The sequence below is a fragment of the Physella acuta genome, unplaced genomic scaffold, assembly GCF_028476545.2.
Source record: "Physella acuta isolate Inbredline_101_S28 unplaced genomic scaffold, ASM2847654v3 ptg001330l, whole genome shotgun sequence".
NCBI classification, from domain to species: Eukaryota; Metazoa; Mollusca; class Gastropoda; family Physidae; genus Physella; species Physella acuta.
Window position 1 is genome coordinate 98052 of NW_026732845.1, and position 51949 is coordinate 150000.

General features: G+C 37.7%; 5 protein-coding genes and 1 long non-coding RNA gene across 7 annotated transcripts in view; 5 read left to right on the forward strand and 1 right to left on the reverse strand.

Moving 5' to 3' along the window:
- Window positions 1-3310: 3310 nt before the first annotated feature.
- Window positions 3311-15357, forward strand: LOC131958494 (uncharacterized). The gene is made up of 9 exons (XM_059323570.1): window positions 3311-3483; window positions 4280-4369; window positions 5004-5098; window positions 8218-8419; window positions 10596-10706; window positions 11557-11571; window positions 12700-12803; window positions 13924-14122; window positions 15271-15357. The coding sequence occupies exons 2-9, from the start codon at window positions 4313-4315 to the stop codon at window positions 15355-15357; spliced, it is 870 nt and encodes a 289-aa protein (XP_059179553.1). The 5' UTR covers window positions 3311-3483; window positions 4280-4312.
- Window positions 15358-21258: 5901 nt separating this feature from the next.
- LOC131958488 (uncharacterized) lies at window positions 21259-23057 on the forward strand. The gene is made up of 3 exons (XR_009389244.1): window positions 21259-21453; window positions 22241-22330; window positions 22965-23057. It is a non-coding gene; the product is annotated as an uncharacterized LOC131958488 (long non-coding RNA).
- Window positions 23058-24218: 1161 nt separating this feature from the next.
- On the forward strand, window positions 24219-26128 carry LOC131958495 (32 kDa beta-galactoside-binding lectin-like). The gene is made up of 4 exons (XM_059323571.1): window positions 24219-24402; window positions 25466-25576; window positions 25724-25738; window positions 26021-26128. The coding sequence occupies exons 1-4, from the start codon at window positions 24238-24240 to the stop codon at window positions 26126-26128; spliced, it is 399 nt and encodes a 132-aa protein (XP_059179554.1). The 5' UTR covers window positions 24219-24237.
- An 11951-nt stretch (window positions 26129-38079) lies between these two features.
- Window positions 38080-41961, reverse strand: LOC131958499 (UPF0046 protein K07C11.7). 2 transcript variants are annotated; one of them, XM_059323581.1, is made up of 3 exons: window positions 41884-41961; window positions 39860-40754; window positions 38080-38618 (listed from the first exon to the last, which is right to left on the reverse strand). In XM_059323581.1, the coding sequence occupies exons 2-3, from the start codon at window positions 40729-40731 to the stop codon at window positions 38486-38488; spliced, it is 1005 nt and encodes a 334-aa protein (XP_059179564.1). In that variant the 5' UTR covers window positions 40732-40754; window positions 41884-41961; the 3' UTR covers window positions 38080-38485. The 2 variants fall into 2 exon arrangements, with proteins under 2 accessions (XP_059179564.1, XP_059179563.1); XM_059323580.1 differs by having other exon boundaries at window positions 41817-41954.
- Window positions 41667-51949, forward strand: part of LOC131958502 (transcription elongation factor SPT4) — an 84758-nt gene continuing 74475 nt past the window's right edge. Inside the window, exon 1 of the mRNA XM_059323584.1 lies at window positions 41667-41673. The gene's annotated coding sequence lies outside the window, so the exon portion shown is untranslated. The remainder of the gene's footprint in view (window positions 41674-51949) is intronic.
- The window catches only part of LOC131958497 (serpin B3-like), a 7059-nt gene continuing 1190 nt past the window's right edge, over window positions 46081-51949 (forward strand). The window contains exons 1-6 of the mRNA XM_059323578.1: window positions 46081-46262; window positions 48820-48949; window positions 49427-49643; window positions 50202-50332; window positions 51128-51272; window positions 51861-51949. The exon at window positions 51861-51949 is cut by the window's right edge and continues 100 nt beyond it. Of these exons, the coding sequence (XP_059179561.1) occupies window positions 46111-46262; window positions 48820-48949; window positions 49427-49643; window positions 50202-50332; window positions 51128-51272; window positions 51861-51949 (864 nt within the window). The 5' untranslated portion in view covers window positions 46081-46110. The remainder of the gene's footprint in view (window positions 46263-48819; window positions 48950-49426; window positions 49644-50201; window positions 50333-51127; window positions 51273-51860) is intronic.

Genomic DNA, 51949 nt, shown 5'->3' on the forward strand with positions numbered 1-51949 from the left:
AAACCTCGATTATTTTTTTTGCACGATTACAAGACTTTCTATATACTTCGTATATACGCGTAAGTAAAAAAACAAGTAATTAAAAAAAGTCTAGTGACAATTTTAGCGCAATTTCCTTAAGTTATCTAAAAATAGCTCTGTCGGAGCGTAAATCAAGAGCAGGGTTAGTAAAACCATTGGTTAGTTATTAAAACGTTTTTTATTAATTTTTTTTTCAGTATTTTACATGTTTTATTTACAATAGAGTTACATGACTAAAAACCATTGCGTGCCCAGCTACCGAACGTGACGTCGCAGCCATTGAACGTGATGGCGCAGCTATTGAACGTGATGACGCGTGTGGTGTGGTTGCATAAAATGCCTACTAATTCGGTCCAAATTTTAATTAATTAAAAAAAATGTTGTGACCGAACGAAAGGATATTTTTGAAAACTTTCTTCGGCAATATCGTTCTAAATTATGGCAGGAATCGATTGGTACATGTTTCAAGTCGCTAAGTGGTCTGGTTGCCGAGATATGGGCCAAAAACTGCTTTTTTCGAGTTTTTTTTTGGCTTTTCCGGGAAATCCATGAAAGAAACCCGGAATTTTTATAGCCTATGCTCATGCTCGTAACTTGCTGAACATAATTGCTTTTGGAACTAGTCATCGATATTGCTTCGTTGAGGAGGAGATACGACTTAAAGCTGCGGACACACATCCATCCATTCATACATCCAGAAATGACGGGTTAATAAACGCAATTCTCCAGAATGGAAATTGCGCTAAAAACAAAACACAAAGCTAGAAATTATTAGAATCGCTGCTAACTACTTTAATCACTGCCAACATTACAAAATTTAAAGGAAAACAAATTGGTTATACTTTCTAAAAACTTGTATCAAAGCATGAACATTCTTAATATTTCTTAAACATGTTTTTAATTACAAAACCTGTGTGTGAATGTAGAGGGAGGGTGGGGGGGGGGGTTAACTTGTTATTATGTATGATCATTTCAGCAAAAAAAATATGTTTGTCAGCGACAGAGTGACCAAACAGTTGAGCATAAGAAATCCTTGAAGCTGACCACATGACAAGTCATGTGCTGCAGCTTATATAATGGAATGAACACGTCCTTATTCAAATATACCATCATGAGAAGGTTGGATGGAGGGGTTTGTCCACAAACGACATCACACTACTAGGAACACTACTAGGGGGTTTAGACTTTTGTGACCATGTGACAGTGGGAGGGGAGGGGGTTGTTACAGACAATGACAACATAATTTTGCATTTTTTAGCGCAATTTCCATTCTGGAGAATTGCGTTTATTAACTCGTCCTTTCTGGGAATGTATGGATGGATGTGTGTCCGCAGCTTTAAGTCGTATCTCCTCCTCAACGAAGCAATATCGAGGACTAGTTTCAAAAGCAATTATGTTAAGCAAGCTACGAGGGTGAACATAGGCCATAAATATTCCGGGCTTCTTTCATGGATTTCCCGGAAAAGCCAAAAAACCTCCAGAAAAAGCAGTTTTTGGCCCATATCTCGGCAACCAGACCTTTTAGCGACTTGAAACATATACCAATCGATTCCTGCCATAATTTAGAACGATATTGCCGAAGAAAGTTTTCAAAAATATCCTTTAGTTCGGTCACAAAAAATTTTTTGAGTTAATTAAAATTTGGACCGAATTACTAGGCATTTTTATCCAACCACACCACACGCGTCATCACGTTCAATAGCTGCGCCATCACGTTTAATGGCTGCGACATCACGTTCGGTAGCTAGGCGCGCAATGGTTTTTAGTCATGTAACTCTATTGTAAATAAAACATGTAAAATACTGAAAAAAAACTAATAAAAAACGTTTTAATAACTAACCAATGGTTTTACTAACCCTGCTCTTGATTTACGCTACGACAGAGCTATTTTTAGATAACATAAGGAAATTGCGCTTAAATGTCACTAGACTTTTTAATTAACTTGTTTAAAGTAATGTCGTAGAAACAGGTGACCTTGCCCCATGGACTGTCATATTCAAAAGAGAATTTTCATTTTTTACAAATCAACATTACTTTAGCAAACTGAAACCCCAGGGAGATTGGTGGAATCCAGGTGTCTCTAGTATATATATATATATATATATATATATATATATATATATATATATATATATATATATATATATATATATATATATATATATATATATATATATATATATATATTTAAATATATAATATACTAGACTACCCGTTATCTAGTTCGAGGGGGGTGCAAATCGAAAGGTTGAGGGGGGATGCAAATCGAAAATTTGAGGGGGGTGCAAATTGAAAATTTGAAAGTTACGCCTCTGGGGGGTGACACCATTAAGTGCCGCACCGGGTGACACCCGACCTCGCTACGCCAATGATATATATATATATATATATATATATATATATATATATATATATATATATATATATATATATATATATATATATATAGGGCTTAGGATCTAATGCACCACCTAATCCGCCAACGGGCTGAGATATGAGTTAAATAGTTGGATCCTTGAATAGAGTTTCCGAGTTTAAAAAAATAATCAAAATGTATCCCTGTCTAATCCTCATTCCAATGAGTGTTTCTTCCAGACTTTTTTCTCTGGGGGGGGGACTTGATATTTTTGGAAGGGGGGGGCGTTCAAAATTTTCCGGGGAGCGGACACTAGTAACAGTATATGTTTACTATATAAATACCATCTCGTTCTGCCATTAAGAAACTCCGATCCCATTTATCACGCTAGCTCTATACCTAACTTCAGACTTCAAAACACACACCGAAATATTTTGTATCTGGCATTATTAAATTATTTGTTATACTGTTATGCTGGGGGGGGGGGTATCTCTTTCCTTAATAACTAGAGTGTTAATTAGTTTTAACAAAAAAAAAATATTACGTTAATAAAAATAATAGTTCACTTTAGAATAAAATATAAAGATATCTTTTTGGTCAAAACTCAGCTATCAAGACCCTGCTATAATAAACAATGTTGATATCCTTCAAGGTAAACACCCGGAAACAACTGCACATATTAACCCAGTTATGTCCGTGTTTTAATACACTTTTAATATACTTGGCACAGAATCACAGATAGCTGATAGAGGTCCTCTCCATAAATGACGTCAAACATTTTTTGACGTGTTTTACCGGATGGTAAAGTACAATTCAATAACACGATGCGCACTTGCAGCAAAAGGGGCTAAATGCTGAGCACGTACCAGATCGCACCGATGCCAAACGATGCGATACAATAGCCAGATTTGTCAATAAGAAGCATGAGGTTTTTTGTGTTATAAATTTGAATTAACCGCTTTGCTTGTGACCGGCTAACCAGGTCCGGCTAGATTTCCTAACATTTACTACCGTCGATAAGATGGGAAGCTTCGTTGTTTAAAGGCGATATTGTGGAGGTTCAGCCAAACCTGTTCAACCTAGATGAGAAAGATGTTGTTTAACAGGTTTGACAAGGCTGTGATTATGATATTGTTTGTTTTCTCTGTGTTTTTAATATTAGCTTTGTCTTTCTAAGACGAATTAAAAGTGATTCTCGCCCACTACCTTCACCAAGGCTATGTAGGCCTACAATTGATGTCTGAGGTCTATGGAGCTGAGTTTCCCTGGGTCACTGCCCCCCCACCCCACCCCCATGTACCCCACCCCCATCTCTACCCCGGACGAAATTTGATAAAATATAATTTATTGACCTACAGGTCTCATGCCGGGGTTTTAAAGCCTCTGAATGGTTCATTTAAAAATGTTTTTACACTAGCCCTACCTAAAGTATAGTCAGACATTACGGTAGGTGACGACGATACAAGATGTGGTCGGCGGCCCGGTCACTTCTGATCATAATATCTGTCCCAGTTTGTGCCCAAGACACAAGACACAGAAGCTATCTGTTTCAATGACCGCGGTCAGGACTGTGCCCAGCCGCCTTGTTTCCCTAAAGTGACTTGAACCCGGTTTCGAACTCGAGACTTTTTGGGGTTAGCAGTCTAGCGCTCTACCGCTGGGCCACACCGTCTCGCCAGCCTCTTCTACTCTCCCCTAACATCACTCAGTCGCCTACCTTAGAGCTGGGTGTACTCGAGCACGGGATCCGAACTCTAGACTCTCAAATTAGCATTCGGGCGCTCTACCGTCCGGTCATGCCGTCCCATTAACAAATTACACAACGTTTTAATTATTATCTAAATTGCAGTAGTTGTTTTAATTTATTTTATATAAAATATATTTGTTAAATATTTGTGTAAGGTCGAGTTCTGCTTAGAGGTATATTTTGAGAACATGGGATTACCTTTCGTGTTACTGCTGCTGGTTGGGACAGCTACCTGTTCTATCAAGGTAAGTCACAGGTAACTAAACTATACCAATGATCATCATCTTTTTCCGTTCATGCCCAAGTGTCCAAGACCCATGCGAAAGGTGGAGTAGAGTTCTTCTACTTCAGAGACATATGAAAGGATAGTTTGGTCAGCACTATGCCCAGCCGCCTTTGTTTCCCTAACGTGAGTTAGGTACCCATCAGAGTTGGTTAGACTCAGGGGCATTCTACTGACTTGAATCTGGATTCGCACTCGAGACTTTCGGGTGAGCAGTCTTGCTCTCCACCGCTAGGCCACGCTGTCCCATTCTACCAATGATACGGAGTTAAGAAAAAGAAATAATCCTCTTTAGACCTAGCGATCCATTAGGCAGATGAGGCAAAGTTCATATGTTTCTTTACCTCTGCATATGAAGGGATAATGTGGTCAGAAGTATACCAAGCCGCCATTACTTTCACTAATTTGAGTCAGGTACTCATCAAAGCTGGATAAACTCAGTGACGTTTCACTGATTTGAACTTGGATTCGAACTCGAGACAAGCGGTAGAGCGCTTGCCTGCTTACCCGAAAGTCTCGAAATTATTTGTAGCTGTAAGAATCATGTGTAGCTGTAACAATTATTGTGTACTTGTAGCAATTATTAATTCTTACAGTTCGACGCCCCCTTAGACTACAACCTATTTTTCTGGCAAGGATTCAACTCCTTACAATACAACTTGGACATTCGTATCCCACGTGACTCCCGCAGGCGAGTGGCTGTTCACATGTTTCAATAAATTAAAACAAAACCCACACTTTTTGTTTTATTTTACTTGAAACAATCCTCTCTAGCTTTCAGCTTTTTATTCGCAAACAGTCTTCACTCTAGATTTCAGCCTAAAGCCATCATTTTATTCATAAACAATCTTCACTCTAGATTTCAAACAATAGCCATTATTTTTATTCACAGTCTTTCCTCCAAGTTTCAGGCAATAGCCATTACTTTATTCACAAAATATCCATCGTGAAGTATTATCCAGCTTAGCGATATTTTTTTATGTTCAGACAAACAGGAAAATGTTATTTTAAGAATTTACGCCATGCGAATTAATTATCATAGTTAGCTGCAAACAATTATCGCCATATAGTTTTGAAAAATGTCTATTTGTTTTGTTTTTAAACTATTTGTTTTGAGAACGTCGAACGACTGCTCACCCGTATGTATATACTAAGAATGCCATGTTCACGCCCGTAGACGTGTGACCCACATAGAATATGCAGCTATCTTATTCTTCGTTAATACTAACAAGATAGAAAGCGATTTCCTCAACTCAAATGAATATTACGTCATTTTACGCCATATGGCCCGATGACTCCTATTTCAGCCTGTTTTTCTTTCTGGATTTGCTGATTTGCTTCCATGGCTGGTGTCCGCCCAAGAACAAACCTCAAGGCAGAAGCTGTTTGATTTTGGAGTTTTCTCTCTTAGATGGGTTGCCGTCCCCAGCTAACTAGCCTCGTCTGCCCGAAGGTTCGAACCCTGATCTTTTGGAATTAGCAACCGTGGGTTCTCCTGCCAGACCATTCCGTTCCCTTGAGTATCTATCAGACTACGGCCGAGGAAACTGAACGCGACTTTTCACATAAGAACTGACCAAACAATTATTTTAAATCTCAACAGTTTTTAACCTCAATAAGTTTTCTCTCTCTCTCTCTCTCGCTCTCTCTCTCTCTCTCTCTCATATATATATATATATATATATATATATATATATATATATATATGTATGCATGTATGTATGTGTATATATATATATATATATATATATATATACTTAAACCAGTACCAAACCACTCCCACGAAAGCTTCAAGTGCCTTCTCCCTTACGACCCCCATCCCCAGGGCTGTAGAAAAGAATATCTGAATAAAATTTAGATACGTTGAAACAGATACCCTCCCATTGGTCTGAAAAGGCACTCATTTTATACATTTCATAATGTTTTTAACACTCTCATGATAATTAAAACGGCAGCAAATAGCATTAGGTACTTTAATTTTTTTTTGTAAATTATACACACGATGATTCATTTTCTTAATTTTCTCATAGATAAATCAGGTTTTTACAAGTTTTTATTTTAACTCACTTCTTCTGTCTGTCGTCAGTCTGTCGTCAGTCTAGATCGAAACGCTCGTGCGAAATTGCAGGCACTTCTAACTGACAGATACGGTTCGTAATTGATACGTGAGTCAAGAGATGAAGGCAATGCATCGTGACATTCAATTTGACTTGATTGGGTTCCTAATTAACTTTTTATGAAGTAATTAAAATTTGGACTGAATTAGTAGGCAGTTCTATCCACACGCGTCATCACGGCCGTGTAGGGCGTGGAGCGAGGGGGCTCTACGTCAAAAGCGCGTTATCACGTACAATAGGTGCGCGATGGTTTTTAGTTGGGTCAGCAGTCTAGTTCTTTACCACTAGTCTACGCCATCCATAATATACGCGTCATTAAGGCCCTCTTGGGCGTTGAGCGAGGAGGGCTCTACGATAAGACAGGGCAGAGAAAGGCAATAAAACGTGTCATCACGTTCAATAGGCGCGTAATGGGTCTCTTCCTAAATATTAGTAAAGGTATCCAATCTAATATATAAAGCTCAGTTCTGTATGTAACGCATTTGTTTGTCGTTGGTCTTGGATGGATTTAAGTGTTAGACAATTATCGTGCGCATTTGTCTAAATTTATGAGTTAAAAAATTACTATTGAAAGTGTTGGGAAATAATTTTCATTCTTTAAATTATAGTAATAATTGTCGGCATGTTTATTAAACACAAGTTTTAAAAAAATATCATCTTTTACAAAAATTCTAATTAAGTCTTTATTTAGTCCTATAGCACTTACTTCCCTTTGATAAATTAGGAAAACACAATTACTTCCCTTTATAAAACCATTGCATTAGTGGAAAATAATTTACTTTGTATTACTTTGTTTTGGTGTTGGGAAAAAAAATAATTACATAATTAGCGGGGATTGATCAAGTGCAAATGTTGTAGGTATTTTACGGATAAGCTTGGAGTATTAAAATTGTTCATTAAATTGAAACAGGCGCGTTCGTTAAAGTGAGTGCAAAAGACTATGAATAAGTTGGGGTACTATAGTCGTTCATTAAGCTAAAACAGGTGATTCCGCCCCGGGCGTTTATGTTCGCGTTAGTGTTTCTTTGTGTTTAGGTGGGTTTCCGTTAGTGGTTGCGTTTTGCTTTGGTTCGTTTTTGTTCTTTCTTTTTTCTTTTTTCGCTTTTGTTTGTGTTTTTTTGTTTGGGTTTGTATTTGTGTTTTTGGTTGGTTTTGCGTTTGGATTTGGTTTGTTTTCGTTTGCTTTTTCGTTGTTTTTTTTTTGGTATCGGTGTTTGTGGTTGGGTTTGTTGTTAGGTTTTTGTTTTCGTTTGCTTTTTTGTTTGTTTTTTCTTTGTTTTTGTATTGGTGTTTGTGGTTGTGGTTGGGTTTGTTGTTAGGTTTTTGTTTTCGTTTGTATTTGTAATTGTGTTAGCGTTATGTTTGCGTTGTGTTGTTTTGGTTGGTTGTGGTTTGGATGGGCAATGCCGGGTTTATGATGATTACTAAACACACAGGTAATGGTCTTTAACAGAAAGGTTTTTCACAGAAGCCAGAGCAGGGCCTGGCCGGGACGGCTAGTAGATACTAAAGTTATCCACGCTTTTCTTTATAGTAATTTAAATAGTAGTGTCTAATATTTAGGAAAAGACCCACGCTTTTCTTTATAGTTTTTTTTTTAAATAGTAGTGTATAATTTATTTTCTACTTTCTAGTGCATAATTACATAAAAGCTTGTTATTTTTTATGAATTTTTTTTTAATTGTGTTAACAGATTTACGATTGAGTTCTGCACTAATGTGCTCTGTACCATGGACAAAGTGCTTCACTTCAGGGCGCGGTTCGATAAACAGCACGTGGCCAGGTCGCATCGGCTGAAAGGAAAATGGAGTTCGGAGAACACAAGTGGAGTGATGCCTTTTGAGAGAGGGGGCGAATTCTCCATGAAAATTATCACCGGGCAGTCTAGATTTGAGGTATGGGAACGGTGGATCTACGGGGTTGCTATGAATGGTAATGAGGGAAGTGTTTCCACCCCCATCCCCCCCCCCCCCACCCCATAAAAAATACGAATAAAATTGGAAAATAATTCTGAGAAATATATAGTTGTGAAGATCCCTTTGGGACTTTGTGGCCTACGGGACAGCTGAAGTAGAGTTCACCTGTTTCCGTGATCTCGGTATGTGAAAGGATAGTGTGATCCGCACTATGTCCAGTGTGAGGGGGGGGGGGTGATGGTGATGAACCCGGGCCTGGTATAGTTTTGTGTGAAATCACCACACACAAGTCCAATTCAGGACATGATGTTCTTTATTTACACAAAACAACTTCCTACTTCTATCTAACTAGTCTATACTATATGATGTCTACTAATACAACTAACTAAACACTTCTATCTAACTGCGCATCCCTAACACACTATCTACCTCTAACTTTTACATCTTTACCCTAGCGCTACTTATCACCGTCTGCTTTCTACCGATATCTATCACCGTCTGTTCTCCCTCGCTCCAGTGGTCAGCTGATGATCTCACGTGACCGGGTTAGCTCCTGTGTTTCTATTGGTCTGTTTAACTAACTAAGCTATACTCTGTTTCTACCATCTACTTGAATTCTAAACTAAACTAGCGTCATCCCACCCAGCCGCTTTTATTTTTCCTAACGTGAGTTAGGTACCCCCAGTGTTGGATGGACTCAAGATGGTTCTACCACTTTACCTAGGGACACTGGCTCAAATCTTTCGGTTTGGAAGACGAACACGCTACCATTCGACCACGCTGTCCCACGAGAAAAATATAGGCCTATCGAAATTTACTAAATCATTTTTATAATTTTTTTTTTAGCTTTTTTTTTAGCTCACCCAGCGCGCGTCGCTGCTATCCAGTCCATCCCACCAGAGCGGCGCAACATTTCACCAGCACGTTATCAGTCGTGTATTTTTACTTTCTCGTATATACGTAGTATAGAGAAAGTATTGTAATCGTGCAAAAAAAAAATCGAGATTTTTACAAATCTCGACGTTTTACACCTCACTGATACGGAAAAACATAATTTTGCAATCTTGTCCGTATGTCTGTGTGTGTGTGTGTCTGTCCGTGTGTGTGTCTGTCCGTGTGTAAACACGATAACTTGAGTACCGTTACAGCTAGGTTGATGAAATTTCATATATAAGTATTTTATCAAAATCGTAGATCCGTATCAACTTTCGAGCGATTTCCGATAACCGGAAGTGGTACTTTTCCTACTTTGAATTTTTTAAAAGCCTATAACTTGAGTACTATTTCAGATAGATAAATGAAATTGCACATGTAAGTAAAAGATCTAATTCTCTACCTTCTGTTAAATTTTGAGTAATTTCCGTTGACTGGAAGTAGTAATTTACGCTACTTCCGATTTCTCAAAAAACTAATGTAAATTTTAAAAGTACTAATAATATTGCGCACTATTATGCGCTTTTTTATTTCGCGTTCACTTGGTGTGCAATTAATTTGTCTACGAGATTTTATTCTATTTTTAAAACTTTAAGTATTTAAAATGGATTAAAAATCATGTCTATAGCCCGAGTTCCCATCCCCTGTTATTTTATATAAAAATATTCGAGAAAGTTTAGGGGAGATCACTACCGGTTTATTATATGTGTGACCTAGTTTTCTAGAACTGAGTTACTTAAGTGTAAACATCGCTGACGCTGCACCGGATCTTTGTTTTTGGGTGCGAGTTTGTCCACACTCCCGCCCAGTGGGCGTGCTGCATGAACGCCTTGTGTGTACGTTAACCACCCTCTGTAATAGTGAGGTACAGCACACCACCTCGGCGACTGCTCAGCTGTCATTAACGCCTGTTACACTACTGCTTAAGCGCCTGATGTATCACTTTGCTTGCTTTGTAGTGTCCCACCGTGTCCCTAGTATACGGTGCTCTTTAAAATGAAAGTAGGCGCAGTAGTGCTCACGAGGGAACACAGCGAGCTCATGGACGCGCCTGATTGGACAACGATTATAGTAACCCACCACAATGAATGGCGTTCTTTAAAACGAACATCGGCGTTATAGTACTCACGTAGGAGTGACTCCTTCGCTCCATCCCCCACCCCCACCCCGAGACATGTCTCCAACATATCCATCCATTAATTGTTGTTTTTTATGTCCTCAGATCTACATTGACGACGTATTATTCTGCCAGTATAATAGCGTTTTTTATAGAGAAGCGCAATATGTTATGAAGATTTCTGGAAAAGTGGAGATTACACATTGGACTGAATTTGTGAGTTGTTGTTTTTTACTTTCTCGTATATACGAAGTATAGAGAAAGTATTGTAATAGTGCAAACAAAAATCGAGATTTTAACAAATCTCGACGTTTTACACCTAACTGATACGAAAAAACATAATTTTGCAATCTTGTCCGTATGTCTGTGTGTCTGTGTGTGTGTCTGTGTGTGTGTGTGTCTGTGTGTAAACACGATTACTTGAGTACCGTTACAGATAGGTTGATGAAATTTCATATATAAGTATTTTATCAAAATCGTAGATCCGTATAAAATTTTGAGCGATTTCCAATAACCGGAAGTGGACTTTTTCTACTTTAAAATTTAAAAAAGCCTATAACTTGAGTACTATTTCAGGTAGATAAATGAAATTTCACATGTAAGTAAAAGATCTAATTCTCTACCTTCTGTCAAATTGTGAGTAATTTTCGTTGAACGGAAGTAATAATTTACGCTATTTCCGATTTCTCAAAAAACGCACATAAATTTATAAAGTACTAATAATATCCCGCACTATTATGCACATTTTATTAGGCGTTCACTTGGTGTGCAATTCTTTTTTTTTACGAGATTCAATTCTACTTTAAAAAGTTTAAGTAATTAAAAATGGATTACAAATATTGTCTATGTCCTGAGTTGCCATCCCTCGTAGTTTCATATTGGAATATCCGAGAAAGTTTAGGGGAGATCACTCCCGGTTTTTTTTTCTATGTTCGGATGTTTTTCCCTGCCTTAGGAATTTTTTTGTCTGTATGTGGGTATGTCAGCGGTTCATTTTTCTGTATGCGTTGTTTATAATTTTCGGATTTTTCGAATGTCAATTTTTCTGTTGTTTTTTTTCTTTTAGGTGGATAAATCAATGGTAAGCTTCGTTTCTTATTACTAAGCTGTAGCTTCGCAAGGTGGGGGTGATGGTACTAGTCTGGTACTAGTACTAGACGGTACTGACAACCACCTCCCCCCCCCCCACCGTCAAGAAACTCTTCGTGAGACTCCCCAACCCCCGACCCCCCCCCCCCCCCCCCATAAAGAGCGGAAAACAGTGCTCTACGAAAAAGTAATTTAAAAATAGTTATTCTAATAAAGGCTAATAGTTCTTTGATAAGCTCCTTTTATAAGCTTTTTTTAGTACACCATTTCTGTTTCTTTGTCTGTTTGTTCATCTGTCCGTTTGCCTTTCCGTCTGTCCGCCCTCCCGTCTGACTGAGAGCCCGTTCGTCTCTCTGTCTGTCTCTTTTTTTCCTTTTTTTGTTCCGTTATTTGTTTCTTTGTTTGTTTCTTTGTTTGTTTGTTTGTGCCTAATCTTGTACCGCAATTTTGAAACCATCTAATGCAGCGATTTGGGTTTTTCGGGATCCATTCGTCGCTGATGACAGTGCAAGTATGAACGTTTATTTAAAAAACTACTAAATTCAATTTTTGAAAGTGAAAATAACAAGAATAAATAATAGCAATTGCTCGATCAGCTATCTGACGATGGTGAACTGTTGGTAACGCTGTTGGTTTCTTGTCTGAGGATCGACCACGAAAGTGGCAGAAAATTATCTTTTTGACTTCGAATGTTCTCGTGTTTTTAAACAAAAATACTTTTACTTGTATTTGGTGTAGACTTCATTGAGAACGAATAGCTCAAAAGTAGAAAAGAAAAAAGGGTGAAAAAAACTTTAAGCATGATAACTATTCAAATTGCCTGAAATTTTAAAACTAATTACAACTAATTATTTTGCTTTCTTTAATAAACGCATTGGTCGCCAAAATAAACAATAGATTTAATGAGCGCTCTGTGCTTTTATAAAGAAAGCAAGTTGTTTTTTGTTGTTGTTTTTTTTTTGTCGGAGCATAATATAAACGCTTATTATTACAGTTTGTTGTTGTTGTTTTTTTGTTGTTGTTATTTTTGTTATTTTTTTGTTATTTTTTTCTTGAATTCCCGCTGCCTCTTCTACTATACTTGCTTTACATTTAAACTGTTTTTAAATATTTGTTACAGTTAAGTCCCCTCACTATCTACTGGGGATTTAAGCGCTACCCCATAGCCGGTGATAGACTACAAATTGATATTCTATTGGCTGCCAACTGGAAAAGTTTGGGAAAGTAATATTTAATTTTTAATTCCCTCTTTTCAGTTCTAATTGTAATACAGTAATCTCTTGGTTATCGCGGTTAACAGGGATCAAAGCCGGCCGCGATAGGTGTAAAACCGCGAGGCAGTGTTACTCTCACATTTTGAACATTTTTTCGTATGTATATTATCAATAGGTGTATGAAACCATATAAGTGCATATGTTATTGTTGAAATTTTAAAGAATAGTTTCAAAACTTTAAAAAAATATTAATTGTATAAATAACATACATAAATTAATGTATAAATAATGTTTAAAAAAAGATACGTATGTGTGAGTAACATAATATGTAACTAAAGTATACCTACATACTATAATTTTTTAGAACTCTTTTATTCTCATAACAAGGTACGTAACTCGCATCTGACAATCTATATAAATAATTCTCTTCTGGGAGTCGTTAGAAAACAAGCTGCAAGCGCGCCTTGCAGTCCCCTCACTTTCTCTCTATCACTACCACCCCCACCCCACCTCATATGGTTTGGTGAGCTGTGGTCACGCTAAATATTTACAAATCGTAGAGCCCGGTTTAGTGACGGCTATTAGGGGCAGATAATTTAGTTTAAAACGATTTTAAACTTACATGAGGTAACTAAGAGGAGGCTGCTTTCACGGGGGGGGGGGGGGGGGGGTAGGGTCGGGGTAAGGGGAAAGGGGGGAGGGGTTAGTGTTTTAAAGCAAATATTTTCAGTGGCTGCATTGGTACTGTCGAATTCACAAATTAGGAATTATTGAAAAGTAGAAAATAAAACAACTAAATAGCGGCGTATGATACGCCGCGGGTCGGCTCGTATCTTTATGTTTATCTATGTCGATGAAACACCTGCACAGTACGATGTAGGTGGAAAAGTTAGAAGATGAAGATGATTTTCGGCACGGGTTATTGGGAGCAGTGTTTCTTCCAGACTTTCTTTTCCGGTGGTGGGGGAGGGGGGCATTTGAAATTTTCGTGAGAGGGTGGGGGCACTGGTAAAAGTATATATTTTCATTAAATTCTCATAAGTGTTGCGTCAGCCTTTCTTCTGAGATCGCAGCAACGCGAGTGACGAGTACGCTAGCTTACGGAGCTCATTCTCTGATTTCTTGACCAGATTTCACCTGGATCTGAAAAAAATGAATGGCCGGCTTTGGGACAGTCAAATTATCTGTGAATTTTCCTGGCCTTCGTCGACATTCACACTCAAGTGTATGGATGAAAATCCGTGTACCCCAGGCGTAACCACAGTCACCTTGGAAGCCAGCAAGTGGTTCACGATATCGATTAACTTTTCCCTTAACAGCATGGTAAAGGTGAGTGACGTACTTAGCTTCACTTGGTCCTCTTTACTCCCTGTGGAGCATAGGGCATCAAGCATTGGCGGTAGTAGAAAAAAATGATTCATCGTGGAAATAATGTGGGGTCCTATCTACTGTTTTTCTGTCTATCTATCTGTCTGTCTGTATATGTAGTATATGTTGCAAATATAATGTACATGTAAATGTAATATATATATATATATATATATATATATATATATATATATATATATATATATATATATATATATATATATATATATATATATATATATATGGTCAGGTTCATGCGTTCCGCGCAAAAAGAATGCAGTAGGGCTCTTTTGCCGGAATGCCACTGGTGTCCATTATGGAAATCGGTCTACGGGCAAACGGCATTCGGGCAAGTGTGTTTTTTGTTTCGGGAAAATGTCTGGCTCCCATATATATATATATATATATATATATATATATATATATATATATATATATATATATATATATATATATATATATATATATATATATATATATATATATATATATATATATATATATATATATATATATATATATATATATATATATACATCAACTTTTCCTTTTTACCAGTTTTACTACAATCAAATTTATCTTGGAGAGATTCGCAGCAATTACGCCACTGTGCGGTCGATACACTTCCAGGGGAGTATTGATGATTATAAAATGAGGTTTTTTCCAGCTTCGGCACCTCAAGGATCTCCGCGGCGACAATAGCTTTCTAAAGCTGTAGCAACTGCCATCTATAACTGTTTAAAAGCCTGTGTTTTTATTGTTTCGTTATTTCAATGTGTTTGAGGTGTTATTAGTTTTATAAGAGTATAGTAAAACCATTAACATTTTACTTTTTTGTGAAAAGCATAGAAGCTATTCTATAATTTTTTTCGATGTTAAAATAAGATGGAAATGTTAACATCTGTATAAGTAAATCAGTTTTTCGCAGATTAAATGTTACTTCAATAACAATTTCTAAACGTGTTTTTTCACTGAAAACTTTTAATTATTTGCTTTTAGTTATTGACGGCCTGGAGTGACTGTCTAAAATTGCCGTGTATAATCTAATGAAGTGGCAAAAAATAATGGAAATTAATTGATTTCCATGAAATCTCATCTTTATCTCTAAGGCAAGACGCACGGGCTATTCAATATTAATGAGTAATTTTATACAGGGCAATGGTCGAATGGGTGATGGTCAACAGGGGAATGGCTAACAGGGAATGCCTACCCAGGTGATGGCCATTTTGGGAATGACAGCTGGAGAATGCTAGTGATGGCCAACCCAATGACTAGCTGGGGAATGACAACTTGGCAATGGCTAACTGGGGAGTACCATCTAATGATAGCCAACTGGGGAGTACCATCTAATGATAGCCAACTGGGGAGTACCATCTAATGATAGCCAACTGGGGAGTACCATCTAATGATAGCCAACTGGGGAGTACCATCTAATGATAGCCAACTGGGCAATGGCTAACTGGGGAGTACCATCTAATGATGGCCAACTGGGGAGTACCATCTAATGATAGCCAACTGGGGAGTACCATCTAATGATGGCCAACTGGGGAGTACCATCTAATGTTAGCCAACTGGGCAATGGCTAACTGGGGAGTACTATCTAATGATAGCCAACTGGGGAGTACCATCTAATGATGGCCAACTGGGGAGTACCATCTAATCATGGCCAACTGGGGAGTACCATCTAATGATGGCCAACTGGGGAGTACCATCTAATGATAGCCATTTGGGCAATGGCTAACAGAGGAGTACCATCTAATGATGGCCAACTGGGGAGTACCATCTAATCATGGCCAACTGGGCAATAGCTAACTGGGGAGTACCATCTATTGATGGCCAACTGGGGAGTACCATGTAATGATAGCCAACTGGGGAGTACTATCTAATGATGGCCAACTGGGGAGTACCATCTAATGATAGCCAACTGGGGAGTACTATCTAATGATGGCTAACTGGGCAATAGCTAAATGGGGAGTACCATCTAATGATGGGCAACCGGGCAATTACTAAATGGGGAGTACCATCTAATGATGGCCAACTTGGCAATGGCTAAATGGGGAGTACCATCTAATGATGGGCAACCGGGCAATTGCTAAATGGGGAGTACTATCTAATGATGGCCAACTGGGCAATGGTCAAGTGGGGAATAACAACTAGAGAATGCTAGGGATGGCCAACAACCCAATGACCAACTGATGCACGGCCAACTGGAGAATGTCAACTGGACAAAGGCTGATTAGGATTGAACTAACACAACAGATTTGCAAAAGAGTGCAGCACTAGATTCAAATGAGGAATAAACAAACCTCGATTGGACTGGTTGGTTTCCCATATTGCAGGAGTACAGAAAAAAAAATTTCCTTTTGATAGTTTAATTAAAATAATCTTTTTAAACTAGTACTTAAAGATATTTAAGGTAAATGATGACTCTGATACCATTGCTTGGAAACTACTAGCCATTATCATGTTTATGACACAGGCAATAGCTTTAAACTTTAAACCTAAATAGCATTCCTGTATGTCACTTATCATGCTCCTCCAGGTTGGGGGTTGTGTGATGGGTAACTACTCGTCCACATAAAACAAAATATAGTTACAGAAACCGAAGCCAAATCTGAAATTAATCCAGTCCTCGGAAGAACCAGGGCTCTACTTAGGAGCAGTATGTTGCAATGCAGCCAAATCCGCAAGGAAGCTACAGAGCCGACGCCCCTTCTTCAACCCCAAAACTATTGTCGCAAAAGAAACCTATCCTCATAGGAACATGGAACTTCAGATCACTGTGGGAAGCAGGGAAGTGTGCACAGGCAGTGAAAGAAATGCAACAGTATCATCTTACAGTGCTCGGCCTGTGCGAAACAAGATGGAACACCTTTGGAGAGACAAAATTCCAGACGGGAGAATCACTGTTATACTCGGGAAAAGAAAATGTGGACGACCCACTAGAGGCAAGCGTAGCCTTGCTATTGACAAATGAGGCAATAAAAAGCCTAATGGAATGGAAACATATGTCTGATCGAATAATTAAAGCTAGATTTGAATCCAGGTTTCAAAAGACCTCCTTTATCATGTGCTACGTTCCTAAGAACAACGCAGACGAGGAAGAAAAAGACCGCTTCTACGAAGAGCTTCAAGAAAAAAAAGGAGGAAGTGACGCTGGGTGGGACACACGCTACCAAAGGCTCACCCAAATATTACACGCCAAGCGCTTGAGTGGAAAGCGGAAGCGAGGGTGCCCAAGACAGACCTGGAGGCGGAGTCTTCTTGAAGATCTAAAGCCAACAAGGATGTCTTGGGAGACGGCAAAATTGATAGCCGTGGATCGGATGAAATGGAAGGAAATGGTGGAGGCCCTATGTTCCATAAGGAGCAAAGAGGACTAAGTCAAGTAAGTCAAATCAGTTATGAAAACTGAAATGTGTTTGAATGAACATTTGCAGTGCCTTACTAGTCACTTAACAGATTAGGCTAGCAGCTAGACTGGGATTTTGAATGGCTCTATAAGTTAACTATTCAATTCCTTTTTTTAAACTAAGATGCAAACTTACAAATTTAATACAAAAAAACCACTGGTTCTTAATCTTTAATCTTTTGGACATACCGAACCTGAAACAGTTTCATATGCCCATTCACCGAACCTTTCTTAATAATTTTATCATCTGCGTTGACAAAATCTGGTCGTGAATCAAAGGAGTCGGGTGTGTGTCTTGACCTCTGCTGAAACCCAGAGACTGACTTACTGAACCCCTAGTGTTTGACTGAACCCAGGTAAAAAAAACACTGACATAAACATACATTTTTGAATTAGTAAATGTTACATGTATACAAATAAACAAGAGGTTATTTTAATAAAAAACAGTAGACTACAGAGATGAACTACAAACTCTTCATACAAAAAAAGTTTATTTTCTGGATACTTAAATCAACCAAAGCTTGATATTACATATAATTGCATTAGTCAATGTTTATATTTTAAGCCTATGAGGTATATAAACTTTATATAATAGCATATTAAATAAACACAATGTTTAGAAAGACAGATCAAATTAGATTCATTTTCAATGAAAAAAATTGTACAACTCAATTATCATGAGTAAAAATAGTTGCTGTTCCTAGCGCTTAAGTATTATCTAGTGGACATTTTAGAAACTAAAATTATTTTAAGTTAACTTTTTAAACTTGAACTGAACATTACCTTCTGAAATCTAAAAATGTTAACATGTTTATCAACAATAAGTGCTAAGATAAACTGAAAATACTTCCCTTTGATTCAATACACCAAATAACTCTGAAGACCTATTTCTAAAATTGTGCTTGAACATACAATGTTCTCATTGTTCAAAATCTTAAACCAGCATTATTGTACAATCCAATTCTTTAAAGAAAAATTAAACTCGTATTCATTAAAATAATGTTATAATTTGCAAATTTTAGGCAAAATGAAGAATATAGACATGATTTTTAATAACTTAAACTTTTAAAAACAGAATAGAATCTCGTAGAAAAAAGAATTGCGCACCAAGCGAACGCCAAAACAAAATGTGCATAATAGTGCGTAATTTCTTCTTTCTTCTTCTTCTTCGTTCTTAATTTTTGAATATGGTGAAGGATTCAGACAACAAGTCCAACTTCGTGGACAAACCGGACTGTGGTTTCCAGTTTGTCAGGTGTCCCATATAATTTTTCCCTGAGAAATCGGAGATAGCGTAAATTAGTACTTCCCGTCAATGGAAAATTTGACAGAAGGTAGAGAATTAGATCTTTTACTAACATGTGAAATTTCATTTATCTATATGAAATAGTACTCAAGTTACAGCTTTTGAAAAATTCAAAGTAGAAAAAGTACCACTTCCGGTTATTGGAAATAGCTCAAAAGTTGATACGGATCTACGATTTTGATAAAATACTTATATATGAAATTTCATTAACCTAGCTATAACGGTACTCAAGTTATCGTGTTTACACACACACAGACAGACACACACACACACACACACAGAGAGAGAGAGAGACAGACACACAGACATACGGACAAGATTGCAAAATTATGTTTTTCCGTATCAGTGAGGTGTCAAACGTCGAGATTTGTAAAAATCTCGATTTTTTTTGCACGATTACAAGACATTCTATATACTTCGTATATACGCGTAAGTAAAAAAAAAAACAAAACACAAAGCTAGAAATTATTAGAATCGCTGCTAACTACTTTAATCACTGCCAACATTACAAAATTTAAAGGAAAACAAATTGGTTATACTTTCTAAAAACTTGTATCAAAGCATGAACATTCTTAATATTTCTTAAACATGTTTTTAATTACAAAACCTGTGTGTGAATGTAGAGGGAGGGTGGGGGGGGGGGGGGGGTTAACTTGTTATTATGTATGATCGTTTCAGCAAAAAAATATGTTTGACAGCGACAGAGTGACCAAACAGTTGAGCATAAGAAATCCTTGAAGCTGACCACATGACCAGTCATGTGCTGCAGCTTATATAATGGAATGAACACTTCCTTATTCAAATATACCATCATGAGAAGGTTGGCTGGAGGGGTTTGTCCACAAACGACATCACACTACTAGGAACAAAGGGGTTCAGACTTTTGTGACCATGTGCAGTGGGTGGGGAGGGGGTGGTTACAGACAATGACAACATACTTTTGCATTTTTTTTAAAGTAATGTCGTAGAAACAGGTGACCTTGCCCCATGGACTGTCATATTCAAAAGAGAATTTTCATTTTTTACAAATCAACATTACTTTAGCAAACTGAAACCCCAGGGAGATTGGTGGAATCCAGGTGTGTCTAGTATATATATATATATATATATATATATATATATATATATATATATATATATATATATATATATATATATATATTTATTTATTTATTTATTTATATATATAATATACTAGACTACCCGTTATCAAGTTCGAGGGGGGTGCAAATAGAAAGGTTGAGGGGGGATGCAAATCGAAAATTTGAGGGGGGGGGGTGCAAATTGAAAATTTGAAAGTTACGCCTCTGGGGGGTGACACCATTAAGTGCCGCACCGGGTGACACCAGACCTCGCTACGCCACTGATATATATATATATATATATATATATATATATATATATATATATATATATATATATATATATATATATATATATATATATAAATAATATATATATATATATATGTATATATATCTATATATATATATATATATATATATATATATATATATATATATATATATATATATATATATATATATATATATATATATATATATATATATATATATATATATATACAGGGCTTAGGATCTAATGCACCACCTAAATCCGCCAACGGGCTGAGATATGAGTTAAATAGTTGGATCCTTGAATAGAGTTTCCGAGTTTTAAAAAAAAACGAATCTTCCAGACTTTTTTCTCTAGGGGGGGGGGGGGGCACTTGATATTTTCGGAAGGGTGGGGGGGGGCTGGTCAAAATTTTCCGGGGAGCGGACACTTTTAAAAGTATATGTTTACTATATAAATTCCATCTCGTTCTGCCATTAAGAAACACCGATCCCATTTATCACGCTAGCTCTATACCTAACTTCAGACTTCAAAACATACACCGAACTATTTTGTATCTGACATTATTAAATTACTTGTAATTCTGTTATGCTGGGGGGGTATCTCTTTCCTTAATAACTAAAGTGTTAATTAGTTTTGACAAAAAAATATTACGTTAATAAAAATAATAGTTAACTTTAGAATAAAATATAAAGATATCTTTTTGTATCAAGACTCAGCTATCAAGACACTGCTATAATAAACAATGTTGATATCCTTCAAGTTAAATACCCGGAAACAACTGCACATATTAACCCAGTTATGTCCGTTTTTTAATACACTTTTAATACACTTGGCACAGAATCACAGATAGCTGATAGAGGTCCTTTCCATAAATGGCGTCACGCATTTTTTGACGTGTTTTACCGGATGGTAAAGTACAATTCAATAACACGATGCGCACTTGCAGCAACAGGGGCTAAATGCTGAGCACGTACCAGATCGCACCGATGCCAAACGATGCGATACAGTAGCCAGATTTGTCAATAAGAAGCATGAGGTTTTTTTGTGTTATAAATTTGTATTAACCGCTTTGCTTGTGACCGGCTAACCAGGTCCGGCTAGATTTCCTAACATTTACTACCGTCGATAAGATGGGAAGCTTCTTTGTTTAAAGGCGATATTGTGGAGGTTCAGCCAAACCTGTTCAACCTAGATGAGAAAGATGTTGTTTAAAAGGTTTGACAAAGCTGTGATTATGATATTGTTTGTTTTCTCTGTGTTTTTTAATATTAGCTTTGTCTTTCTAAGACAAATTAAAAGTGATTCTCACCCACTACCATCACCAAGGCTATGTAGGCCTACAATTGATGTCTGAGGTCTATGCAGCTGAGTTTCCCTGGGGCACTGCCACCCCACCCCACCCCATGTACCCCACCCCCATCTCTACCCCGGACGAAATTTGATAAAATATAATTTATTGACCTACAGGTCTCATGCCGGGGTTTTAAAGCCTCTGAATGGTTCATTTAAAAATGTTTTTACACTAGCCCTACCTAAAGTATAGTCAGTCATTACGGTAGGTGACGACGATACAAGATGTGGTCGGCGGCCCAGTCACTTCTGATCATAATATCTGTCCCAGTTTGTGCCCAAGACACAAGACACAGAAGCTATCTGTTTCAATGACCGCGGTCAGGACTGTGCCCAGCCGCCTTGTTTCCCTAAAGTGACTTGAACCCGGTTTCGAACTCGAGACTTTTTGGGGTTAGCAGTCTAGCGCTCTACCGCTGGGCCACACCGTCTGATCTACTCTCCCCTAACATCACTCGGTCGCCTACCTTAGAGCTTGGTGTACTCGAGCACGGGATCCGAACTCTAGACTCTCAAATTAGCATTCGGGCGCTCTACCGTCCGGTCATGCCGTCCCATTAACAAATTACACAACGTTTTAATTATTATCTAAATTGCAGTAGTTGTTTTAATTTATTTTATATAAAATATATTTGTTAAATATTTGTGTAAGGTCGAGTTCTGCTTAGAGTCATATTTTGAGAACATGGGATTACCTTTCGTGTTATTGCTGCTGGTTGGGACAGCTACCAGTTCTATCAAGGTAAGTCACAGGTAACTAAACTATACCAATGATCATCATCTTTTTCCGTTTATGCCCAAGTGTCCAAGACCCATGCGGAAGGTGAAGTAGAGTTCTTCTGTTTCAGAGACATATGAAAGTATAGTTTGGTCAGCAATATGGCCAGCCGCCTTTGTTTCTCTAACGTGAGTTAGGTACCCATCTGAGTTGGGTGGACTCAGGGACATTCTACTGACTTGAATCTGGATTCGCAATCGAGACTTTTGGGTCGGCAGTCTTGCTCTCCACCGCTAGGCCACGCTGTCCCATTCTACCAATGATACGGAGATAAGAACAAGAAATAATCCTCTTTAAACCTAGCGATCCATTGGGCAGATGAGGCAAAGTGCAAATGTTTCTTTACCTCTGCATATGAAGGGATAATGTTGTCAAAAGTATACCCAGTCGCTTTTACTTTCACTAATTTGAGTCAGGTACTCATCAAAGCTGGGTGAACTTAGTGACGTTTCACTGACTTGAACTCGGATTCGAACTCGAGACAAGCGGTAGAACGCTTGCCTGCTTACCCGAAAGTCTCGAAATTATTTGTAGCTGTAAGAATCATTTGTAGCTGTAACAATTATTGTGTAACTGTTACAATTATTAATTTTTACAGTTCGACGCCCCCTTAGACTACAACCTATTTTACTGGCAAGGAAACAACTCCTTACAATACAACTTGGACATTCGTATCCCTCGTGACTCCCGCAGGCGAGTGGCTGTTTGCATGTTTCAATAAATTAAAACAAAACCCACACTTTTTGTATTATTTTACTTCAAACAATCCTCACTAGCTTTCAGCTTTTTATTCGCAAACAATCCTCCCTCTAGATTTCAGGCAATAAACTCCCATGGGTCTGAAAAGGCACTCATTTTATATAATTCATAATGTTTTCACACTCTCATGATAATTAAAAAGGCGGCAAATAGCATTAGGTACTTTGATTTTTTTTTAATTATACACACAATGATTCATTTTCTTAATTTGCTCATTGAAAAATCAGTTTTTACAAGCTTTTATTTAACTCACTTCCTCTGTCTGTTGTCAGTCTAGATCGAAACGCCCGTGCGAAATTGCAGGCACTTTTAACTGACACATACGGTTCGTAATTGATACGTGGGTCAAGACATGAAGACAATGCATCTTGACATTCAATTTGACTTAATTGGTGGCCTAATTAACTTTTTATGAATTAATTAAAATTTGGACCTAATTAGTAGGCAGTTCTATCCACACGCGTCATCACGGCCGTGTAGGGCGTGGAGCGAGGGGGCTCTACGTCAAAAGCGTGTCATCACGTTCAATAGGTGCGCGGTGGTTTTTAGTGGGGTCAGTAGTCTAGTTCCTTACCACTAGTCTACGCCATCCATTATACACGCGTTGAGCGAGGAAGGCTCTAAGTTAAGAGAGGGCAGAGAAAGGCAATAAAACCCGTCATAACGTTCAATGGGCGCGCAATGGTTTTTTAGTCATGTATCTTTATTATAAATAAAACATGTTAAGTACTGAAAAAAAATTCATAAAAAACGTATTAATAACAAGCTTTTATGTAATAATGCACTAAAAAGTAGAAAATAAATTATACACTACTATTTACATAACTATAAAGAAAAGCGTGGGTCTCTTCCTAAATATTAGTAAAGGTATCCAATAGATACTAAAGTGACCCACGCTTTTCTTTATAGTAATTTAAATAGTAGTGTCTAATATTTATGAAAAGACCCACGCTTTTCTTTATAGTTTTTTAAATAGTAGTGTATAATTTATTTTCTACTTTCTAGTGCATTATTACATAAAAGCTTGTTATTAAAACGTTTTTTTTAAAGAATTTTTTGTTAATTGTATCAACAGATTTACGATTGAGTTCTGCACTAATGTGCTCTGTACCATGGACAAAGTGCTTCACTTCAGAGCACGGTTTGATAAACAGCACGTGGCCAGGTCGCATCGGCTGAAAGGAAAATGGAGTTCGGAGCTGACAAGTGGAGTGATGCCTTTTGAGAGAGGGGGCGAATTCTCCATGAAAATTATCACCAGGCAGTCTAGATTTGAGGTACGGGAACGGTGGATCTACGGGGTTGCTATGAAGGGTAGGGTGGGAAATGGTCGTCCCCCCCGTCCCCCCCCCCCCCCATAAAAAAATAAGAATAAAATTGGAAAATAATTCCGAAAGGGATGTTCACATTTATATATTTAATATATACTTGTGAACATCCCTTTCGGACTTTTTGGCCTACGAGACAGCTGAAGTAGAGTTCACCTGTTTCCGTGATCTCGGTATATGAAAGGATAGTGTGATCCGCACTATGTCCAGTGTGAGGGGGGGGTGATGGTGATGAACCCGGGCCTGGTATAGTTTTGTGTGAAATCACCACACACAAGTCCAATTCAGGACATGATGTTCTTTATTTACACAAAACAACGTTCTTACTTCTATCTAACTAGTCTATACTATATGCTGTCGACTAATACAACTAACTTCACACTTCTATCTAACTGCACATCCTAAACACACTATCTACCTCTAACTTTTGCGTCGCTGCGATCCAGTCCATCCCACCAGAGCGACGCAACATTTCACCAGCACGTTATCAATCGTGTATTTTTAGATGTGTGACCTAGTTTTCTAGAACTTAAGTGTAAACATCGCTGACGCTGCACCGGATCTTTGTTGTTGGGCGCGAGTTTGTCCACACTCCCGCCCAGTGGGCGTGCTGCATGAACGCCTTGTGTGTACGTTAACCACCCTCTGTAATAATGAGGTACAGCACACCTCGGCGACTGCTCAGCTGTCATTAACGCCTGTTACACTACTGCTTAAGCGCCTGATGCATCACTTTGCTTACTTTGTAGTGTCCCACCGTGTCCCTGGTATAAGGTGCTCTTTAAAATGAAAGTAGGCGCAGTAGTGCTCACGAGGGAACACAGCGAGCTCATGGACGCGCCTGATTGGACAACGATTATAGTAACCCACCACAATGAATGGCGTTCTTTAAAACGAACATCGGCGTTATAGTACTCACGTAGGAGTGACTCCTTCGCTCCATCCCCCACCCCCACCCCGAGACATGTCTCCAACATATCCATCCATTAATTGTTGTTTTTTATGTCCTCAGATCTACATTGACGACGTATTTTTCTGCCAGTATAATGGCGTTTTTCATAGAGAAGCGCAACATTTTATGAAGATTTCTGGAAAAGTGGAGATTACACATTGGACTGAATTTGTGAGTTGTTGTTTTTCGGATGTTTTTCCCTGCGTTAGGAACTTTTTTGTCTGTATGTGGGTATGTCAGCGTTTCATTTTTCTGTGTGCGTTGTTTATAATTTTCGGCTTTTTCAAATGTCAATTTTTCTGTTGTTTTTTCTTTTAGGTGGATAAATCAATGGTAAGCTTCGTTTCTTATTAATAAGCTGTAGCTTCGCAAGGTGGGGGTGATGGTACTAGTCTGGTACTAGTACTAGACGGTACTGACAACCACCTCCCCCCCCCCCCCCCCCCCCCGCCGCATAGTGATAATATTACAAAGTTGTTTTGTTGTTTTTTTTGTTTTTTTTTTGTTATTTTTTTTTTTTTTTTTTTTTTTTTTTTTTTTTTTTTTCTTGAATTCCCGCTGCCCCATCTACTATACTTGCTTTACATTTAAACTGTTTTTAAATATTTGTTACAGTTAAGTCCCGAGGTTACCTACTGGGGATTTAAGCGCCACCCCATAGCCGGTGATAGACTACAAATTGATATTCTATTGGCTGCAAACTGGAAAAGTTTGGGAAAGTAATATTTAATTTTTAATTCCCTCTTTTCAGTTCTAACTAGAATACCCGTCATCCGTTGGATAACTGTGGGTTTCGGGGGTCATCCATCAAAAAACATCACGTCTGTCACTCAGAGGCATAGCGACCCTTCCCTGCGCCCGGGGACAAACTTTTCCATTTTAACCCCCCCCCCCAAGATTTCGATTTTCAACACCCCCCCCCCCCTCAAACTTTTAATGTGCATCCCCCCCCCCCCCCCACTCAAACTTTCGATTTGAACCCCCCTCAACCTTTCAATTTATTTTTCCAAACCATTTTGGCGCCCCAACATATGTCCCCCCCCCCGCCCCCCCCCCTTCCCCCCTCCACCTCCCTCCCCCCTCCTCCCCTCCCCCCGCCTCCCCTCCCCTCCCGCCCCCCCCCCCTCCTCGCTACGCTACTGTAGTGTCACTTATCGTCACAAAAAAACAGACCCCACATTCAAAAATATGTTTCTCTTCTTTTAAAAACACCGAAAACACCGATTTCGGACTATCCCTTCATATACTGACGTCACAGGTGACCTACTCAACTCTACTTCACCTGCCCAGTGTTCCGCCAAGTGTCAGACAACATGTTTTTATCGTTTAAAAAACGATTCCAGCCGAGCATGTCTTTGACCACACTATCCTTTCATATGCTTAGGACAAAGAAACAGATGAACTCTACTTCACCTGCCCTGTATCCTGCCAAGTTCAGATAGGCAACTTTATCATTCACATCTAAAAAAAAAAAAAAATTGAAAAAAAATATCATTGACATATTGGTCTAGAACCTGTACCACCCGCATGAGAGCGGACTACGCTACCAACTTAGCTATTTAATCGTGACGTCACAAATGAATTTTTATACTATACATTGAGTCTCCTTATGCAACTTGATTTACGCGCATAGATCTAGATCTAAGTCTAGTAGATCTAGTAGTAAATTTCAAATTAAATTTTATCTTAAATTAGCCAAACAAAGATTTATATAAAATAATTAAGGCCTGAAATAGATTCTAGATGTATTAAGGCCTGAAATAGATTCTAGATGTAGAATTTACATTAAGTCTAGATCTAGAATTTACATTGAGTCTAGTGACCTAGATCTAGGCTAGATCTAGATCTAGGCTAGATTCATAACTTTCCTTCGACAGCTGATCTTTAGATCTAGAGAAATTTATTGTAAAACTAAATGAAAAAAGACAGTTTAAAATTGATATAAGTGTTGGAACGTAATAAATACAGCAAACGGACGTATTGTTAAAGTTATGACCGACAGAAATTAGATTTAGAACGCGTTAAACTTTTGAATGGGAACACAATTTTCTTCGATAGACGCCGCCATTTTATTGTACTAAAGAGTAAACAAAAACTGTGACGTCACGGTCCCGCCGAGTGTAGTGGTCGTTCTAAACTTTTTAAAAAAATGGGTTACTCTGCGTATGAATAAATCAATAAATTAATTAACGTCTTTAAATAAATGTGTGATTAACAGTCTGTCTTAAAACAAAAAATTTTCTCTACCTACATACTATTTTACAGCTTTCCACGATGAGTGCAACCTAGCGAGATAGTCAATCAGACAAACAAACAAACAAACAAAAAAACAAATAAATATTCAAACATGTAAACAAACTTGACTTTTAGTAGTATATAGATAGATTGTAATACAGCAATCTCTTGGTTATCGCGGTTAATAGGGATCAAAGCCGGCCGCGATAGGTGTAAAACCGCGAGGCAGTGTTACTCTCACATTTTGAACATTTTTTTTCGTATGTATAATATCAATAGGTGTATGAAACCATATAAGTGCATATGTTATTGTTGAAATTTTAAAGAATAGTTTCAAAACTTAAATAAAATATTAATTGTATAAATAACATACATAAATTAATGTATAAATAATGCTTTAAAAAAGATACGTGTGTGTGAGTAACATAATAAGATGTAACTAAAGTATACCTACATACTATAATTTTTTAGAACTCTTTTATTCTCATAACAAGGTACGTAACTCGCATCTGAAAATATCTTAATGTTTATCTATGTCGATGAAACACCTGTACAGTACGATGGAGGTGGAGAAGATGAAGATGATTTTCGGCACGGGTTATTGGGAGCAGTGATTCTTCCAGAATTTCTTCTCCGGTGGTGGGGGAGGGGGGCACTTGAAATTTTCGTGCGAGGGTGGGGACACTGGTAAAGATACATATTTTCATTAAATTCTCATAAATTTTGCGTCAGCCTTTCTTCTGAGATCGCAGCAACGCGCGTGATGAGTACGCTAGCAAACAGAGCTCATTTTCTGATTGCTTGACCAGATTTCACCTGGATCTGATTAAAATGAATGGCCGGTATTGGGCCAGTCAAATTATCTGTGAATTTTCCTGGCCTTCGTCGACATTCACACTCAAGTGTATGGATGAAAACCCGTGTACCCCAACCGTAACCACAGTCACCTTGGAAGCCAGCAAGTGGTTCACGATATCGATTAACTTTTCCCTTAACAGCATGGTAAAGGTGAGTGACGTACTTAGCTTCACTTGGTCCTCTTTACTCCCTGTGGAGCATAGGGCATCAAGCATTGGCGGAAATAGAAATGAATGCTTCATCGTGGAAATAATGTGGGGTCCTATCTACTGTTTGTCTGTCTATCTATCTGTCTGTCTGTATATGTAGTATATGATGTAAATATGATGTATATGTAAATGTAAATGTAAAATGTATATATATATATATATATATATATATATATATATATATATATATATATATATATATATATATATATATATATATATATATATATACATACATATATATAATGTTCAATTCTGTATATTTATTTGTAAAATGTTTGTTAAATGTTTGTAATCGAGGATTGCAGAGGAATAATAGAAAAAAGAAAAAAATTTATACTTCCACGGAGCCAAGTGTTAGATTATTATATTGCTCATGGTCTAAATTTATGAGTTAAAAATTACTATTCAAAGTCTTTAAAAACAATTTTCATTTTATATACTTAGAATAATAATTTTTAATTATGAACATTACATAAAATTTTTTAAAAAGTGTATCAACGTTTATAATATTTCTATAATTGTGTCTGAAATGTATTTGCATAACGTCCCTTGATTTGGAAAACACAGTTACTTCCCTATTTTAAAAAACCCATTAAATCGGGGAGAGAAAGAATTTATTTTTTATTACTTTGTTTTGGTGTTAGGAAAAAAATAATTACATAATTAGCGGGGATTGATTAAGTGCAATGTTATTGGTATTTTTAATACTGCATTTTATTTGTTCCATACACTGAACGTACTGTTTTCTTCTGATTGTTTTTAATCAATAACAGTTAGAAAGCCAGGTCCTTCGTGTCCTAAATGTTTATTTCTTTCCGTTTACGGAAAAGCTTGGAGTATTATAATTGTTCACTAAATTGAAACAGGCGCGTCCGCCGACGCCCCAGCAGGGTTCGATTTGGCGCCCTGGGTTAACCTGTGAGCCCTTTGGTGCTTAATTTCGCTTTAAACAGTGCGATAGACTATGGATTAGAAAGGTTATTATAGTCTTTAAGTGAATCTAATCCGGGCGTCTTCTGTCGCCCAGACAATATGCTATTTGGGGCCCCGGGCCTCCCGTGTTCGGTTTGGCGCATACGTTCGTTTAAGTGAGTGCAAAAGACTATGAATAAGTGGGGGTACTATAGTCGTTTATTAAGCTGAAACAGGCGATTCCGCCGGCGCCCCAGCATGGTGCGATTTGGCGCACCGGGCTAGACTGTGAGCACTTTGCGTTTATGTTTGCGTTATTGTTTTCTTTGTGTTTAGGTTTGGCTTGCGTTAGTGGTTGCGTTTGCGTTTTGATTTGGTTCGTTTTTGTTCTTTTTGTTTCGTTTTCGTTTGTGTTTTTTTCTTTGGGTTTGTGTTTGTATTTGTGTTTGTGGTTGGTTTTGCTTTTGGATTTGGTTTGTTTTCGTTTATTTTTTCTTTTGTGTTTGTATTGGTGTTTGTGGTACGGTTTGTTGTTAGGTTTTTGTTTTCGTTTGCTTTTTTGTTTGTTTTATCTTTGTGTTTGTATTGGTGTTTGTGGTTGTGGTTGGGTTTGTTGTTAGGTTTTTGTTTTCGTTTGTATTTGTAATTGTGTTAGCGTTATGTTTGCATTTTGTTGTTTTGGTTTTGGTTGGTTGTGGTTAGGGTGGGCAATGCCGGGTACACAGGGCATGGTCTTTAACAGAAAGGTTTTTCACAGAGGCCAGAGCAGGGCCTGGCTGGGAGGGCTAGTATATATATATATATATATATATATATATATATATATATATATATATATATAGAGAGAGAGAGAGAGAGAGAGAGAGAGAGAGAGAGAGAGAGAGAGAGAGAGAGAGAGAGAGAGAGAGAAAGAGTCAGGTTCATGCGTTCCACACAAATAGAATGCAGTAGTGCTCTTTTGCCGTAATGCCACTGTTGTCCATTATGGAAATCGGCCTTCGGGCAAACGGCATTCGGGCAAGTGTGTGTGTATATAGTATATATATATATATATATATATATATATATATATATATATATATATATATATATATATATATATATATATATATATATATATATATATATATATATATATATATATATATATACATATATATATACATAAAAACATTTCCTTTTTACCAGTTTTACTACAAACAAATTTATCTTGGAGAGATTCGCAGCAATTACGCCACTGTGCGGTCGATACACTTCCTGTGGAGGATTGATGATTATAAAATGAGGTTTTTTCCAGCTTCGGCACCTCAAGGACCTCCGCGGCGACAATAGCTTTTTAAAGCTGTAGCAACTGCCATCTATAACTGTTTAAAAGCCAGTGTTTTTATTGTTCTGTTATTTCAATGTGTTTGAGGTGTTATTAGTTTTATAAGAGTGAAGTTAAACAATTAACATTTACTTTTTTTGTGAAAAGCATAGAAGCTATTCTATAATTTTTTTCGATGTTAAAATAAGATGAAAAATGTCAACATCTGTATGAGTAAATCAGTTTTTCGCAGATAAAATGTTACTTCAATAACAATATCTAAACGTGTTTTTTCACTGAAAACTTTTAATTATTTCCTTTTTGTTATTGACGGCCTGGAGTGACTGTCTAAAATTGCCGTGTATAAACTAATGAAGTTGCAAAAAATAATGGAAATTAATTGGTTTCCATGAAATCTCATCTTTATCTCTAAGGCAAGAAGCAAGGGCTATTCAATATTAATGAGTAATTTTATACAGGGCAATGGCCAAATGGGTGATGGTCAATTGGGGAATGGCCAACAGGGAATGCCTAACCAGGTGATGCTCAACTGGGGAAGGACAGCTGGGGAATGCTAGTGATGGCCAACCCAATGACCAGCTTGGGAATGCTAGTGATGGCCAACCCAATGACCAGCTGGGGAATGCTAGTGATGGCCAACCCAATGACCAGCTGGGTAATGCTAGTGATGGCCAACCCAATGCCCAACTGGGGAGTACCATCTAATGTTGGCCAACTGGGCAGTGGCTAACTGGGGAGTACCATCGAATGATGGCTAACTAGGGAGTACCATCTAATGATGGCCAACTGGGGAGTACCATCTAATGATAGCCAACTGGGGAGTACCATCTAATGATGGCCAACTGGGGAGTACCATCTAATGTTAGCCAACTGGGCAATGGCTAACTGGGGAGTACTATCTAATGATGGCCAACTGGGGAGTACCATCTAATGATGGCCAACTGGGGAGTACCATCTAATGTTAGCCAACTGGGCAATGGCTAACTGGGGAGTACTATCTAATGATAGCCAACTGGGGAGTACCATCTAATGATGGCCAACTGGGGAGTACTATCTAATGATGGCAAACTGGGCAATGGCCAACTGGGGAGTTACAGAAACCGAAGACAAATCTGAAACTAATCCAGTCCTCGGAAGAACCAGGGCTCCAATTAGGAGAAGTATGACGCGATGCAGCCAAATACGCAACGAAGCTACACAGCCGAACCCCCTTCTTCAACCGAGAAAAACTAAATTCACAGCCCCAAAACTACTGTCGCAAAAGAAACTTTCCAGACGGGAGGAACACTGTTATACTCGGGAAAAGAAAATGAGGACAACCCACGAGAGGCAGGCGTAGCCTTGCTATTGACAAAGGAGGCAACAAAAAGCCTAATGGAATGGAAACCTATGTCTGATCGAATAATTAAAGCTAGATTTGAATCCAGGTTTCAAAAGACCTCATTTATCATGTGCTACGCTCCTAAGAACAACGCAGACGAGGAAGAAAAAGACCGCTTCTACGAAGAGCTTCAAGAAAAAAAAAGGAGGAAGTGGCGCTGGGTTAAACACACGCTACGAAAGGCTCACCCAAATGTTACACGCCAAGCGCTTGAGTGGAACCACCAGGGAAAGCGGAAGCGAGGGCGCCCAAGACAGACCTGGAGGCGGAGTCTTCTTCAAGATCTGAAGCCAACAGGGATGTCTTTGGAGACTGCAAAATTGATAGCCGTGGATCGGATGAAATGGAAGGAAATGGTTGAGGCCCTATGTTCCATAAGGAGCAAAGAGGACTAAGTCAAGTGTCAAATCAGTTATGAAAACTGAAATGTTTTTGAATTAACATTTGCAGTGACTTACCAGTCACTGAACAGATTAGGCTAGCAGCTAGACTGGGATTTTGAATGGCTCTATACGTTTACTATTCAATTCCTTTTTTAAACTAAGATGCAAACTTACTTACAAATTAATACAAAAAACCACTGGTTCTTAATCTTTTGGACATACCGAACCTCAAACAGTTTCATATGCCCATTCACCGAACCTTTCTTAATAATTTTATCATCTGCATTGACTAAATCTGATCGTGAATCAAAGGAGTCGGGTGTGTGTCTTGACCTCTGCTGAACCCCAGATACTGACTTACCGAACCCTTAGGGTTTGACTGAACCCAGGTAAAAAAACCACTGACATAAACATACATTTTTAAATTAGTAGATATTACATGTATACAAACAAACAAGACGTTATTTTAATAATAAACAGTAGACTACAGAAATGGACTACAAACTCTTCATATAAAAAAGTTTATTGTCTGGGTACTTAAATTAACCAAAGCTTGATGTTACATATAATAGCATTAGTCAATGTTTATATTTTAAGCCTATGAGGTAGGCCTATATAAACTTTATATAATAGCATATTAAAAAACAATGTTTAGAAAGACAGATCTAGTTAGATTCCTTTTCAATGAAAAAAAAAATTGTACAACTCAATTATCATTAATAAAAATAGTAGCTAGTCCTAGCACTTAAGTATTATCTAGTGGACATTAACATTTTAGAAACTAAAATTATTTTTAAGTTAGCTTTTTAAACTTGAATATGAACATCTGAAATCTAAAAATATTGAACATTTTTATCAACAATGTGTGCTAAGATAAACTGAAAATACTTCCCTTTGATTCAATACATAAAATAACTCTGAAGACCTATTTCTAAAATTGTGCTTGAACATACTATGTTCTAATTGTTCAAAAATCTTAAACCAGCATTATTGTACAGTCCAATTCACTTAAGAAAAATTCAACTCATATTCATTAAAATATTGTTATACTTTGCAAATTTTAGAAAAAATGAAAATTTTAGACAAAATGAAAATTCAAGCAGTTAATACAATTGTAATATTTGAAATGTGGACTGACTTTGTGCATTCTCAAACAAACGAAGTACATTGGAATGAAAATTTAAAAAAAAAAAAAACAAAGCTGGAAATTATTAGAATTGCTGCTAACTACTATAATCACTGCCAACATTACAAAATATAAAGGAAAACAAATTGCTTATATTTTCTGAAAACTTGTATCAAAGCATGAACATTCTTAATATTTATTTAACATGTTTTTGTTACAAAACCTGTGTGTGGATGGAGAGAGAGGGTGGGGGGTTAACTTGTTATCATGTATAATCATTTCAGCAAAAAAAAATAGTTTGACAGCGACAGAGTGACCAAAGAGTTGAGCGTAAGAAATCCTTGAAGCTGACCACACGACCAGTCATGTGCTGCAGCTTATATAATGGAATGAACATGTCCTTATGCAAATATACCCTCATGAGAAGGTTGGATGGAGGGGGTTGTCCATAAACGACATCACACTACTAGGGACAAGGGGGTTCAGACTTTTGTGATGAAGTGTAACAGTGGGTGGGGAAGGGTGGTGGTTACAGACAGTGACCACATCCTTTTGCATTTAAAAAAAAAGGTAATGCTAAAAAAAGTAATGTCGCAGAAACAGGTGACCTTGGCCCATGGACTGCCTTATTCAAAAGAGAATTTTCATTTTTTACAAATCAACATTACTTTACAAAACTGAAACTCCAGGAAGATTGGTGGAATCCAGGTGTGTCTAGGTTTTAGCTTCCTTAGGGGGGGGGGGGGGGGGGTAGGCGTGGTCGAGTCGGTAAAGCTCATGTTTGCTAAACCGAAAAGTCTCGAGTTCAAACCCTCGGGCAGATGAGGCTCGTTAGCTGGGGACAGCCACTCTTCTAGGAGAAACAACTCCAAAATCAAACAACTGCTGCCTTGTAGTTTGTTCTTGGTTGGACAAAGGCTATGGAAGCAAATCCAAAAAGAAAAGCAGGCTGAAATCAAGAGTCAATGGCCTCAATGGCGCATAACCAGTTGACACGTATACTGAATTGTGTTGGAGGGGATCCCTTCCCACACTAAAATTAAGAACAAAGAAGAACACATTTTGCACCAAAGCAATAACATACATAACTTTTATCTTTTGATACAACAGAAAAAAAGCCCCCTTACAAAATTAAATCCACTGAGATGAGTAGAATCCGGGTGGGTCTAGAAATCTTTTGTGAGTCTCAACCTTTTTCTTTGCCAACGCATCTTGTCTGGTGCACACATTTTGCAACAATGTCATACTTTACAGCATTTAAAATTTTCTTTTAAACAATAGAAAAAAGTTCAAAATAAAATTAAAATTACAAAAAAAGCCCCCTTAGAAAAAAAGAGTTTGTCAATAAAACTATGAACATTCTGGGAAACCGTAACTAAAATGTAAACATGAAACATTCAAACACTCGGAAAAATTTTGTTTAACAGATGTAGTCATGATGTAGTCAAATGTCATTTTCATGTTTGCAATTTTTTTCACCCACACTTGTAAAGAAACCACAACAGAGTGGACGTGGATTACCACTTAGAGAAGCTTAAGCAAGAAAAAGTTGTATTCAGTAAAAATTGGCGACTTGGTTGCGGAGATCAAACAGAGAGAATGTTTGGTATGACAATAGAAACAAAATGTACAAAGTGAGAATGTTTCAAGGAAAATGTACAACAAAAAATGTTTATCATCAGTTCAACAGCTCAAACGTTAACAATGCTGCTTAAATGTAAGAAAATGTTTTTTGCTGTCAGTGGTTGAAAATTGGTGGATTCGGAGTCCTTTGGATAAATTAATAAATGCATAACCCTTGGCGTATTTAGGGGACGGTGTTGTCGAATGGAAGAGCGTTTGGCTGCTATCCCAAAGGTCTTGAGTTCTGATCTTGATTTAGACTTTAAATGGTGTATAAATTCATAAATTAGAAGAGCAGAAAAATATATATCTAAATTTGTTAAACGCAGTTTTTACAATAACAAATTTAAAAAATGAAGCTAAACATAAAATGACCACTGCAACTTAACATACAGAATTTATAAATCAGTGCCATGCTCTACAATATGCTGCAAGCCCTGTTTTAAGTAGGCTACATAAAAAACAAACTCAAACCAAAAGTCCCATACATAAAGAAGTAAGAAAATGGTGAAACTTTAAACAGAATGAACCTAATTTTTTTAACCATAATAAACAGAGATCAAATTTCAAACCTTAAAGAAATTTTTTGCATAAGTAATTGAGTTTATTTTAAAGGTTTCAAAATCTGACCAAATAAATTAATATTCTTTACAAACATTTCTATTTATAAAAGATTTTTTCTTTAAAGTTTAAGACTGTCAAATTACATTTATAGGCAGGTTGCTATGTATAACAGATGTCAGTATTATTGAAGTGACTGAACACATTTTAGTATTGGTATATAACAGACCTACAGGATATGTTGATTTTGTTTATTTAATAAATATATTAAAATATGAAGTTAGGGGTCATCCATAAATGACGTCACACTCGTAGGGGGGAGGGTGGTCCGTAATTTTGTGACGATGTGTGATGAGGGGGAGGGGGGGGGGGGGGTTCAGATGTTGCGAAGTCACATTTTTGCATTATAAAAAGCAATGTTAGAAAACGAATTTTAGACGTCATTTCACGCTTTAGATAACTGTTTTAATAAATTGTAATAGTTTAGACAAGATTTTGGAAAAATATCGATGTTTTAAAAAAATTCAACTGCAATTTTGAGGGGGTTGTAGGTTGAGATGTGACGTCATTTTAGGGGGGGGGGTCTGGCTTTTTGTGATGACGTGTGATGGAGGGGAGGGGGGGGAGGTAAAAATCACCAAAAAAAGCGTGACGTCATTTATGGATGACTCTTAGGTACATTACTTAACTCTTAATCTAAATAATGAGATTATTTGAAATTTATTATACCAATTTATTTTATAAAATGATTTATTTTAAGCAACGTAAATCATACAAAAAAAGTGTTTTTATCAAAAATATAATTTTTAATTACAACTTTTTTATAAGGAGTCATGTCCATTATACCTTTACAATCTTAATGTTTAAAATTCTCATCAAAATATAATTATTAATTTTTTTTTAAATATAAAACAACTCTTCGTGTCCGTCATACCTTTAGCTAAAGTTACATAGAAACAACATGTCAAATTTTATTAAAACTCTGTGGGTTATTATAAAAATCACAGGCGATATAATAACAAATTGTCATTCATTTTGTATATTTTACAATGGCTACCAGTTGTTTGCGTATAACTAAACAGGGCATAACCACCTTTTTTTTTAATACACTAATATGTTTGATTCATAAAGATATTCGTTAATTATAAAAGCATTTATTCTCTTTTTATAAATATGCTAAAAACATACATTACTAAAAAAATACAACAGTATCAAATTTGTACAAGTATCATTAAAAAAGAAAGTCTGTTACATGGCATTGCAAGAAACAGCAATCAAAATTTCAAAGATATATATCACATTACTTGTCAGTCATAGTTACACTGGATTTAATAGTGAAATACATAAAACAACATGGTAGAATGTACTAAACAGATACAATATACTGTCATAATGAGTTATAAAAAAACTACATATACCAGCAGCTGAATAAAAGCTATGCACCCACAACCTGATACGGATAATAACATCCAATAAGATATACAACAATATCTTTATAAATATGGTTATAATATCAGTCAGTATTTCTCATGAAGATCTTTTCAATAAAATTAAGGCTTAAAATTCCAGCAGTTCGTTATTCAATTAAGTATTAAAATTAAATGATTAAATTGCTGCTTTTTTTATTACTGTATTTATAGACTATAAAAAAATAGAAGTACAACTTTCCAACAAATCAATTAGATTTTTTTATATAAATAAAAGCTTAATACCATGTGATTTGTCCAAGTAAAATATTTACTGGCCTAAAACATTGATAGAATGCCACCTATTAAAAATTAAGTATTAAATGATTTAATAGCACATCACCAAAATGTATAATGCATAAATTTCTAACTATATATAGAACTAATGAGATATTTTACTAAAAAAAAACTGTTACTGTTACTCTGTGTAATCATCTATAAATAAAAATTATAACGTTCCTCAGAAAATGAGTTCAGATTTTATTTATATTTTGTTATGTTTCAAGGGGGAACTACAAAATGTGATGCAACTTTTATTTTACTTCAAATGTAAAACTGTTGATTATCAGAAGTCATGGTTAATTAAGATAGCAGTGATGTGATTTTAGGTGGCATCTGGCTGTATATAACAACCAAGGGGAGGGAATAAGATAATTGCACAGTAAGAGTAGCAGTTATTCAAGGTATAAAAATATAAGTATTATACTAATATTTACTTTAAATGTTGCAATAAAGAAATATTTAGCATTTCAAATAATATCTTTGTATTTAATGAATACAAAAGAACAACAAAGAAACATACCTACCCATAAAAATCTACTTAAAAACCCATAAAGAACTTATGTAAAAGTTTATTACATGAATATTTTGTATTTTATAAACTGAAAATCAAGTTGACTTCCAGATACCAATAATATAAAATATGTATGTATCAAACTGACTGAAACAGCGCAAAGCAAAAATAACTGTTTTAACTGAGCACAAATCTCCAGAAAATCACTTGTTAGTATAAAAGTCAAAAATATGAGGCCGTTTGAATGTGGCATATGCTGAGTTTGAGAAAGTCACACCCTTTTTGGTGAGAACACCATTTGCCTCATGAACGTGTCCAAACAAATGAAGATGAGGTCTGAAAGAAATGGAAAAGAAATCAAACAATGATGAACACTATTATTTATTCAAACAGGACTAACTATGTTGCTGTAATGAGCACAAGCTTTTAATAGGTTAAGTCTCAAGGTACCTGACTTTACTGATGGTCCATAGGCCAAGTGAAGTAGAGTTCACCTGTTTCTTTGACCCTGGCATATGAAGGGATAATGAGGTCAGTACTAAGCCCAGTTGCCTTTACTTTCCCTATCGTGAGTTAGGTACCCATCTGTGCTGGGTGGACTCAGGGACTTGAACCCGGATTCTAACTCAAGACTTTCATCATGTTACAAACCAGCGTATGAGTTTACTTCCGAAGGTAGCCAGACTTATTTACTAAATTTTAAGTCAACAATCCAAAACATCCAAAGCTAAAAAATGTGTGAAGTTGGATAGAACTTTGAACTCAAAGATTTGAACATACAACTACACCAAATTAATCTTTTTTTGCAATGTGTGGTTCAACCCTCAATAAAAGTGTAATGTAAAAGAATAATTTGGATCCAGCTTAAACAGGTTGCCTAAACAACAAAGCCAATTGATAATGCTTTAAATAAAGTTGAACCAGACAAACTGTTGTTTTTTTGTTTTTATTAAAACAAGTTAATAAAAAGTCTAGTGACAAATTAAGCGCAATTTCCTTATGTTATCCATAACAATTTTAAATCGAGATAAATCATATATTCAGCAAATTTTTTGCGACCGAACGAAAGGATATTTTTGAAAACTTTCTTCGGCAATATTGTTCTAAATTATGGCAGGAATCGATTGGTAAATGTTTCAAGTCGCTAAGTGGTCTGGTTGCCGAGATATGGGCCAAAAACTGCATTTTTTCGAGGTTTTTTGGCTTTTCCGGGAAATCCAGGAAGGAATTCCGGGAATTTTTTTCTCCCACAATCATCCTCGGAACTTGCTTAACATATTTGCTTTTGGAAGTAGTCCTCGATATTGCTTCGTTGAGGAGGAGATACGACTTAAAGCTGCAGACACACATCCATCCATTCATCCATCCAGAAATAACGAATTAATAATCGCAATTGTCAGTATGGAAATAGCGCTAACAAGAGTGGGTTTTTTTTTCTACCAAAGTTGTTGTCAGGGATTGCAACTATAAAGCTTCAATACAACTTGAGGACCCACTGGTTTTATAGAAGTACCTAGAAAAGCACATTTTTTATTATTATTTGGTAACTGAAACATTCTGGAAGGTTAAATACTTACTTGATTCTGATGAGCACTTCATCTTTCAAGTGTGGACAGCCCCAATGAGATTGTCCTGGGTGTTCAACGCCACAGACATCACAACAAGAGCTGGGGAGAACCTTGTGTAAGGCATTTGTTACCCCAGGAATATTACGGGTAGTCCAGTCAGTTGCCAGGTCTAGAATTCCATATGGAGGGGTGTGGGTTATGAGTACATCCGTTTTCGATGGTATGTCTCGCCAATGTGCTGCGATTTTTCTAGACGTGCAAATAAAACCCCTGGCATTTGTCATAAGCCTGAATGGAGTGTATGGTGCTCCATAAAAATTAATTCCTTCATAAGTGTATGAAGAATTGTATAGATAAACTGCTGAGATGAGGCGAGATTGAACAGCTTGTAACTTTTTCCCATCCAATGAAATTTCATGATTTCCAGCAACAAAGAGCTTCACTTTGTGAGGAAAGCGATCAAAGAAATCATTCATCAACTGTATTATTTCTTCAAAGTTGTCTGATCTAAAAATGCCCCCGGAATGCTTTGACCAATCAAAATCACCGGAATGAACGAGAATATCACCGCAAGGAATCTCATAAGCGCTGGAGTAGGAACTGCACACGTTGCTCAGAAAAAACCCACCCTTGTGGAAAACATCGCTGTTCTGTTCAAAAAGGGAGCTGGACTGCCTCTCAAAGGCAGCAACCCCTTTCTCATCTACAATCTGATTAGGGGTGTCGCTGCTTAAACTTCTTCGTATAGAAATGTTCCCACTGATTGGACGTGGTGGTGTTAAGGCATTGTGGTTGAGATGGGTATCTGATATGTGCACTATCCTTACAACAGGGGTTGATGCTGTTGCTGACTTAACATGGCCGACTCGAATAACATCCATTTTGTGTTGAGTTCATGTTTTATCTAGAAATAAAAGAAACCTATTACAATTTTGTATTGCACTAACATATTTAAATAAACACTAGGCAATATGATTTGTCAAACGTCATGGTTTATTGTTTAGTTTATATCTACATCAAGTTAAAAGCATATTGTATTTGTAAGTTGTAACACTGTGTTTCGACTTGCTACATGAAGGGAAAAAAAACTTGTCCCATAAGTTTATTGCTAATAAGTTTTGTTTTTCTAGATGTGTAGGCCTATATTATACATGTCGCAACTGTAAATGCGGTGTAATAATAACATCCTCTTCTTTGGTTTTCAAATCACAATAAATTGAAACTATAGTATAAATTATAGACCTACAATATCCCTACCCCTAGCACTTAGGCCTAAGTACTAGTACTATGTAGGCTAAATAAATATACTAGGCCTAATTACTAATTACTAAAATAAATAGGACAAACTCATAAATTTAATATTTATTTAAGCCTATGAATATATGCTAATATGAATAATATTGGTAATTTATCGTCTTTGGTACGTAATATCCGCAATGGCTAGTAATGTGAAAGAAAGGTAACTCATAACAATATAGAGATAGGCCTGCATTAACATTTTAGTAGTTATTTCACATTTTTAGGAGCATTTAATATTAATAACTAAATAGGCCCTATAGATAGGCTACAGTTTCGTTTGAGTTTAACCATTAACGATTAACCAGTTTATGAGTTTAACTTTACTTTAAAGTTTAAGTTTTACAAACTATCATCAAACTACTCAACTGAAACAACTTTGACTGTCTACTAGTCTAGTGTCTACTCAGCTACTGTCTACACTCTACAGTCTACTGACACTCGCACTGTCTCACTCAACTGTTACTGTACTGTAGTCTGTAGAATACTAGACTCTAGAATCTAGATCTAGATCTAGAATCTAGATCTAGACTGCACTCAACTGTTAAACTGTTTACTCACTTGCTTTGTTTACTGTTATAAACTTAAAGTTTATTATTTAAATATTAAACTAAACTGAAATGTGAAATCTATTCTGAAATCCGAATACAATTTTAAAAAGCTTTAATACTTCGCCTTTTCCAGCACTAGTTCTCTAAGGTAAGACAAAAACTTAGTTGCATATGCGTAGAAATTACATTTTGAAAGGCCTCTCCTTATCAACAATCCCGTTTTTTGTTATCATTGCCAAAATATTTCGATGTCGCCATTTTTATTTATTAACTTCTCAATGGGAATTTTCAGGGCTAAAATTAGCTCTTATTTTAAAATCGAGTTTTATAGGCCTAAAGAAAGGCTGGCGATACTAATTGTTGTATAATGACATCTGAAATTTTAATCATTTAAAGTTAGGCATAAAATGCACAGGTACCAAAATTATTCAGTTTTTATAATTGCACATATTTTTTTAATTTAGTAGGATTCAAATGTATTTATGTTTTATATAGATATATCTAATCTATATTCTCAGTTTAGTCGATACTTTAGGAATAGTTGGAGCACATTACAAATAGTTGTATGCGTTCGATACTATTTTATATTATATTTTCGCAATATTCTTTCGCACTTTAATTTAGCGTCAATTTTTGTGTATTATTCTTTCTTCCAGGTATCTCACCCTCAAAGAAAGTCTACCGCCCCCCCCCCCCCAGCCCGAACAAAATGGAATTTTTATAGAAAATATATACTTTTAACCAGAGGCGTAGCGACCCTTCCCGGCGCCCGGGGACAAACTTTCGATTTGCACCCCCCCCTCGAACTTTTTATTTGCATCCCCCTCTCAAACTTTCGATTTGCACCCCCCCCCCTCCAACTTTTCATTTGCAACCCCCCCCCCCCCTCAAACTTTCAATTTGGCGCCCCCCCCCTAAGGTCGGCGTCCCCCCCTTCCCCCCCCCCCCCCGCCCTCCCCCCTCGCTACGCCTCTGCTTTTAACAGTGTCTGCCCCCCCCCCCCCCCCGGAGAAAAAAAGTCTGGAAGAAACACTGCTGCCCGGTGGTTCAAACTTGAACTTGTGACTTTTTTGGTTTGGGGATCGTTCAAAAATGTCGTCAAACTTAAAGGCGCGGGAGGGTGGGAGGGGGGGGGGGGGGGGTCGAAAAGTGTGACTTTTTTTTTTTTTTTTTTTTTTGAAAACTGTAAATTGTAATTTAAAAATTGATTGAAATACTCTATTTTAACCTAGTTCAGTCAATATTTTAGAAAGAAAAAATAAACTGCAATCACACGCATGCCACTCCAGTTCAACCACACCCATGCAACCAAACCCATACAACCACACCCATGCAACCAAACCCATACAACCCCACCCATACAACCCCACCCATACAACCCCACCCATACAACCAAACCCATACAACCACACCCATACAACCCCACCCATACAACCCCACCCATACAACCCCACCCATACAACCACATCCATACAACCACACCCATACAACCACACCCATACAACCACACCCATACAACCACACCCATACAACCCCACCCATACAACCTCACCCATACAACCACACCCATACAACCACACCCATACAACCACACCCATACAACCCCACCCATACAACCACACCCATACAACCCCACCCATACAACCACACCCATACAACCACACCCATACAACCACACCCATACAACCACACCCATACAACCACACCCATACAACCCCACCCATACAACCTCACCCATACAACCCCACCCATACAACCACATCCACACAACCACATCCACACAACCACACCCATACAACCACACCCATACAACCACACCCATACAACCACACCCATACAACCACACCCATACAACCAAACCCATACAACCACACCCATACAACCACACCCATACAACCACACCCATACAACCAAACCCATACAACCCCACCCATACAACCACACCCATACAACCACACCCATACAACCACATCCTCACAACCACACCCATACAACCACACCCATACAACCACACCCATACAACCCCACCCATACAACCCCACCCATACAACCTCACCCATACAACCCCACCCATACAACCCCACCCATACAACCACACCCATACAACCCCACCCATACAACCTCACCCATACAACCCCACCCATACAACCTCACCCATACAACCACACCCATACAACCCCACCCATACAACCCCACCCATACAACCTCACCCATACAACCACACCCATACAACCCCACCCATACAACCACACCCATACAACCACATCCACACAACCACATCCACACAACCACATCCACACAACCACACCCATACAACCCCACCCATACAATCTCACCCATACAACCACACCCATACAACCCCACCCATACAACCAAACCCATACAACCACACCCATACAACCCCACCCATACAACCACACCCATACAACCACACCCATACAACCACACCCATACAACCAAACCCATACAACCACACCCATGCAACCACACCCATACAACCACACCCATACAACCACAACCATACAACCACACCCACACAACCACACCCATACAACCACACCCATACAACCACATCCACACAACTACACCCACCTCATACACCCCCTTCATATCAGATCTCCCAACCTCCCCCGCCCTCCTACGCCAACTTCATTATACACACGATTAACCTAATTAGTTGTAATTATTGATTTTATCAACAACACCAAGCTCACACGCTCACACGGTCATCTCCCTGACCACCAGCTGGTACACCTGTATTTCACGTGCGATAACCACTTACCTTATAAAACCAATATTATCTAATTACCTTATAACCACTCCCCCACTCCAAACAATGCAACTCATTTATGATCATCCGTCCACTACAACTCTAGATAAATTATTTAATTACATTTTTCTAGTACTTGCGGTCGTTCTTGCATTGTTTTTGCAAATATGAACTGCACATTGGTCTGAAAATTGCATACTTTCGATTCATTCTTCCTCGTTTAGTTTATTGTTTGTTTTTATATTTTATAGAAAATTTATCACAAATTTTATATTGAACAATGGTGAAATGGGCATCATATTGATGGTAAATTTATCGAAAAATATACTACTTTTTTTAAAAAAGTTTGTTTATTTATTTATTTATTTTTTTTATATTGCTAAAAAAATCGAATTTCAAGCCAAGTTTCGCTATCAGCAGTTAGATCTATTATTAGCTGTCAAGTGATAGCCGATAAATAAAAATAAAAGAAACGCGCGTCCAGCTTCCACTGCATTGTATTATAAAATTTTAGTTTTCACCAACCGGGCAGCCACCAACTGCTTGATAAATAGCCCTAATAAATTAATTAATTAATTAATAGATTTTTAAAAGTAGTTCGGTAAAAGTCGATCAAAATTACCAAATAAAGTTACCACAAGAAAGTGGCTCCTTTAAATCTTTCACGACGTCATCGTAGCAACAACACGTCAAAGGATATAAGAAAAATGCGTACCAGATAAATGCGCAACCAAAAAATCAAACCAAAAAAATGCGCTAATACAAAATTAGTATACTGATATCTAGTCTTCTTTTGGTCATATGTCATGATATGTTGTTTAAGTGTGCTATATTTTACATGTAATCGCTTATTATCAAAGCTTTTGAATAACTTTTTTTTTAAAATTCCCTTGCGCACTTTTCGCGCATTTTTCTTGTTAACTAAAGTTCAGTATCAGTTGAGCCAAATGCTCAACCCGCCTCCCCCTAAACTTCATAGATGCACCCTAACCCTTACTCACATCAGGTTTTTGAACGCACTTAAAAAGGTTATTAGTTGTTTTTTTTTCTCTTCTTCTTAAAGACCAAAATATCCGATGGATGAAAAACAAATACTGCTGTATCCACGAGTGAAAATCTATTTTTATTTCCACAACAGACATAAATTACACGGGATTGGCTAGTAAGTGACCTGTTACAAATTACTATTGACTTTTTGGTTGGTATAAAAGTGTTTTAATTACAGGGGTAGTAACTAGTTTGTTGCAGCTAAGGTATGTAATTTTAAGACTTTTTGCTTGCATTGCCTTAAAATAATATAATTTTCGTGTTCATTTTAACATTAAAGAATTTTTATAGGAAAATATTGTATGTATGTATTTGTTTATTTAATTTTACACAGCTTTAAGAAATGGAAAAGGTCAAAATATTCATAGAAGGATGTTTCTCTGTTAAAGAGAAACAATAACAGCTATTTAATGAAATCACGTTTTAGAAATAATACAGAAGATGTACTTTACTTTTTTTAAATGTTATTATAATCACTTTTTTTCCGCTAAATTAAACTAGAAAATATTAAAAAGGGAGTTAACTATGTTTTCCCGTGACAGTTGAATTAACTCAGTTCTAGTTCTTGATTTGTCTTTACTGCTAGAAAAGACGCAATGTTGTTCCTGGCGTTTCTCCTTTTATCGGCCACTGGGCATTTGGCCGTGGGTCAGATAAAGACACTAAGTAGGGATGCAACAGTCTTTTCGCAGCATCTGTATCAAAGAGTTGCTTTAGATAAGGAGAATGTTGTGTACTCACCCTTTAGGTAAGACTATGTGTGGGTGTGTGCAGATGTGTGGGTAGATGTGTGGGTATGGGCAGGTGTATGTGAGTGGGGATCAGTGTGTGGTTTGTATGAGTTAGTTTGAGTGGGAGTAGGTTTGTGGGTGATGGGTGTGGGTATGTGCTGTGTATCTGGGTAGGTGTGGAGATGTGTGGATGTAGATGTGAGTAGGTGTGTGCAGATGTTTGTCGGTGAGTCCTACTGTGTGTGTGTGTGTGTGTGTGTGTGTGTGTGTGCGAGTGGAGATGTGTACGTGTAGATGTATGTGAATGTGATGGTTTAGGTACAGATTTATGTGCACATTATATTTTCACATGTACAATCTCGTTGTAAATGTAAATGTGTATATTAGTCCGGAAGTAGGGACGAATACCATTAAGACTAAGTCCCAACTACGGATCAACTTGGGCTAGAACCCCCGCACCTGGGTTAGAACCTACACACCAGGGTTAGAACTTACATACCTGGGTTAGAACCTACACACCAGGGTTAGAACTTACATACCTGGGCTAGAACCTACACACCTGGGCTAGAACCTACACACCTGGGCTAGAACCTACACACCTGGGCTAGAACCTACACACCTGGGCTAGAACCTACACACCTGGGCTAGAACCTACACACCTGGGCTAGAACCTACATACCTGGGTTAGAACCTACACACCTGGGTTAAACTTACACACCTGGGCTCGAACCTACACACCTGGGCTAGAACCTACACACCTGGGCTAGAACCTACACAAATGAGCTAGAACCTACTGGGCTAGAACCTACTGGGCTAGAACATACACACCTGGGCTAGAACCTACTGAGCTAGAACCTACACACTTGAGCTAGAACCTACTGGGCTAGAACCTAAACACCTGGGCTAGAACCTAAACACCTGGGCTAGAATCTACTGGGCTAGAACCTACTGGGCTAGGACCTACACACCTGGGCTAGAACCTACACACCTGGGCTAGAACCTACTGGGCTAGAACCTACTGGGCTAGAACCTACTGGGCTAGAACCTACACACCTGGGCTAGAACCTACACACCTGGGCTAGAACCTACACACCTGGGTTAGAACTTACACACCTGGGCTAGAACCTACACACCTGGGCTAGAACCTACACACCTGGGTTAGAACTTACACACCTGGGCTAGAACCTATACACCTGGGCTAGAACCTACACACCTGGGCTAGAACCTACTGGGCTAGAACCTACTGGGCTAGAACCTACACACCTGGGTTAGAACTTACACACCTGGGCTAGAACCTATACACCTGGGCTAGAACCTACACACCTGGGCTAGAACCTACATACCTGGGCTAGAACCTACACACCTGGGCTAGAACCTACACACGTAGGCTAGAACCTACACAACTGGACTAGAACCTACACACGTAGGCTAGAACCTACATACCTGGGTTAGAACCTACACACCTGGGTTAGAACCTACACACCTGGGTTAAACTTACACACCTGGGTTCGAACCTAAACACTTGGGCTAGAACCTACACACCTGGGCTAGAACCTACATACCTGGGTTAGAACCTACACACCTGGGTTAGAACCTACACACCTGGGTTAAACTTACACACCTGGGCTAGAACCTACACACCTGGGTTAAACTTACACACTTGGGCTAGAACCTACACAACTGGACTAGAACCTACATACCTGGGTTAGAACCTACACACCTGGGTTAGAACCTACACACCTGGGTTAAACTTACATACCTGGGTTAGAACCTACACACCTGGGTTAGAACCTACACACCTGGGCTAGAACCTACATACCTGGGTTAGAACCTACACACCTGGGTTAGAACCTACACACCTGGGTTAAACTTACATACCTGGGTTAGAACCTACACACCTGGGCTAGAACCTACATACCTGGGTTAGAACCTACACACCTGGGTTAGAACCTACACACCTGGGTTAAACTTACATACCTGGGTTAGAACCTACACACCTGGGTTAGAACCTACACACCTGGGCTAGAACCTACACACCTGGGCTAGAACCTACTGGGTTAGAACCTACACACCTGGGTTAGAACCTACACACCTGGGTTAGAACCTACACACCTGGGCTAGAACCTACTGGGCTAGAACCTACACACCTGGGCTAGAACCTACACACCTGGGCTAGAACCTACACACCTGGGCTAGAACCTACACACCTGGGCTAGAACCTACTGGGCTAGAACCTACACACCTGGGCTAGAACCTACGCACCTGGGCTAGAACCTACATACCTGGGCTAGAACCTACTGGGCTAGAACCTACACACCTGGGCTAGAACCTACGCACCTGGGCTAGAACCTACTGGGCTAGAACCTACTGGGCTAGAACCTATATGGCTAGAACCTACACACCTTTGCTAGAACCTTATGGGCTAGAACCTACTGGGCTAGAACCTACACACCTGGTCTAGAAACCTACACACCTGGGCTAGAACCAACACACCAACCTGTCCTGACTTAACCTATCTACAACACTACAACCCACTAACCGCTGACAACTGACGCCTCTCTTGTCCCATGTCAGCATCCACTCAGCCATGTCTATGGCGATGCTGGGTGCAAAGGGCGAGACCCGCTCACAGATGCTGAAGACACTGGGCTACAACACACACTGGGTCTGGCCCAACGCCGACTACAGGATGCTCACTCAAGAGGTACTCACGTTTAGAAGTTGAAGCTGTGTGTTAAAACCTAAGGTTGAGGGTTATTGTTCCCCCCCCCCCCATTTTTTTTTTGCTAACTGGTCGATAAGTTTCACGCCGTCATTACCATGATCGTCATCTTTTACCATATATAAAATTCTTTCTTACCGTTATTAGTATTACCATAGTCATCATCGTTTTGACTATCATCGTTATCGCCATCAGCATCATTAGCAGCATCGTTACCAGAATCACTATGATCATTTTCATTATCACCAACGTTCAATTTTTTCCGCTTATCATCGTCGTTTTCACTATCACCATCATCAGCATAATCATCGTTTCCATTATCACCATCATCATCAACACATATTCATATATTCCTATATACTTGTATGTTTGAACTCGAGACTTTCGGTTTAGCAGTCTACGCTCTACCGCTAGACCACGCCATCCCATACTTCACTTAACAACCTTCATCTCCACCAGCTGAACAGTGTACCATTCGTTGACATCCGCATCGCCAATGCTGTGTACACCAACCCCTCCCTGACCATCAAGCCAACCTACCAGGCGATGGTCAAGAAAGATTTCTTCGCCATGTTTGACCATCTCAACTTCGCCTACCCGGGCGGACCTGAAAAACCCATCAACGACTTCATTGCCAACGCTACAGAGGACCTGATCCAAGATATGGTTCCAAAAGGTAGATACATGGTGTCTGGTCTTAAGTTTTATTCATATTGGAACCAAATTAATTCGTATTTTAATTATTTATAAATGTACATTCGCAATTTATAAAGGATATTATGCATAATTTCATAATTTATATATATATATATATATATATATATATATATATATATATATATATTTATTTATTTATATATGTATATATATGTATATGTATGTATATATGTATGTATGTATGTATATATATATGTTTATATATATATATATATATATATATATATATATATATATATATATATATATATATATATATATATATATATATATATATATATATATATATAGGCTATTACTGCTTTTTTAGGTGTTTAATGCACACAAAAAATAAAAAAAAATAAAAAGAATCGAAATAAGTAATTGTTAAAATGGCATGAGAGGCAAAAATATTAACTGCATCTGGAAAATATGTTAAAAGCAAGGAAATAAACAGGACTCTGTAGGTGTATGTTAGATTTTAAAATGTTTTAACTTCAACTGTATTTTTTTCTTGGGTTTTCTTTTTCTCTTACAGGAAGTATAAGCATGGACACACAGCTGATGCTACTCAGTGCAATCTTCTTCAACGGAACTTGGGAAAAGAAATTTTTACCGGAGTCAACAACGAAACAAACCTTTTACAAACTGGGAAATAAAATTGTTGATGTAGGATTATTTTTTTAAAGTTATTAATCTGACTAAAATGTTACAAACTGTCAAACACACACAAAAATGTATTAATCATTCAGTCGAGGATATGTTATGTTTCGTAAATCCGGAGCGACAACTTCATAAAAATAACGTCCGCTCTAAACCAAAAATAATCATCATTATCATTAGCATCATAGGGGTCGGCGTGGTCGAGTCGGTAAAGCTCATTGTTGCTAAACCCTCGGACAGATGAGGCTCGTTAGCTGGGGACAGCCAAAATCAAACAACTGTTCCCCTTGTTCCCTTGTAGTTTGTTCTTGGTTGAACAAATGCTATGGAAGCAAATCCAAAAAGACAAGCAGGCTGAAATCGGAGGCAATGGCCTCAATGGCGCATAACCAGTTGACACGTAATCCTTAATTGTGATGGAATCGTGGTCGAGTCAGCAAAGCTCATAGTTGATAAATTCGAAAAAAGTTCAAACCCTCTGGCAGATAAGGCTCGATCCCTCCCAACACTAAAAATTAAGAACGAAGAAGAAGATTAGCATCATCATTATCAGAATAATAATTTGTATTATTAATATTATTATTATTAGTAGTAGTAGTAGTATTGTTATTATTATTTTGCCTATTATTGTTGTTATTATTGTTATTATTATTATTATTATTATTATTATTATTATTATTATTATTATTATTATTATTATTATTATTATTATTATTATTATTATTATTATTATTATTATCATTATTATTATTATTATTAACGTAGTTGCTCTTGTTGTTAATTAATTAACTATTATTACAGGTGGACATGATGAATGACAACAGAACAATGAACTACAAGCAAGATAACTCTATGGCCGTGGACGTGGTTGAAATGCCGTTCAAGGGCGGGAGGATAAGTCTGTACATCGCCCTACCCCACAAGATGGACGGGATCACTAGTTTGGGTACGTGCACATGAGCGTTTACGTTGGTCACAGCTTGTCTTAAATGGTGGTGGTGTGACTTGTAGCACATACCAACGTTCATTTAGAACTGAATACAACACATACATATGTGTGTGGGGGGGATCAGGTTTGTGTGAGGGAGTGCGTGCTCATGTGTGTGTGCCTGAGTGCGTGTAGGTATGTATTTATATTCCTCTCTTCGTAAGATAAACCGGTTGAAATTTTCCGGGGGTGGGGGATGCACTAAATTTTCCAGGGGGGGGGGCACTGGTAAAAGTATGTTTTTTCTACATGAATCCCCTATTTCGTTTGGGGGGGGGGGGGCGGTAGACGTTCTTCAGACCTCCCCCTTCCCCCCCCCCCCCCCCCACCACCACCAACCCTGAATAGATGCCTGAAAGAAACTCTTAAAATAATTATTTAACTCTAACTAGTTGTTCCTTCCTTCGACAGAGAAAGAGTTATCTAACCCTAACTAGTTGTTCCTTCCTTCGACAGAGAAAGAGTTATCTAACCCTAACTAGTTGTTCCTTCCTTCGACAGAGAAAGAGTTATCTAACCCTAACTAGTTGTTCCTTCCTTCGACAGAGAAAGAGTTATCTAACCCTGACAAAGTGTTCCAGCTTTTCTTGAATCTATCGCCAACGAAAGTCCAGTTCAGCGTACCCAAGTTCAAG

Excerpts from the sequence above, each read along its gene's own strand:
- LOC131958494 (XM_059323570.1), top strand. The coding sequence starts at position 4,313 with ATGGGATTACCTTTCGTGTTACTGCTGCTGGTTGGGACAGCTACCTGT. Across the intron at positions 5,099-8,217 it reads ATCCCACGTGACTCCCGCAG|ATTTACGATTGAGTTCTGCA; the intron begins GCGAGTGGCTGT and ends TTGTGTTAACAG. Across the intron at positions 14,123-15,270 it reads CCCTTAACAGCATGGTAAAG|GCAAGACGCACGGGCTATTC; the intron begins GTGAGTGACGTA and ends TTTATCTCTAAG.
- LOC131958495 (XM_059323571.1), top strand. The coding sequence starts at position 24,238 with ATGGACAAAGTGCTTCACTTCAGAGCACGGTTTGATAAACAGCACGTG. Across the intron at positions 24,403-25,465 it reads CCAGGCAGTCTAGATTTGAG|ATCTACATTGACGACGTATT; the intron begins GTACGGGAACGG and ends TTATGTCCTCAG.
- LOC131958499 (XM_059323581.1), bottom strand. The coding sequence starts at position 40,731 with ATGGATGTTATTCGAGTCGGCCATGTTAAGTCAGCAACAGCATCAACC. Across the intron at positions 38,619-39,859 it reads GAAGTGCTCATCAGAATCAA|ACCTCATCTTCATTTGTTTG; the intron begins GTAAGTATTTAA and ends CATTTCTTTCAG.